This window comes from Corythoichthys intestinalis, chromosome 6, assembly GCF_030265065.1.
Source record: "Corythoichthys intestinalis isolate RoL2023-P3 chromosome 6, ASM3026506v1, whole genome shotgun sequence".
Classification (NCBI taxonomy): domain Eukaryota; kingdom Metazoa; phylum Chordata; class Actinopteri; order Syngnathiformes; family Syngnathidae; genus Corythoichthys; species Corythoichthys intestinalis.
In genome coordinates this window covers 43,477,025-43,549,113 of record NC_080400.1, presented here as the reverse complement: position 1 = coordinate 43,549,113, position 72,089 = coordinate 43,477,025, and the positions used below count along the sequence as shown (strand labels likewise).

Here is a 72,089-nt window from a genome sequence, read left to right as displayed (position 1 = left end):
TTGCAAGATTATTGAACGTTATGCAAAGCCACATGTATGTCCAAATTTTTGTGAGTTTTCGTGCATGTTCAAGCCTCCAAATGTAAACTCCTACTGTGAACCGATAAAAATTTCACATTCGATCCAAAATACCCGATTTCCTGTTGGATTTGGAATACGGGTGCAAGAGACTTTTTGGAGCAGTTTTGCACAAGGTATCGACTCCCCAAATTTCATCACTCTCTGTTAAAAAAACCTAATAGGAAACGCCTTTTTGAAAAATTCAAGGGGGCGCCACTGAGGCATTTTGCTACATTTTTTCGTAACATTGCAAGATTATCGAACGTTATCTAAAGCCGCATGTATGTGCAAATTTTTACAAGTTTTTGTGCATATTCAAGCCTCCAAATGTAAACTCCTACTGTGAACCCATGAAAATTTCACATTCGATCCAAAATACCCGATTTCCTGTTGGATTTGGAATATGGGTGCAAGAGACTTTTTGGAGCAGTTTTGCATAAGGTATCTACTCCCCAAATTTCCTTGCTCTATGTTGAAAAAACCCAATAGGAAAGGCCTTTTTTAAAACTTCTTTCTGTCGCCACTAGTTGGCACTGTAGAGTTGATGCAAATGACCCCTACAAGAACCTTCAGGGTATGACTCTCAACAAGCACGGGAAGTTTGGCGCAGATATGTTGCATATCTGCCGAGTTATGATTGTTCAAAGTTTTTGGAGAGAAAAATTGTTGACAGTCATTTTCACTTTCCTGTTTGGACACCTCCGCTTCAAAGAAACTTCAATATTTTTCATCAGGCACCTGAAGACAGGTCTTAAGCCTTCCCTTATGCAGGTTTGAGGTCAACAGATTTTTTTTCCTTGGAGGAGGAACCTGTCTCGTAAAAAAAGGCATTTCCTGTTCTCACTAGGGGGCGCTAGGCCTAATGGGTAATATTTCAATGCACTCGTGTTAAGGGTGGGATGTCGCACATACATGCCAGATATGAAAAAGATGGAACGTTGTGTGAAGGAACTATTAGTCATTTACTGAATTTGTCATTTTGCCGAAAAAATGGCCGACTTTGGCACCCCGCCCAGGTCAGGCCCGTGAATGAAAACACACCATTTTGATAACTTAAGATTTCATATGCCTCATGAACAGTCTCGCCAATTTTGAGAATGATCAAACTAATTCCCTAGGTGCCAAGGTGTAAAATGTGCACACTGTAAATCGATAAAAATTTCACATTCAATCCAAAATACCCGATTTCCTGTTGGGTTTGGAATATGCATGCAAGAGACTTTTTGGAGCAGTTTTGTACAAGGTATCGACTCTCCGAATTTCATCCCTCTACGTTGAAAAAACCTAAATGGAGAGGCCTTTTTGAAAATTTCAAGGGGGCGCCACTGAGCCATTTTGTTACATGTTTTCGTAACGTTGCAAGATTATTGAACGTTATGCAAAGCCACATGTATGTCCAAATTTTTGTGAGTTTTCGTGCATGTTCAAGCCTCCAAATGTAAACTCCTACTGTGAACCGATAAAAATTTCACATTCGATCCAAAATACCCGATTTCCTGTTGGATTTGGAATACGGGTGCAAGAGACTTTTTGGAGCAGTTTTGCACAAGGTATCGACTCCCCAAATTTCATCACTCTCTGTTAAAAAAACCTAATAGGAAACGCCTTTTTGAAAAATTCAAGGGGGCGCCACTGAGGCATTTTGCTACATTTTTTCGTAACATTGCAAGATTATCGAACGTTATCTAAAGCCGCATGTATGTGCAAATTTTTACAAGTTTTTGTGCATATTCAAGCCTCCAAATGTAAACTCCTACTGTGAACCCATGAAAATTTCACATTCGATCCAAAATACCCGATTTCCTGTTGGATTTGGAATATGGGTGCAAGAGACTTTTTGGAGCAGTTTTGCATAAGGTATCTACTCCCCAAATTTCCTTGCTCTATGTTGAAAAAACCCAATAGGAAAGGCCTTTTTTAAAACTTCTTTCTGTCGCCACTAGTTGGCACTGTAGAGTTGATGCAAATGACCCCTACAAGAACCTTCAGGGTATGACTCTCAACAAACACGGGAAGTTTGGCGCAGATATGTTGTATATCTGCCGAGTTATGACTGTTCAAAGTTTTTTGCGTGACAAATTGTTGACGTTCATTTTCACTTTCCTGTTTGGACCCCTCCGCCTCAACGAAACCTCAATATTTTTCATCAGGCACCTGAACACAGGTCTTAAGGCTCCCCTGATGCAGGTTTGAGGTCAACAGATTTTTTTCCCTTGGAGGAGGAACCTGTCTCGTAAAAAAAGGCATTTCCTGTTCTCACTAGGAGGCGCTAGACCTAATGGGTAATATTTCAATGCACTCGTGTTAAGGGTGGGATACCACACATACATGCCAAATATGAAAAAGATTGAACGTTGTGTCAAGGAACTATAAGTCATTTACTGAATTTGTCATTTTGCCGAAAAAATGGTCGACTTTGGCACCACGCCCAGGTCAGACCCGTGAATGAAAACGCACCATTTTCAAAACTTAAGATTTCATATGTCTCCTGAACAGTCTCACCAATTTTGAAGATGATCCAACTAACTCCCTCGGCGAAAAGGTCTCAAATGTGCACCCTGTAAATCGATAAAAATTTCATATTTGATCCAAAATAACCGATTTCCTGTTGGGTTTGGAATATGCGTGTAAATGCTTTTTTGGAGCGGTTTTGGACAAGGTATAGACCCCCCGAAATTCATTGCTCTACGCTGACAGACCCTAATGTTATAGGCCAATTTTAAAATTTCAAGGGGGCGCCACTGAGCCATTTTGTTATATTTTTTTGCAACGTTGCAAAATTATCGAAATTTACAATTTTCCGGACGTATGTGCAAATTTTGGTGACTTTTCGTGCATGTTCAGGCCTCCAAATTGGCCGTTTTCATTTGCCCTGAAAAAAAAAAAAAAAAAAAAAAAAAAAAATAATCCTTTGCAAAACAATAGGGCCTTCGCACGCTTAGTGCTCGGGCCCTAATAATAATCCTTTGCATTACAATAGGGCCTTCGCACGCCTAGTGCTCGGGCCCTAATAATAATAATCCTTCGAAGAACAATAGGGCCTCGCACGCTGAGAGTGCTCGGGCCCTAACTAGTGAGGTACTTGTTTTTATCAATTGAATGGATGAATGAATGCACATTTTTAAAAGCATACATTGTTTGCCGAAATTTAATGTATTCTACTCTGTTCTTAAAAAGAATCGGAACACAAGGTGTAGGACTCTCAAATTAACTTGAGACTTACAGTATAAGTCTTGACTTGGGACTTGATTATGGACTTGAGGGCAAAGATTTTTTGTGACCAGTAAAACTGTCAGGTCAGAAAGTGTTTCTAACTTGGTTTGGATGCTGTGCCAACTCACAAACACGAAGAGAGACAGAAATTTGTTAATAAGACATTTGAATGTTTGTGTTTTAGTGGAAGAAGCAAGTCTCTTAAGTCAAACGGCTCAAGTCCAAGTGAAGTCATGAGTCATTTTTGTTGAAGTCCAAGTCGAGTTGCAACTATTAGCCTCAAGCAGACATGTCCAAAGTCATGCCTGGGGGCCAAATGCGGCCCGTGGTCAAATTTCATCCGGCCCCCAGCCTCTGTCATAAAATCAATAACCTCTGGCCCGTACACACTTAATAAATTGGTCAGCAGTACTGCTACCAGCATATGAAGTAGCTTACATACTAAATGCGGCTCCTCATTTACCCACTAAAAGGCAGCAGCACTCTAAGCAACATTACCCCGTGTGACCCTTTACTTTGAATGTTCTAAAATGGCGACAATCAACAAAAAAAAGTTGATTGTGACTGCCAACGCTTCAAGGATAGGTGGAAATTGGACTATTTCATCACTAAAATACGCAACAACTGTGTCTACCTCATTTGCAAAGAGACAATCGCTGTTTTTAAAGAGTTCAATGTGAGACGATATTGCCAAACGAGACACGCTGACATGTACGACAAGATTACAGGGACGATACGCAGTGAGAAATTGAAGCAACTTGAAGCTAGTTTAATTTCACAGCAGCAGTATTTTGCAAGAGCCCGAGAGTCGAAAGAGAGCGCCACAAAGGCTAGTTGCGAGATTGTTGAAATTATTAATTAAAAAAATAGTAAAGCAAATGTGACACACAGAATGGGTTGCTAAAATTTGCTTGAATATGAAGTTAAATAAAAAAAGTTTGGACACCCCTGGCCTAAAGTCATCAAATTCCTGACTTGAGTCTGAGTCAAGTCCAAGTCATATGACTCAAGTCCACACCTCTGTCATTTTAGTGGACCAATCATACACAAAGACACTGGTGAAAATTCAATTTAATAAAAGTCACACAAAAAAACAGTTGAACAAAATGTCTTGGGCCCATCATAAAAGAGGTCATCCTAACAATAGACTTCAACCAAAACTGACCTCCAGAGACATATCTGTGACCGTTTGAATAAGGACGGACTCTACTAACGACCACCTGAGGGAGGTATGATAACAAATTAACCAAACATTTTCAAATTAAATAGATACGAAAAGATGGAAAAAATTACATTAACACTAAACAATAAATCACCTAATGTGCATTTAAATAAACAGTGGAAAAATTACCCCAAACAATCATACTTAAATTAACTTAAATATCCCCCCTTCCAGGTGGTAGGTGCCAGGTCTTCAACAGCTGTGGTCGTTACATCAAATTAGAAAATCAAAATCAAGTAAACATTCAGACAAATATTAACCAAAGTGTGCACCCGTTAGAAAATACATGTCTAAATAACTCAAAATATCAAATAATTAATTCACTAAATCTTGGAACAACACTAAATGTACAGTACAGTAATCAAAGAATGAAATATAATAAATATAAAAAAACAAAATATAAAAAAACAATATAATTACAAGGTTATCTAATCATAACTCTTGAAGAAGTATTGCTAAAACAGTAAATGATGTAGCAAACGCAACATCCAAACTTTTCTTTTTAGCTTCAAAGACCCAATCATCCATCCACCCATTTTCTATACTACTGGTCCTCTGAAGGGTTGCTGATAAGCTAGAGGCTATCAGAGCTGACTTCCACCAAAAGGCAGAGTGAATTGGAGGCGTATCCATGACCCTTGAAAATCAATTGCGGGCCATTTAACAATGGAGCAACCAGTTACCGCCTCTAATGTTTGTCATTCACTATATCTATTCATCATTTTCTGTGTAAGTTTATTCATGATGTTTTCTGGGAAAAAAATGATCCTGTCATACTGTCATATTGCAATCTACTGTATATTTTTACAGGAAAACCTCTCCCAAACCTTTTAAACCTCACTATGGTACTATATAAATCACAGGGATCTGTCTGACCTTCTGTGTTCCTGTTTATCTGTTCGGTTCTATTTGAAGATTATTACTTGCACAGCTGTGAAACTTGGTGGGAGGGAGCATTTTGGGCAGAAGAAGAATACGTTTATATTTTTTAAGCGATTTTTTTTTAAGCGGTCAAGAAATGTCCTCAAAAGTGCTAATAATACAGTATATGACACAAATGAGACAAATAAGTGTTTCTGCGACCAGGCATTGCCATTGCCAAAGCCAACACCACTTCCACCGTAAATTGTGCCAGTGCTTTTCAGACCCGAGTGCCAGTCATCAAGGCTTCTGGGCTCTTGAAGTATTAACTATGTGTGGCCATCATGTTGTGGCCAAGGGTGCAGGACTCACCCAGGGTGTAGGTGCGTGAGTGCTTTCAATGACCCAAAAATGTCGGGGTGCCTCAGGCACTGTCCTTTTTATTAACAGGTCACTCGAAGCAACATAAACACATTAGAATATTCTTTTTTATTATTATTTTTTTTTACCCGTCCTGTTCAGCTGATTGACACGGAGAATGGAGATCTGAGTGTCCAAATGGTTTGAACAGTTTTAATATATCACATGGGAGTATGACATACTCCCACTGTGTTCATTCAATGTGCCTCGTTTATTAGGAGAAAGCAGCGAACAGGAAGGATTTATTTGGGGACAGAAGAAAAGAGAGAAGGAGAGAGAGACAGGAAACACAAACAACAACAAGAAATACATTGAACAACCACAGTAACTATGAATATGATAGTGCTATTGTTAGTTATTTGTATTTCTCGTTCACACCATGTGGGGGGCCTGATGACCAAGGAGAAGGGGGTGAGGGGTCAAAAAGATAAGTGATTGGGAGGGGTGGAGGGTACACCAATCAGCCATGTGTGGTGTAGAACCCAGTATTTTTGTGAATCCCTTGTGAGTGTGAGTATGTAGGCATCCTATTCTGTGCTGCCTGATCACTAAAACTGACATCGAGTTTTTCTAATTGAGTGTGTCTAATTTCACCTCGTCATGCGTGAATCCCATCTGACATGTAATGTACAATGTACGTGCAGGGGCCACCCCAGGGCCGCGGCCCTTCCCCAGCCAATCGGGTGGGGCGGGCCAGCGCAGCCCATCCCTTCTGCAGCAGCCCAGCAAGAGAGCCGCCGTCATCCTCCCAGGATCCAGGGTGGGCTCCGGGCCATCCCCGTCCCCATCAACCGGCCTTCAGGGATGGGATGAGGGGACGCGCCACCACCCCACTCACCGACCAGGCCCACGAGCAACTGGCACAGTCCCCCCAACTGACACTACACAGCGCGGGACCCCCACGGCCCACTAAGCCCGGGGCAGGGCAGGACAGGGCAGGATCCCCATCCGGAGCAGGCGATACCCGGCCGACCCACCGGCACCCAGCCAGCGACCCGCACCAGAGCACAGGGAAGATACCTAGGCAGAAAAGAGAGGGAAAGGCGGAAGCAGGAGAATGTTGGGAAGCCGCCGGAGGGCGGCGCGGGACCGGTGCCCCAACCCCACACAACCCCGGTGCGTGATGCATTAAAATTATGGGGGAGCCGGCCCAGGACTGTACGGCCCCGTCCCCACTCTCCCTGGAGGCATAAATAAGTATTAGGGGCCAAGGTAAAAGATATTGACAGTGCAAAGTGAAAGGTGCGTGAGTTAAGAGGAGGGACCCTGTCCGCCAGAACCAGGGTGAGAGAGGCACCAGGGCCCCCAATTCCCCCCGCCCCAGACCACCCCCAGTGCTCCCGAAACCCGTGCACCCACGTCGCACCCCCAGACAGGCGCCACACTGAGTGCCGGAGACCATGGGATAACCCCCCCTCCGGCATAGGACAACAAGTCCCACCCCAGGCCCCACAAGGCCCGCCGATGACCCCGCCGACAGAAAGGGCTAGAATATTCTGTACCTCTGTATTTCCCGAAACACTGTTTTTGAGGAAAGTACCAATACTTTTCCTGAGATGCTGAAAGTACAGTAACACAAACAAGACTTCTCAAAATTGTAAAGCAAAAGTTCTTCTATTTTCTTAGCTTCTTGTAAATTGTAGTGTATATCAGCAAAATATCAAGCACCTTTGTGTCTCCATTTCGATACAATACACAGGTACACTGTCAACACAGTGATCTTTCCAATAATGACATGTCTATTTTTTTATTGCATTGAAATGTGAGGTGGGCTAACCAAAAGTCTACAACTGAGTGCAGACATTCTGGTTCAGCGCTCATACATTGTTTATGAACAAGCAAAGTCAACGAAATATGCGGGAGGAGAGCGCAATCCTCTCATGGAACTTCATATCCTTGCATTACGGAATCACACTGGACAATAGCACGTTGTTGCATTTTGCGTGTTGGGATATTGCTGTGGAGGAAGAATTTTGTTGTGTACCAAAGGTTGGTGAGGGATGAGCGCCGCAACGTGCCCTTGGCTTTGACAGATCCATGTAAACACTTGCTCCGCACCAGCATATCCTTAACCGACACATGATCATGCCGGTTGCATTTCTGGCATGTTGTGTACTCGGTGTTATAGGTTATAGGCCTGCCTTAGATTTGAGAGAGATCACTTTTTTTTTCAGTTTTCCCATGACATCTTGGGTTGAGCTACGACGAAATGATGCTTAATATAAGCGTTCTAATTTTCTATCAAGAAGGATCTCAGCGTTGTTGTGTCCAACTACTAATGGAACAGCACGTTAAATCATCAAAGAGAAATTTGGATTTCTGACCCTTTCGATGAGACCCTAATTGCCTTCACAACATACTCAACGTCTCTAATTGCGCAGTAGAAAATGAGTACTTGATGTGTCATTGCTTAAACACTATTTCTTAGCAACCTGTACAACAGTTTTGATGCAAAATATGGACCGTTTGTCAAAGATATTTTTTGTTGTTGTTGCTGGTTACATTGTGCAAATGTAATTTGACACATATCATAGGGTGACCATATTTTGATTTCCAAAAAAGAGGACACTCAGCCCGGCCTCAAGATACTTGAATTTTACTCGAAGTTCACTCAAAGATGCCTATATCACTTTAATATATTTAAAGTGTGCCCCCTCATTCTGGATGGAAAAATGCATTTTGAAAAAAAAAAAAAAATGGCAGCGTATCAAATTCTTGTTCTCCCCACTGTATATATATATATACTGTATATATATATATATATATATATATATATACTGCAGACCCATGGAAATGTAGTCCAGTCAAAAAAACATACACACAGTAGGATATGTGCCAACTAAACATATAATAAATTACTATAGCGACAATTGTCCTTGACAAATTGTTATTCCCATTCAATTGATATTCTCATTCAATGTTCTAGATTGCACACAAACAATAACCAAAAAAACTGAAAAACTATTCAACCAGCATGTTTCCAAACGTAGCAGTACAAAACTACTTTTCCCATAATGCCTAGCGTGGTTTAGCGTACTGATAGTTAGCTGAGGCAAAAATCAAACTTTGCTATAAAAGTTTACAATCATCAGCAGCGCAACGATGCGACACCAAACGGGATTTTACAGTCAAAGCTCCGACAGAAGTCAACAGTTGCCATTATATACGTATTTATCGTAAAAACACTTAACAACTGGGCAGGCGTTGTGGCCAAATCGTCAACCCAGTAGATAGGGGTAATGCCTCATGATAGGGGTAAACTGCCAACAAAAAGAAGAAGAACTACACCTTCCCTCCCTTCTAGTAGGAGCCATGTCAACTACTGCCACCCAGTGGCCGGAGGGATTCTCTTCAAATTGGTCCCGTGAAAAATCATAATAACCGGACATTTTTATGAATCTATAAAACCCGCCCGGACGACGAGGATACTACGTGAAAGTAGGACTTGTCCGGGCAAAAGAGGATGTTTGGTCACCCTAAAATATCAGCACCTGTTGTACTTGGTGTGATTTCAGTAGGTAATAGTGACTCCTTGAAATGTAAGTAAAAAAAATCACTCACTGGTGAACATACAAGTTCCAGCTATTAAGACTGTTGACTCATTTAGGTATCTAAGCGAAACCAAGGGTGTTTAAAATTTTTAAAAATCCCAATGAAAAGCTGCAGCAAAAGGGAGATGAAAGGAATACTCCTGGAATCCAGAGCAAAGGTAGAGCAACAGACAGTGGCGATTCTGACATGAATAACTTCCTGGGCCGCCAGCCACAGTGTCCCCAGACATCTATTCTCCGCATCTTATTGAGGGTCACCAAAGAGAACACAGCATGCCTAGACCAAATGTGGCTCTGTGACTTGACATTTTATTAATGACAATAACAAAAAATGTTTATTATACAAAGGCTCACCAGATGGTTTGTGTCATGTTTGTGTTCTCACTTGTTCTTTTTTCATTCCAGCATCTGATTGGGCTGGATGGACACCTTTGGCACACTTGGACTGTGCGGTATTTAAGGACGCCTGTGCCTAGCAGCTATGTCCGACGATTAAACACATAACTCTGTGTGTGCCCTCATCTTCGTGCTCGCCGACATTTCCTAAGGTTGTATCCTCGTTTGATCATTTTGATTTATTATTTTTTTTAATTATTATTTTCTGTTGGACTTTGTGCTCCCTTAGTTTTTCTTTGTTGTACTCGCTTAAGTTTGGCGTGCTCCCTTGGTTGTGCTTTTTATCAAATTTGAACATTCACTGATCCTCGTCTCCGAGTCTGTGATTGGGATCCACATCAACGTCTATCTATTGGCGGAAAACACTCAGGTAACTTGAAGTGAAAATTGTCCTATATGCATGTGTGATACATCATTGGAAAGCTTAAAATCTCTATTGTCTTGGGGAAGAAAAATTTTGAACAGGAGGGTATTTTTAAAAACACCAAAACCCTAACTGGAGGCGAGAGCAGAATTAAAGACGCCATGATTTTATTGAGATATTATCGTGTACTTTCCTCGTCTCGATCCAAAAACTCCATGTAGCATGTATCATCGAGTGTCAAGACACAGATGTGAATGGCCACAGTCGGATTTTGGGGCGATTTTATGGGTGAAACATGGTAATATAACAAGGGTCATGATGCAGAAATCGCGGATATCAAGGAGTGTTCGAGATGTTGTTTTCATATATTGACCCTTTTAAACGTTTTTTTTTTCTTTTTTTTTTTCAATTTTTCTTTGTTTGGATCGATTATTTATCATCTAACATATTGGGGAAAATGCGACACTAACAAAAAAATACAACTGATCGATAGTTATGAGGTAGATATCCGTGACTTTTTTACAGACGCCATTTTTTTCATTGGAACGTGATTTGTTTAATCATCACATACTTTCATTGTTTCGATTCAAAAACTCCATGTAGCATGTATCACTGAGTGCCAAGACACAGCTGTGAATGGCCACAGCCGGATTTTTTTTTTATTTTATGGGTGAAACATGGTGCTATAACAAGATTTGCGATGCAGAAATCGCAGACAAAAAGGCATGGTTGAGATTTTCTTTTTCATATAGTTGCCCTTTAAAACGTTATTTTTCCTTTTTTTTGTTTGTTTGGATTGATTATTTGTCATCTAAAATATCAAGGAACATGCGACAGTAAATAAAAAAAAAATACAATTGAGCGACAGTTATGAGGTACTGTAGATATCCGTGACTTTTTTACAGACGCCAAATTTTTCATTGTGACGTAATTTGTTTAAAAGTTTAAAATATGCGAGTGAATAATTTTTTAAAGTCGTTTTTTTTTTTTTTTTAACGAAATATTCAATTAATACATCAATTAATAATTCTAAGATAAAAATGACAGACAGTTTGATTAATAAATATAATTATTTAACTTCTTTTCATGGCTGGGTTGAAACAAAAGCAGTTGCGTGACGTCTGTAAACGGAGATTTCCAGGGTAAAAGGGACAAATTAAAAATGGTTCTGGGGTTTAATGCACCATGAATCTGCTATGGCAGCATATAGACAGTTCTATAGTTCTATCAAACGCAACAGTTCTTTTGGCATAAAGTACAGCAGTTTATTTTAAAGAGGAGCGCAAGAGCAGAAACTGTTTTTTTCAGTCTTGTCTGTGTTTTCCACCTTATATAAATAATATATATATATATATTTACAATAAAAAAATCTAAACCCCTAAATACACTTTAAATTTAGTCTACATATATTTTTTCCAAATGTTTTTTTGCTAGAAATATGTCCATCTAGCCTCTGCTCACAAATTGTTATACAAATATTGATTTCCGTTGAATTTGCATGCATTGCATTTCATGGGAATGATACCCATTCTAATATGGAAGCAATGTTGGGCTATGTCCCAGTCTGTAGTCTTCAAGGCCTGTTTTTTAAGGCCAACATGTCACAACACTGAACCAAAGTCTGTGCCAATTCATCAAAACTCGTAGGATGCTCCAAATCCTCCTTCCAAAAGCATCCTGCACTTCAGCCATGTTGACCAGTTTGAGGGATACACTCATGGCGACATGACTTATGTAAGACCACAGTATGTATAACAATGTAAGCATTCAAATTTCACCGAAACCTTCACTATTGGGTTTTACTTATTAGAGCATTTAATAATACGTATGCAATACGTGACAGTTAATGCTGAGTAACGGTTATCTTGATGCTTTTAAATTATTGAGCTACAGGTTGTCATGGCCTCAGCCCCTGCTGCAGCATGGCCTAATTGCCTTCAATTATCTCCACCTGTCCTCAATTCACCTACTCAAAGCCCAGCCAATAGCACTGCTGCATTCAGCAATAAACCTGTGTATTTAAAGCCCAGATTTTCACTTCCACTCTGTCAGACCGTCTGCGAAGCCTGCCTGTTACCTGCCTGCCTAGCTCTCTGAATCTGACTCTTGTTGCCGAATCTGAACCTGCCCGACTGCCGCCTTCTCTCCTGTCCTGGTAACTTGACCTGCCTTTTGCTTTTGGAAACCTGACTTCTGCCTAGCCCTTGTCTGTACTGCTGCCATCATTTCACCTGCCCTGCTGGTCTAGTCAATAAATTGTTGAAAACGTGTCGCATTTGTGGTCCTCCCCTGTCGGGTCCGTGACACAGGTGTTGTTTTTTAAGTTTATACTGTATTTTATATATTGATTTAAAATACAGTAAATCTACCTCCTCTTTGGTTGTCCTCTAGACCTCCTGCCTGGCATATGGAAATTCAGCAGCCTTTTGTCAATATACTCCCCATGTTGTGGTCAAATACTAAGTAATGCTTTCGATACAATGACATCGCAGGGCGAAGCTTTGGCCTTATAACAAAGCGAGGGCTATTCAATGTTCCCAATTTAGCATGTTTGTTACTATAGTGACTTTTCCATCCCTCTAGCAAAATTGTATTTTTAAAAATAGACTAAAATCAAATTTAGCTGGTTGTATTAAGTGTTTGTAAAAGTGTTTCTTCTGATGTTAAATTGATCGAAAATGGAGTGTTGTAGTTGTTTTAGAAGACATTTTGCCGCTCATCCAAGCAGGCTTCATCAGTTCATGCAAATGCTTAGAATAGACAGCACTAACTTGAATTGCTACTAGGCATTACAGATCTCAAGTGTTGAATGATTGTGACACCCATAGTTACTGTATGCACTTGCAAGACACGTTTAGGTTATTTTTGTCAGCTTTAAGGGAAGGCTAAGTTGTGTTTAGGTTTAAGCTACATGGCAACTACAGTATTTCCAAATCAAACAAAATTGCCTATGCATTGTCCAGAATTTTTGGTAAGGGCTATATTATCTCTCTGTACTGGGGCCCTCAGGGTGTCTAGAAGTGTTCCTGTTAATTTCAAATTATACGTGCTTATGGGTCCATCATCACCAGAGTGTGCTGCCAGCTGGCAGAATTTATTTCAAAAATAACTTTTCTTTCTCATCACTGAAGCATGCCAACTGCACGTGCGTAACTAAGGAGGCATGACCATGTCTATGGGCATGACTGTGAAGCCTGGAAGGCCCTTTCTCAATTTCCTATTTAAAAAAAAAAAAAGATTTGAGTTTACACCCCCATCAGAATACAGATCATTAATAGATCAAAGACATGGTCTTGTGATTTTCAATCTCACAGCTGATATGCAAAAATCAATCTCGCATCGAAGACCGTGACCGTGGTGCCCTAGTTGGGACGTGTCCACACTGCACACACAAGACCTTGAAAAGTCGAGTTAAGAGACGAGTTTTCACACACATGCACGCAGGTTCTGCAGACTCACCATGCAGCGCCCGACCCCTATCGCAAAAGTCCAGCTGGAGTGTCCTAGAGGAGCTTTTAGTCACCTGCTGCGTCCCATGGGAAAATCCCACAAGTTCAAAAACAATTGTTCATCCATAGCAACAGCTTGTGTGATTTCAGCCTACTAAAACTAAAGTAGGTCTTGATGCCTCACTTAAAGATCGGCTCAGGGCTGTATCGAAATCTTATTGGTTGCACAGTCAACTTCCAATTGATTTATTATTCAATAACACGCCCTGTCTGTGATCTTGTCAAAAGGCTACCAGTAATCTGGACGCACTCATGAATGCATTGCTCTGCCCTCGCCACACTTGCACGATGTTGCTATTAGTATATTGTTAAATGGTAATGAGAAAGAGAGCGATGCTTCTCAGATATTCCCATTGTCAGCATCGCTCTGGTGTTGCAATGCGGACTGCGGCTGAGCGAGCAGCATCTCTGGTTCTCACTGCTCCAGATGTGCACTTAGATCCAGGCTGCACCAGGGTTATAGTATAGTATAGTATAGGGTGACAACAAGCTATGCAGTGTGGCAGCTGATAGAGTTGTTTCCTGTTATCTTATCGACTTTGGTATTTTTAAAAAATGGTTGGCCATTTCTATGAAATTAAAGCCCTCTTGTGCAGTATAATGTTTTTTTTCTATCATTCAATCAAATCTTTATGTGTAAAATCGCTCAGTGTAAATATGCCTTATTAAGACGTGGACACCTGCAGCTGTATACATATGTATTTTTTCATAAATTTTGTGAAATTTAGGCAGTCCAGCATCTGTGTTGTCAGTAAGTAAGGCGTTACTGTAATCTGATTACTTTTATTCAGTAACGAGCAATAATATTACTAAGCAACTAATATTATTAATCATTATTATTATGAACATCATTGTCAAGCCAAACCTGGCAATACGTACTTACCGGGAGCAAATGAACTCCAGATTCTTACCTGAACACCAGATGGCGGCAGAGTAAGATCCACTATACCCAAACACCAACCACCATTGTGGATTACAGATCTTATTGAAGACACCTGGGTGCATTAGGGCAGCCAATCACAGCTCACCAACCACTCTCATTTAAAGCACCTGGGCACCAGTTCAGATTCAGAACAAACTTTCAACTCTAAAGTTCCCTGGCAAGACTGCTGGTAAGACCCTGCCCTATTATTGTGACTCTGATATTTATTTCGTTTGTATTGAATTTGGTTTTAGCTGATGCTAGTTATAATGTATAATTTAATTAATTTGGAATATTTCTCGTTTCAATTGTTTTACTGACAGCATTAAGGATGGGAATTGATAGGATTTTTACGATTCCGATTCCATTATCGATATTGCTTAACGATTCGATTCTTTATCGACTCTTATCGATTCTATTTTGGGGAAAAAGAAGAACAAACGTTTTGACTGACATCGAGTTTGTTTAATTAGAAGTCACAACCTTACAAATTCAGGCCCAAAGCCTCAATGTTAACTGTGGGAATAAGTGCCAAATACACAAGAATGTGTAACATTTTACTGAAACATTTTTCTAATAGAAATAAAAAAATATTGGTATATATTGGCATATAGATCGTTGTTCTGCCTTTGGCAATATGTGTTAAAGGAGGGGTCCCCAAACTTTTTCCTGTGAGGGCCACATAACTTTTCACTTCTCTGATGAGGGGCCGGAGTCAGTTTGTGACAGAAAAAGTTGACGATTGCAGGAGTGCCTAAATGTAAAAATGTATTTTCAGAAAGCCACAATCACATAACCCTGTCTGGATTCTTCACGGAACAAAAGTAAATAAAATAAAAATAATAATATAATATAATAAATAATAATAACACTATTAATTAAATAGATAATAACCACGTAACCCTCACTGAGTTCTTCACAGAAAAAGGCCAGGAAATAAAAAACACTATTGAGGAAAAAAAAAAAAAAATTCAAAATGCTCTCTGGTATTGTTCAGGCGACCGGACCAAATGTGAAGGCGGGCCGTAGTTTGCGGATCCCTGTGTTAATGTGTATTATTTGCCATTATATTGAAATGCATGCCTTTTAGTTTTTATGGAGCTTTCACACTCAAGTGGGGGCGCCCTTGCGCTTCCTCACTCGAAGAGGCACGCGCTCACATGAAGAGCGCACTTACACGCGAAGAAGTGCACCAAGAAGTGCCGCATCCAAGCGAATTAGAGAGGGAAACACTGCTACGAGCCTTCGTTCTTTGTTAATGTTTGTAAAATATCTACAGAGGCAACGCCTGTATGTATCATCTTTTGTGTTGTTGTTGTTGTGTGTTTCCACTCTTGATCGGACACTTAAATCCAGTTGTGTAGTGGTTTGAACGATGTGCTAATGCTAGTGAACGCATGCTAACCATTTGAGTTATTATTGTATTAGCAGCTAATCATCGCTGATTTACGTTGATGCAAACCTGTTTGTTATTGGGGACAAAATTGATTAGTTTCATTTCTATTTTTAGTTTCACACTTCAAGTGATGGTTGAATAAAGTCAGCAAATTATACTAACGTCTTCTGCATCGTCATTTGGGAGTTTAGCTAACTGTACCACCAGGACTGAGCCTTAGCGTCTCGGTGAGGACAGTACAGTCATATTCCCTCCCGATGCAGTTATCTCCACCTTGCAATGTATGTAAGTCGCTTTGTTGTAATTTTTCCCCGTGAAATGAAGACACGCTTTCGAGCGTTTGCACCTACGTGCCATGATTGTTATGTTTACGGCTGCAATGCTCGTGCTAAACCATCGTAACCTTTCATTGTCACCCTCTTTCTTGGTGAAGTGTAGCGAAACTTGGAGCGAGTGGTTCTTGGCGCCATGCTAGTTTGATGCGTCTGGACAACAAGACACTCACGTCACAACGTAATACGCGTCTTTAGGAATAGTTAAAGGGATCGTTAAGGCTTTTTCACTGTGATGTCGAGGCCTCGAAACACTAGGAACCGATTTGGAATTGGAATCGGATTTCGATTCCCATCCCTAGACAGCATGTACAATTATGTCTTGATTTAATGCTACTTTTCTGTGTCTAGGTTTGTAACCTAAAAGAAACCTAACCTAAAGTTCCCCAAAACAACCTATAGAAAAATAAAAGGAGAAACTACTTTTGAGTTGTCCACTCCTTTCCTGTGTACGAAGCCTTTTCAACAACTTATCCATCTTCAATGGCTGTGAAAGAGAATTTCACCTAAAATTCTAAAAGACCTCAACCTAAAACACCGCAGATGAGGTACTGGGTCCACTGATGATGGGTAGGGTCGTTTCCTTTAGCTTCACAATAGACCCTACCCACGTGACGTCACAACTTCGCTCTCCTGACTGGTGCCGCCCACTTGTCCGGCAACACATCGTGTTGACCTGTTACGGCTACGTACATTCCTCCTATTTACGAAGTGTTTTTCTGCTCGTTAACATTAATAATCAAAATGGTGAAGGCGTGTGTGGCGGTCGGTTGCAATAACAGAGAAGATAGACGGAGAAGGAGAGACTTGAAGTTCTACCGGATTCCGAGAGACCCGGAGAGAAGAGAGCGAGATGGGCTGCTGCAATTCGACGAGAAAACTGGGCTCCAAACGATTACCACAGATTATGTAGTAGTCATTTTATATCTGGTAAGATGCATTTAATATATATTTAGAGGGTTTTGGGCTGACAACCACAATTAAGATCATTGCTAGGCTAATCGCCGACAACATACACGTATGTATGTAGTGAGTGCTATCGCTAAACCATATAAACATTAAAAGCCCTAGCTCCATTGACAAATGACATGAAATACATTAGACTTGACAGTGGATGTTAGCAAGAACAAAAGATTTTGAATTGAAAATTTCGTAACTCACCTTCCGAGCACAAGATTCCTGCCGAATTTTCGTGTACGAGGACCTGTTTCACCCAACCAGCAACGTAGCATTTATAAGCCTCCAAGCTCTTAAAGTTTTTCAAACTTTCGTGAGAATAGGCTGATTTTGTGTGGACAAGATAGTTGTAAATATCAGGGTCAGGCAGAGACGGTGAAGGCAGCCGGTCAAAAATCATCGATTTAGGCATCAAATATGGATCTGGCGACTGTATAGAACGAAGCTTTTCCACATAACGCCTTTTATGCAACACATCCAGTGAGTTTACGGCATCAGAAAGCACCGGGTCTTCCATGAAATGCATTTTAAATTCCTCGATCAATTGAAACCAATGCTAATAGAGAGACAAAATGACGGACAAGTGGGCGGAACCATACAGCGAGCACGTGGTTTTATGACGTCGGTGGGTAGGCTCTATAGGTGTGGCTGGCAATGGGTCTATTCTTTCTCACATATTTGTCTAGGATTCCCAGTGGCTCTGTCTTCAATCCGCCATTAAATGACAAATTCAGCTGTACCTGGATGACTTAAATTTCTTCATTCTAGCCCGGAGATCTGCTCTTTTAGACAGTGGTGGTTTGTTGATGCTCTCCTCTATGAAAAATAAAGTGTACTTCATTGCACTCAAAGTTCTTGCTTACCACTTCTGGTAAGGTAATTGTTTCAAGTCCATTTGCTCCAGGTGAGTATTTCCAGGTTTGGCTTGACCATTATCATCATCTTTAAAATACAAAGGTCTCCTGTAACTTGTAACATGACTTGTGGTTTTACTGTAAACATTTTTTTTCATTGCACACTGATACATCAATTAGTTAGTTCTGTCTTACAAAAGGCCACAGAATGTTGCTATGGCGGAATAATATCACTGTATACAAATGGCTTCTATCCTGATTCATAGAAGGGTGACTGTTGTGTTACGGTAAGAGCACAGATGGACACAAGCTTGGCTTTCTGAACACTCCTTTACTTCCGTATCCACACATGCTAACAACACACTAACTCCACCCACATATCCCACAATCCCATGGTATTAAACTGTCTATATATATATATATATATATCTTACAGACACAACATTTCCCCCTCCCACCCGAAAGTGCAACTGAGAACAAACAACTAACAAGAATAACATGCAACATAAACTATTGTCGGTAGTCCCACACCCAACCTAGGTATGATAAGATGTAACATAGTACCGAAGAGTAACCGGCCGAGCTCGGACCCTCACTGGCCTGGCATCCAGTTGCTGTGGTGCCTGGAGCTGGGGAGCAACCAGTTCCTCTGGTACGGCCCACACTGGAGGTGCAGGTGGTCCAGGATCCACTTTCAGTGGAACTGTAAGTGCTGCTCCATCTGGAGGTGAAGGCGGTGGAACCTTTCTCAGTCTGCAGGCATGCCAACGGGAGCCATCGTCCAAAAGGAAAGTCGCACGACCCAGAATCCGTATGACTTGCCTTGGTTGCGACCAGAAAGAGGACATCTTGTTGAGGCGTTGTGGCCGCTGAGTCCTAACCCAGTCCGACACCTGGATCGTTGTTGGACATGCCCTGCGCCTCCTGTCCACTTGCTCCTTCGTCTTCCGCTGCCGTGCTGCCACAACCTCCTTTGTCTGCGCAAGTGAGGGCCTGATTGGCAACAAAGTGGGGGCCCGAAGCCTGTGCAGTGGAGTTCAATGTCCCGTCCTAACATAAGCTGCGCTGGGGACACTTGAGTCGTGGAATGGGGGCTTGCCCTGTAGTGTAACAATGTTTGGTTGAGAGGAACAGGAAAACTACAGCCTTGTGCCATGTGAGCACGGATACCATTTTTCAGCGTAGCATTGAAACGCTCCACACCTCCATTGGCCTGAGGGTGGTAAAAGGCGGTTCGAATGTGCTTGATGCTTCTGCTGGCGAGGAAATCCACAAATTCCGCTGATGTCAACTGAGGGCCATTGTCAGTCGTCACAGTCTTTGGCAGCCCCCAGCGAGCAAACAGATCATCAAGAATTTGGATTACAGCACAGGACGTCACCGTACCCACTGGAACCACCTCAGGCCACTTGGAGTGGAGATCATACACAACCACAAGGAAGCGCTGGTGGCGAGGAACATTCCGGCCATGGATTTCACCACATATATCCAACTGCACGTGGGCCCATGGTTGAGAAGGCCATGCAAGTGGTTGTAAGGGAGCAGCGGGTGGAGGCCCTGCCTTGCCACTGAGGAGGCAAGCGGAGCAGTCACGGACCAGATGCTCAATGTCCTGGTCAATTGCTGGCCACCACACGAACTCACGGCACCTTTGCTTGAGCTTAACCACTCCAAGGTGGCCCTCATGTGCCATCGCCAGCACACGAGCACATAGGGTGGTCGGAATGATGGTACGAAGTCCCCTTGACACACATGTGTCAGCCCAGCAGGACAACTCATCCTTCACCTTAGCAAATGGCTTTAGCTCCTCAGGAAATTTGGCAGGCCAGCCCAGTCTAATATATGTGCGGAGCTTGCACAAAATCGGATCCTTATCCGATTCAGCTTGCAGTTCCTCGAGCCTGACAGTAGACTGCAAAGGCGCGTACAATGTCTGTATGAGGATCGGTTCCTCGTCCTCTGCTTGCCTAGACAGCTTGGGTGGGACAGAAGGCTTTGAGGCTGCAATAGAACGAGAGGAGAGGTCAGCTACAACATTTTCCCTGCCTGGAGTGAATACAAGATCATAGTCGTATTGCCGGAGGCGATCGGCCCAGCGGTGGAGTCGCAGCGGCTTGTGTCCGGTGCCGGATGTGGCAAGCACCGTAGTCAGAGCTTGGTGGTCTGTTCTGATGGTGAAGTGCCGACCATAGAGGAACATGTGCCACCGTTCGCATGCCCATACGCAGGCGAGCGCCTCACGTTTGCCAACCGAGTAGCGCTGCTCCGTCTCAGAAAGAGCGCGAGATGCGAAGGCAGTTGGCCTCTCTACTCCATCCTGCAGCTGGGAAAGGACAGCACCAACTGTAGTCGCATCGCAGGTCAGGATGGTTGGGCTGTTAATATCAAAATGAGCCAGGACCGGAGGGGATATCAGCCGGTCTTTCAGGGCAGCGAAGGCAGCAGAGCATTGTGAAGACCACACCCATGGCTCATTCACCTTCAATAAGCGACGCAAGGGTGCTGTGGTGTCAGAATAGTGGGGAAGAAAACGCATGTAATAAGCAGTCATCCCGAGAAATGAAGCAACCTCGGCCGCAGAGGTCGGCTCAGGAATGCGCCGCACCGCCTCAATGCTGGACGACAGGGGCACAATTCCTTTCGCTGAAAGACTGAACCCGAGGAAGTCCACAGCTTCTGCTGCGAATAAGCATTTGTCAGCGTTCAGAGTGACATGATGTTTCCCCAGGGCGTCAAACACACTGTGTAGCATCATGGGTGGCCTGGTCCGCTGCGTGGACCACTATGTCATCTAAGTAGACAGCAGTTCCTGGAAGCCCCGCCAAAATGGTCGACATAATTTTCTGAAAGCAGCTGGGTACTGAGCTCAAACCAAACGGCATGCGTGTGTATCTGAAAACCCCCAAGTGAGTCACAAATGCAGTCAGGTCCCGGCTGGTGGGATGCAGAGGCACTTGGAGGTAGCCTTGTCGTAGATCAAGCTTTGAAAAAACTGTTGAGCCATGAAAAAGGGCTGTGAGCTCCGCCACTGTGGGCAACAGGTACTTGTCCGGAATGATGGCCTTGTTGACCTGCCGTAGGTCAACGCATATCCTGAGTCCCCCTGACTTCTTTTTGGCGACCACCAAATTGGAGACCCATGGCGAAGCATCAATGGGCTCAATGATGCCATCCAGTAACATGGAGGACAGTTCGGCTGAGACCCCATCCCTGAGCGCAAGTGGCACGCACCTGAGAGGCTGGATTACTGGCACAACCCCTGGATCTACACGAGGGCGGTGATTGAAAGCCGTAATACATCCCAAACCATCGAACAATGCTGGACATTTGTTTTGAAGCGATGCAGGTAGGACCTGCATTATAGCCTGGCCGCTGTTGTCCATCATTGAAAAGCCCAGTTCTATAAACAGGTCCAAGCCAAGCAGGTTGGCCCCCTGGCGTGCCACTATGAATGGGAAGGATGGTAGATGCTTTGACCCGTAGCTGACCGGCAGATTAAGGGTGCCTATCAAGTCGATTTTTGAATTTCCATACCCCTGCAGAGGGAGTCTGGGACGAGGGCCAAGCTGAAGATGGTGAAAGAACATCCTATAGGTTGCATAATCGAGCAGTGACGCTGCAGCTCCAGTATCCACCAGCAATGGAATGACCACCTCTCCCAGTTGGACAGTGCATGTCTTGAATGACGCACTGGTAGATAGGACATTACTAATGTCAGCAGAGCCTGTGGCAGATCGAGAACTGCAAACCGGATTGTTAGGTGAGCTGACGTGGTATGTAGGTGAACGACATAACTTTGCAAAATGATTGAGTTTTCCACAGTTTCTGCACGTTTTACCGCATGCAGGGCAGTCTGGTGCTCTTGTTATATGTGCAAATGAGCCACAGTTGCTGCAGTGTCTCCTATCTCCCCCACGAGGGCGCTGTCTGACCATTTGTAACATTGCAACATCAGCCTCCCTGCCTGCAGTGTCTGGAGCTGATGTATGTTGAGATGGTGGTTGTCGTACCACGTGCTGCGTCGGCATTTGTTGGACGTACATGTTTTCGGTGGAATTCAGCAAAGAAGAACATTCAAGTGCCGACTCCACTTGAAGTGCTATTTTGATGGCGTCAGCGAGTGACAGATCGTCAGATTCCATTAAGAGTTTTTCTCTCGTTTTTTCACATGATGTGCCTTCAGTCATTTGATCTCGTATCATCTGATCCTACAGCGCGCCGTAGTCAGTGACTAGCAAGGCCGCGGAGGTCCGCAACGAAGGACTGAATTGACTCGCCCGGTCGCTGATGCCGCTTCCGTAGTTTGTATCTGCGCATCAGAACTCTGTTTCCCCGTGAAGTGAGCCGTCAGTAACAACACAGCTGCGTCGAACGTCGTAGCGGACCCAAGCACTTCCAAAATGCGCTGTCCTTCGATGCCGAGGCAGTGGATGAGAAGAGCCAATTTGCGCCTACTGCTCGTCGGTGAACCCCATTGCGACAACGTAGGCATTGAAACCTGTTAGCCATCGGCCCCACGGCACGACGGGCTCTCCCGGTACCGGCAGGAACAGGTCCGGAGGAGGAAGGTTAAACCAGGCCCGGATATAGGTTTACCCACCAGAGTGGGCACTAAGAAATCTTGAGGGGGCACCCCCAATGCAGGCTTTTTTTTTTTTTTACCCTCTGCATTTCTTTAATTTTTCTTAAATCTAGTCGAATAATTTTCTCCATCTTGTTCTGAGAGTTAACGGCTGGTTAACAGATTAATGCATCAGATTCTTCCACTTACTTTAAGTAAATATTACTATTGCTACAGTATTTGTTCTTATTAAGGCCATACAACTACAAGTTGGTCATTTTTCACCTAAATCAAGAGAAAAATGCTTTCAAATAATGTTTTGAACAATATCTATTCTTGAATTTAAAAACATTTCTGACAAGTTTTTTAAGCTTATTTTCAGCTAGGTATTTTTCTTATTTCAAGAAATCTAAGTGAGTAAATTTAATTGAAGCACTCGCAGATAATTTCACTTATTTCTAGTATATTTACTAGTGTTGTATCGGTCGTGAACGATTCGTTCTTTTTGAACGAATTGTTTGGGTGAACGAGACCGAACTAATCACCTTCTGCGCTGATTCGTTCTATGAAGTTGGGGCTTGCCTTGTTATCTGCGTGGGAGGGCGTTGAGCAAGCGGCAGCGTCTACTGACATAGCACAAGACCAATCAGACGCCAGCCTCATCGCGGGCAGGGGAGGGAGCGGAAACAGAATCAGCGCGTCTGTCACTCACTTCCACGTGTGGCCAATAAGCAGCCAGCGTGCAGGCAGGGGGCAAGACTGAGTTATGTCACTTCCCGTTCACTGACTCTCCGTCCTACCGAGAATGCTTAGATGATTCGTTCTGCTAGACTGCTACGCTAATTTATAGTGCATCTACACCGGCAGTCACGCAGAAGCGCTGCGGCAGTGAACGAGCTAAGGACTGAAAGGACAGGGCTTTATCACATATTCTTTCATGTTGAGCCTATCATATGCTACTCAAATGCACAAAAATCACCACATAATCCGAGTGAGCAAAGTTTACTGTGCTTTTATCAACAGACTCGAGACTACATATGATGACATTGTATCCACTTTACAGTACGTTAAAACTTTCGCCAGTAGCTACAAAGCGATAAGGCTGAGCTATGGAGACGTCGCGGGGACGGGCGAAAAAGCTGTCAAGAGACTCTAGCTGGACTTCATGGCAGCGAAATTTATCTAATCTGTGCCCATGGAAAATGACTATTTAGTATGATCACCATAATACTGATTTGCTATGAAACGGTAGTTTCATGACATATTTTTCCGAGTTTTTTTTTTTTTTTTTCCGTGTCACAGCTTGTCGGGTCGGGGCGCAAATTAATTAACATTGAGTCCATCCTGTGCGACTAAAGCGTCCAAAAATTAAACGCGGGGACGTAGGATGTGTGTGTATATATATACATGTATGTCTCCATTTTCTTAACATTCCAATGAGAGTGGAATGGTTACATTGTAAAGAGCAAACGATTCTTTTTTCGTCAGCATTTGGCGATCTGAGATTGGGAGGGGATGACTGCGTGGAGTTTATGGGATTATTTATATATTAATACCAGTGCAAAAATGACATTTCAACACGATTTTTAGGTAATATTTTTTCGAGTGTTGTTTTATTTATTTATTTTCGTGTCAGAGAAGCCTAATAATAATAATTTTTATTTATAATGCTGATTTAATATTTGTTAATATACATTGTAAATTGATTATTTATTCATATTTTTATATTTTCTTATTTGTGTGCAATAAATCTCACTCAACCGGAAAAAATAGCCGAAAACAGTTTATCTAAATTCCACATTTATTTGTTCTTCAGCCAAAATGATTCGGTGGTATATCAAATGGCTTTCACGAGCAGCCAGCTCACGTAAACACGCGTTTAAACTACGAATACGGAAGGGAGCGTACACGCAATTTAGCGTGATTGAAAAAGTTTGTGCTTAAAAAAAAAAGGGGAAATGTTTAACCGTTTCCCTATATCAAAGTGAAGCAAGCACAAGCCATGGCTTTGATCCCATAGAAATATGATGGACGCGGAAATTATCATTGCTGCAGCGGCTGGGGAGACCCGGGCGCCGGCAGAGACGAGGCAGTGAAAAAAATTAAACAGAAAAACACAGTCTTTCACTCACTTCTGAATTTACGAAGAGAGCGGCCAATGAAAAGCCTGTGTACTGTGCAAGAGGGGGAGGGACAAAGCCTTCCTGTTCAGTTATATATGCTAAGCGGTCTTTTGGCGATTCGTTTGGCAACGTCACTTCCCGTTCACTGACTGAACGATTCATTTGGGCGGTTGTGTGTGGGGGGGATGAGGAGGGCGAACGATTCGTTGAACGATTTGTTTGAACGAATCTTTTTACTGAACGATCCGGAATTGATTCGTTTCCTCAGGTGAACGACTTTTCCCGTCACTAATATTTACACTGAAAACAAGGGAAGCTTTTCTTTTTTTTGGTTTGGGTTTTGCGGTGCATATGTAATGGTTTCATTGGTACACCGTTTGATTAAACCTTTGTTTTTAAAAACTACTTAAGAAACATTTTGAAAACTTCCAGAATAAGTGTCTGGATTTTATATGCAAATTTAAATTGCAATATTTAAACGCAGAGGTGGGTAGAGCAGCCAACATTTTTACTCAACTAAGAGTAGTGTTACTTCAAACTAATATTACTCAAGTAAGAGTAAAAGTAGTCATCCAAAAAATGTACTCAAATGCAAATAAAAAAGTATGCAGTGAAAAGAATACTCAATTAAGAGTGACATTTTCAGTAACTGCTTATTTTTGTTTATTTTTTTATTTTATTTTTTTACAATTGTATATGAACCGTTGTTATAATGATACTGGACAATAACCCATTACATAACCGCATAAAGCCAAAGAAATACAATAAAAATGTATTCCAATGAGAGAAAAAAAAAAAAACATAAACGAGGCATTATTCGTCCAAAGAGCATGAGTGCCCTCTGGTGGAAAAAATAGTTCCTAGTTTGAATAGTGAAGAGTTTCTTCATTATTACTATTATATATATATCCGGTTATCCTTGGTCAATCAATGCCAAATAAAAACTGGTATAGAGGTTGAAATCCGCACTTTTGAGTCCTGTTGAGAGCAGCGCTCAATATAAAATACTTCATTTTTTTAACTGTACTAAAGACCACATGATTGAGCAGGCTGGCGTGAAGCTAGGACGGCAAGCTTGCGTCTGATTTGTATAATGGAGTCATGTGATTATTTTTGCGACGTCTCATTGGTGAAATCGGTAGAGCTACTTGGTACTACTACAGCTTTTACAGCTACTCGGCATCGCTGGCAAAAACACTTTTTTATGTTCTGTCGGGAGGAAAACGGCTGCCCACCCAATAATATGGTATTGGTACAGATATTGTGATATCTTTTTACTTTCTTTGACCGAATATTTAGTGTAACGACCCCACAGTATTATTGCTGTTCTATCAGCTTCCTACCGTCAGCGAACGCCTCTGGTGCGGATGGGTGTGTGTGGTTGGATGAGTAGGAGTGGGCGGGGCGAGCGGAGGGTGCGTGTGTGTATGTGCCTGGAGGAGAGAGAGGAAGCGCGCGGATAACAAACGAGGTTGGAAAAACAGCTTGTTTAGGTGATTGCTTGTTCGGCGTTGTTGCGGCCAACAGTAACCGTTAATCCTGCTATAAAAAAGTAGGTGAGACCAACTCTCCGTGCATTCTCTATAGACCCTACCCACGTGACGTCACAACTCCTTCCTCCTGACTGGTGCCGCCCAATTGTCCGTCAACACATCATGTTTCCCTGTTACGGCTACGTACATTCCTCCTATTTACGACGTGTTTTTCTGCTCGTTAACATTAATAATCAAAATGGTGAAGGCGTGTGTGGCGGTGGGTTGCAATAACAGAGAAGATAGACGGAGAAGAAGGAGAGACTTGAAGTTCTACCGGATTCCGAGAGACCCGGAGAGAAGAGAGCGAGATGGGCTGCTGCAATTCGACGAGAAAACTGGGCTCCAAACGATTACCACAGATTATGTAGTAGTCATTTTATATCTGGTAAAATGCATTTAATATATATTTAGAGGGTTTTGGGCTGACAACCACAATTAAGATCATTGCTAAGCTAATCGCCGACAACATACACGTATGTATGTAGTGAGAGTGCTATCGCTAAACCATATAAACATTAAAAGCCCTAACTCCATTGACAAACGACATGAAATACATTAGACTTGACAGTGGATGTTAGCAAGAACAAAAGATTTTGAATTGAAAATTTCGTAACTCACCTTTCTAAGCACAAGAATTTTCGTGGACGAGGACCTGTTTCACCCAACCAGCAACGAAGTATTTATAAGCCTCCAAGCTCTTAGTTTTTCAAACTTTCGTGAGAATAGGCTGATTTTGTGTGGAAAAGATAATTGTGCAGTTCGGGGTAGCTAGCAGATGTCAGGCAAATACGGCGGAGACAGCGGGTCGAAAAACATCGATTTAGGCATCAAATATGGATCTGGCGAATGGATAAACTGAAGCTTTTCCACATAACGCCTTTTATGCAACGCATCAAGTGAGTTTACGGCATCCGAAAGCACCGGGTCTTCCATGAAATGCATTATAAATTGCTCGATCAATTGAGACCATTGAAAATACAGACACAAAATGACGGACAAGTGGGCGGAACCATACAGCGAGCACGTGATTTTGTGACGTCGGTGGGTAGGGTCTATATCCAGTGCGACGCTACAATAGATATTCCCGACATTTTGATTGGGTGGGCACGACTCACGTCTGGGTGGGCCGTGCCCACCCCGGCCCACCCATACATCCGGCCCCAGGTTAAAGCCAGCCATCTTCGTCGCCAAATTGTTGTGTTACGGTAAGAGCACAGATGGACACAAGCTTGGCTTTCTGAACACTCCTTTACTTCCGTGTCCACACATGCTAACAACACACTAACTCCACCCACATATCCCACAATCCCATGGTATTAAACTGTCTATATATATATATATATATATATATATATATATATATATATATATATATATATATATATCTTACGGACACAACAGTGACAAATTGGAAAATCAGTAGTTCTTTATGCTTTAAGCAAGAATAATTGACTTTTTGAATACAGTTACTGCTGTTCATTCAAGGAAATTGTACTTGGACAGATATTAAGAAACATTCACCCCTTTTTCAAAATCTTAATTTTTTTTCCCAAGCTACAGTGTATATACCAGATCAAAAAAGCAACCTAAAACGGCATTTCATGTTGACTTAAGTCATTATTTCACTGTTAGCGAAAAAAAATTAAAGCTACATGCCAGTCTTCGTTTCCTTTCGGCTTTTCCCGTTACTGGTTGCTACAGCAAATCAGTTGTCTCTAGCTAACCCTGGCCTCTGCTCTCACACCAACTACCCTCATTAACTACATCCATAAACAGTCTCTTTGGTAGTCCTCTAGACCTCCTTCCTGGCATGTGGAAATTCAGCAGCCTTTTGCCAATATACTCACCATCTCTCCTCTGGACATGCCCAAACCGTCTGTCTGGCCTCTCTGACTTTATCTCCAAATCCTCTAACATGCGCTGTCCCTATCTATCCTGGTCACTCCCAAAGAGAACCTCCGCATCTTCATCTCTGTCACCTCCAGCTCTGCCTCCTGTCTTTTCTTCAGTCTCAGATCATACAACATCGCTGATCTCACCACGGTTTTATAAACCTTTACTTTTAGCTGAAGCCCTTTTATCACACATCACAAAACTACATGCCACCACCGTCTGAAAAAGTAATTGTCCCGATTGTTAAAATATGAATTGGCAGCAAAGCTCGAGGTCAGGAGCAGGAGGCAGTTGAGTTCGCAATGGGGTCAACAATGAGACCAGTCAACGCCAGGCGATCTGCTTGATGGAGAGGGTGTTGAGAATGATCTGATAATCTGTGTCTGTTGCGTGCATATGCTGGAGGGTCTCATCATGGGTACCATATTGGAAAAAGTTTCCGGCCCAATTAAATCCACCCAGTTCAATCAAAATTAGCCCAAATTTCAATTTCCCGTTCAAGATTAGATGTTTCCCTCTAATGTATTTTCAGATTACTAAAAAATTATTTATTTATTTTTTTAAATAATCTGTAAAGTCAACAGCGGAAGACCCATTGCGGTGCAATCGTTGCTGTTTCACTAATGAGCATCATAAGCACCAGTAGTTCTTAGTTATTAAAATATTATTTCCATTTCAATAAATACATGTATTAATATTTGATATTAAATATTCACGGGTGCATATAATTTTTTCGCCCAGGTTCTCAGAGGAGGACCTGGAGATGTGACTTGGTCCTCATTGAGCTTGAGAGCCGACCTGCCTGATGCGATAAATTTATGACAAGCTTTACTTAGAGCCAATTAACTTTAATTAATTATATTAACAATTAATGCTTGATTAACATCAACTGGCACAACAAAATTGGCATTACTTTGAAGTGAAATGTAAAGAAATAAACATAAAAGCACCAATTCAAAATAAAGGGCATTATGCGGCTCCCACATTAACTCCAAGCCTTTTTAAAAGTGGGATGTCCTCCTCATAAGACCTCATTGAACGGGCATGTTTAGCTTTGTAAAATGCGAGCAAAAACCAGTTTGTCAGTGCATGTCGCTGTTCATTACCTTTATTCCGCGACTTGTCCATAGGGCGAGTGGGGTCATGTCTGACATCGATAGTTTGCCTAATTGCCACATGCTCTGTTTTTTTTTCGTGCTTTTCAAAGTTTGGATGGCTGAAATTCTTTGACCCTACATAAAATGCGCTGCTCTTATCGGCGTCATTGGGATTCCCACGGCACATTTTGTACCGCATTTCCGTGCGAGCATCATTTGCTTCTAGCCATGGTACCTCCTGTTGCCACTTTTCAGCAAAAGTCCTTTTTTTCGGTAGCTCCGGTGACGTCTGTCGTTTGTCTGCCTTTTGACGGGGGTGGGGGAACACGGAAGTAATTACTCAGTGTGGCCTGCCTCTTCGACATTTTGAGAAGTTATTTTCTCGTGTCCGCCGCAAATACAGTGGTCAGCCATCGGTACGCAAAAGCGTATGGAAGCCGTTGAGGGCCAGCGCGTTTGTCTACGTCCAGTACGCATGCGCGCATGCGGACCACTTATGTGCACCCCTGTATATATTTATTCATTATTAAATGTTGAAAAAAAAAAATACATGTTTGTCAATGGAAATCACTGTTGAAGGGCAGCTTTGACAACTTCCAGAGACAATTCCGAACTGCATTCTGGGTAAAGCACTTCTATTGAAAATAGTTTGAAAAGCAGAAGTAAATCAAACTGTCACAAGGAAACGATTCATAATATAATGGAATACGCAACAAACCTAAAAGAATTGCAGTGAGTCTAATACATTTTAATGTTGGCAAATTTGGGGATTTTTTTTTTTAATTTTAACTGTGTACCTCAAAAAATCTCAATACTCTCAGTATACAGCTCATGCGTTGTTAGGCGCTAAAATGCCAGTTCAGCAGTCTCAGTCATTTATAACTGGAGCGAAGACAGCTGCTACACAAAAATGTAATGAAACCTCCAGGTGTAGACAACATACACGTTTAACTGTAAGTAATCAAAACTATTCCTTCGAAAACAGTGGAATTTTGTCAAGTTGCCAAAACCCTATCAACTTGGAACCAACCAAATTTGGCAACACTGGAATTTACAGTATATGCTGGGTTGATTGAGGGTGAGTTCAAGGTTGGCAGGTTAGCTAAATTCAGTTGGTGTGGCTAGCAGATAAAGTGGAAAAACACTATGTAATAGGAGTTCGATGAGAGACAAAGACTACTGTCGGAATATCTGCGCTTAAGGGTTTTGAACAATGTTTCTTTTTCCCGACAATTACGTGATGTTTCCATTTTTATTACCCATTGTTCTCTTTGGAGTCACGGGTGATCTTGAGTATCCAAACTGACTCCAGGCAAGAAGACTCGTACATACTGAACTTTTCAACCAATTATTACAGAATCAAGCAGACAGACAAGCCTTCACACTGACGTTCACACCCACGGGTAATTTGGAGTCTCCAATTAACTTGGCATACAGTGGGACTGTGAGACAAAGCAGAAGTGTGAAGCTAAAACCCACAGGGAGAATATGAAAATTCTACACAAATTAGTCAGAACTAAGTTTCTAACCCAGAATGTTCTTTATTACCACACATGCTCATGGCCTTTATACCCACCCATCCAGTTTTAACTTCTTCAGGGCCATGCGTGAGTTGGGGTTCCTTCTTGTTTTTCTTTCTTTTTTTTTTTTTTTTTAATAATAATAAATAATAAAAATACATTTTATTTGTACAGCGCTTTTTTCCAATGCTCAAAGACGCTTTACAGTAGGAACAAAAAAACAGCAAATAACGAGAACAAAACAATAAAGAAAATAATTATATGTTAAAAGCTAGTTTAAAAATGTGAGTTTTTAAACAGTTTTTTGAATGTGGGAAAGTCTTTACAGGTACGGATGGGTTTAGGGCGTGAGTTCCAAAGGGAGGGGGCAGCAACGGAGTAGGCTCTGTCCCCCCAAGTTCGATGTGTTCTTTTTTGGGGCGGTGCGAGGATGTTGCCATTAGAAGAGCGGAGGTGACGGGAGGGGGTGTGGGGACAGAGAAGGTCTGTGAGGTAGGGAGGGGCCATGTTATTGAGTGCTTTGTAAGTGATAAGGAGGATTTTGAACTGAATTCTGTATGAAATAGGAAGCCAGTGCAGTTTATGGAGGATGGGGGTAATGTGATTCCTATAGGGGGTCCGGGTGAGAAGGCGTGCAGCGGCGTTTTGGATATATTGTAGTTTATTGATGAGTTTGGATGGAGAACCGAAAAGAATGCTGTTACAGTAGTCAAGTCTGGAGGAGATGAAGGCATGGATGAGGGTTTCAGCAGCAGAGAAGGTGAGGGAGGGGCGAAGACGGGCTATGTTTATGTTTAATTTAATACACTTGTCCTGTTTAGCTAATTGACATGGAGAATGGAGATCTGAGTATCCGATTGGTCTGACCAGTTTTAATGTATCACATGGGAGTATGACAGGTTCCTTCTTGCTGATTGTTGGCAAATGTCAGTGTTCACCTTTGATTGCTCTCCGGTCAATCACATGTAATTTGGCAACAGATAATTCTCCCATGTTGACGGACGGACATTCAATCCATCACTGCTGGCAACCCTCCCAGTTCAAATAGATTCTTTGACTATCGCTGTCAGTGGCAGTGAGTTAAATAATATAACTATCAATATTCATCTTCTGTACCGCTTATCCTCATGAGGGTCATGGGAGTGTTGGAGCCTATCACAGCTAACTATGGGCTTGAGGCAGGGTACAGCCTTAATTGGTTGCCAGCCAATCTCCAATGATCGACAAGGGTTGCAGCTTGCCTGGCACGGCCAGACTGTTCTCCCTGTATTTCTCAAACACTGAAAGAAAAGTCTGGGAACCAGCCCGTTAACGGCCTCTCGAGCAGGTACAAAATCAATCGACAAATCAGATTCGTTTATTTGCATGACATGTTCTTAACGACCAACGTCACTCTTGCACGTCGAAAGTCGTCTCCACAACAACACAGATGGTGAACAGGAGAGCCGAGAATATGTTCCAATCCACGGTAAAATCAGTTTTAAATGACCAAAAACACATCGACACGAGTCAGTTGCCATGTTTACATGGAGCCAAATATTCCAATTACAATCAGAATATTTGTTCAAACCGAATAAATGTGTTCCATATAAACACCTCATTCGGAATGAACAGGCCCAAACCGAATGGAATTTCATTCCGATTCACAGGGGTGGAATATTCCTTTTCCCAAACCGATTAGAAGTAAAATTGTATCATGTAAACAGGGAAGCGGAATGGTGTCTGGTTGCGTTCTTTCTGCACATGCTCCGTACTGACGTGGTGACGTCACTTGGTGACGTAAGTAACGTCACTTGCAACATGGCTTCCAAGCACACGCACAGCGCACCCACACAACTTTTTAAATGAAAGGCGTGTCATTCTGAAGTTTTGTTTCCACTCGAAAAGTTAAAACAGCAGCTGATCTGACGATCGATCTCCATGTTTTGCAACGTGACGCTTTGTTTTGATTAATCTGCGCATGTCAGACGGCAGTTGTCAAACGTTCTTTCGGAATAAAGGCAGACACATGTAAACGCTGGATCGGAATAGATGAAGTGACATGTAAACAGCTGATGTGAAATTTCCATTCGGAATGATTTGTATCGGTATGAATAAAAGTCAGCATGTAAACGTGGCTATTGACAACAGTCTTTCTCGCGCTAGCCATGTAGAATAAACTCCGCTCTCCTCGTATGTTTACTTCCGCGCACAAGTCCCCCGTCCTGCCCTCGTCGTTTTACTAACGTCACGTCTGCCAGTCGCTGATTGGTCCACTCTGCTGTCTGTTTGCTGTGGCTTGCTCCGCCCTGGAAATGGTATCCGCTGAATGGTGGCCAGACTCAATAGCTGGAACAGCGGTGAGTCTGGTGTACCAGGCAAGGTTGCAGCTGCCCTGTCTACACGTAGAGACATAATGTAGCATTAGCTAATTGTTTATCAAAAACCATACCTGTCAAGTTGTATGGTTTGGGGCGTAATTTGTACAAGTGAGCACTGATATTTAAATGTGTACGCCGTACATTCAAAATCTGTACGTTTTTCGTGCATTACGTTTTTTTTTTTTTTTTTTTTCTCCGTTCAGATTTTGTCACAGTTTCGGCAACGAGGAAATGTGCGTTACGTTAGTTAAATGACGCGACAAAAGTCAGAGACACTGTGAGAAGAGTGTTGTGACGCTGTAGCAAACGCGATGCTAGGCTAGGTGGCTCCAATATTTCCTGACTGTAGCCGACAGCCTACAATCTACGCCTAGATATCAAATGCTTATAGAACTACATGCGAAATGACAGACGGCGGTGTTAATAAACAGCCACCATTTTGAAGCAGTAGACTTCTCAGAAAGGCTCTGTTGTAGTGAACCTTCCAAGCGAACTTGAGTAACTTTTTATCTAAATTACTTTTTGGGAGAAGTAATTTATAACTAATCTATTACTTTTTAAAGGTAAGATTAACAACACTGGTCATAAAGATGAAGTCTGCAGAATGAAAAGTGACAAAAGCGGAGATTTCATTCTGCCAATTTGTTGCCGAACACAATTTGCCTGCGACTATTGCCGATCACTTCTCAGAATTAGCTAAAGGAATGTTCCCTGACTCAAAGATTGCATCGGTAAGTTAATTTTATCAATTGACCTTTTTAAATTATAATTGGACACACTAACTAACTACCTTCCTTCAAGTCAAACTGAATTGCAAGCTGAAGTGCCATCAAGACATGAAAGAAATTGCCAAAAGTGCTACATACAATTATAACAAAAGTCACTGTGAAATTTTAGTAATCATGATGTAGCAAAAGATATTGATTCTTTGATTGCACCAGGTTATATGTTACAATATTACCTATAAATTCATATTATTTTAAAAATTGAGTTTTATTTTTGTTTCATATTGCACGCTATATAGAACGTTGAAAGATTAGTCACCAATTTGTAAGGGCATACGTCACTAATTGTAAGATTGCCAACGGCCTCGGGTTGACAGGTATGAAAAACTGAACTCCAGATGGATGAAACTGTCCGAACACAAAAATGACTGCAATTTAACAATATCCAGCAGAGAGCGCTGTTTCACTTTGGAGAAAAATACTGCACGGTACTGTACTTACTGCGTTCTCAGTAATACTGTAACAAATACTTTATAAAACGAGTTATATATACATATATCCATCAAGAGAAACGGTTTGTATTTCATCAGTTGATTTGCATAATCGTAAATGATTCAAAAGCACAATTTTGAGCGCTAGTGTTTAGTGTATTCATAATTGCCTATAGTTTAAAAAAAAAAAAAAGTTTTACATCACTTTGAATTACCTTTTCTGTTTAATTGTGCTATCCAAATAAATTTGCCTTGCCTGTCAGAGAAGAAAGTTTATTTTTTATTTATTTATTTTGCCCCCCCACACACTTTGGAAGAATGTTTTTGCCCCCTGTGTATGACAGTGGATTAAATGGTTTAAAGACTCATAGACATAGTTTTACATAAGTGTTTCTTTCTACTTAACTAGTGGTAATTTGACATCATATTGTCATCTTGACACCTATATTTGTTTTAGTTTGGATGCTTGTAGGCAAAATTGGGAATTTTATGAGTACAGGTCTAGGGCCACACCTATTGTAATATGGCTTATTGCTTGCGATTTTACTACAATATGCAATGAAATTAAAAATACATTATATATAAAACTAATGAGAAAGCAAATTGTAACTTTAAAGTTGACAAACTACTTTTACAATAATGCATTCAGTGAAATCATTTAACTTTATCGGGGGGTAAAATCCCACCTGAAATGAAATTCATTCTGAAATCTGAACATGGTGTTGCTCTTTTGGGACCTGTCACTTATTAATTAGGTAGAATCATTAAATACTTGTTCAATGCATCAGATGCTGGATGACTTAAGAGATTCTATAAATAAAAAATAAGTCAACTCAGCCAGTTCAGTCTATTTTCTTGGAAACAGACACAAACAATTGCCCAATCACAATGAGAAATGTTTATGCTTATTAAGTGTGTCTGTGTCAAAACGGTCAATATTTTTTGTTTGTGAAGCTTACATTGCGTAACTTGTCAAGATTCACAACATCAATAATAAAACCATTTCAATTTAATCATCATCTGTATTTTCCTGTCTGTTTCCATGGCATTTAATAAATACAAATACAAACATGCTTCATCTCCTTAAACAACATTAAAAAGAAAAACACCCAATATTATTTAATTCAAAACAGACGGGACAAAATAGGAACAAGTGAAGCAGAGCAAAACTAAGATCAACAAGTGGCTCAATGTTAGCACAGAAACAAGAAGCAGCTGGATATGTGGGAGCTTCTCTTGGTGTGATCACCATGCTGCCAAAGAAATAGAAAGTGTAGACTGGTTCACTTGTGTAGAAATACCCTCCAATTGGAAAAGAATCTTTTTGGAAACTTGCTGAAATCCTTCCAAAAAAAACAAACAAAAACAAACTCTGTCCCTGTTTCACTTTACTTTAATAGTTGAAATCGGCCTCGGCAACCAGCAGGTTTATTGTCACGTCCATTTGTACAGCTGTTTAGCTGTATTTTATAATGGAACACATGCACGAGCACGTATACACACACATCTGGTCCCACACAGATTCACACGTCTTTACATTGTCCAGTGAGAGCACTTGAAGTGGCGATTGTACAGTAGCCATGGCTGTGCTCCAAAATAGAAGGCCTGTCATGCAGGAACATTCAAGTGAAACTTACTCAACAGCCAAACGCTTCCATTCAAAAACTGCCTTCCTAAGCGGCTGAATACATTTTGTTTTAAGCAAGCAAAAAATTCCCATTTCAAGACAGGAAGCAGAAATCTGCAAGTTTGTAACCTTTGTTTGATAATCTCCAAGGTCACTAATCACGAGGAAAAAATCTCTCATTCGTTAGTTTTCATCTTCTTTTTTTCCCACTTCTCTGTCCTTTACAATCTTGAAGCTGACAAGGTGGGTGGGAGAGGGCGGGGATGTCTGGAATTTGATCGGCCCAGTGTGCAGTTCTGGGTTTGAGGGAAGGGTCAGCTCAGCAAGTCGTTGTCTGAGTTATTTGATGGTTCTGTATTATGTCAATGCTCTAGCTTGTTTGTTTGTCAAGAGTCTTCATCATTAGATCATCTTCATCTCTCAAATCTGTAGGGGAAGGAAGTGAGGAATAGATTTAAGATTTTATTTCAATTTGAGGGTCAACGATGATTGACTGACTAGTGAGTGTACCATGGAACACCTATGTCATACAATTTGGAATTGGATCAAAATTTCAAAGTAATGTAATACAAATTTAAGCAGTGCTAAGTCAGCATACTGCAGGAATACAGATAAAAATCATTTTAGGATGAACAATGTGTACTGTATGTTTTGCTTTTTGCAAAAGTAATAGTGAAAAATGACATTTTTAGTAAGAGGAAACTCACAACAATTAACGAACAGATAACATTTATGTTATTCATGTTAAGAATTTTCACTTACCGATGCAGTCAGGACAGCATGAGCCATCTTTGCGAGTGATGTTGGAACAGGTCAGCACTGGACATTGCTTACGCTGACATTTTGTCACACCATGCTGTAGGAAATAATAGAGGGACATTGTTGGCGAAAATAAAAACTACAGTTGCTGAGTCATTTTTATTAAAATTTAACCCAGAGGGACTATCCATGACTCCCATACAAATCACTTACACATAATTATTTATTCAAGTTGATATGACATTAAAAAAGCAAGCCTTATCAATATATCTGGCAGAATCCGTGCAACATATTCTACTTTGGATGTGTGAAGAATGTAAGTGTAATATTTACTTTTTGATTAGATCCGTTATGGTGCCTAACAACTCTCAAGGGAAATTTCTGTCAATTAGATTATCTCATGTACAACATGTATCTACTTTTCCGCGTGGGATAAAGCTATAGTTCAACATTTTGTGCACTAGTCTGGTTGATGGCTTTAGACAGAGTACAGGTACAGTGTATCACAAAAGTGAGTACACCCCTTGCATTTCTGCAGATATTTAAGTATAAATTTCCATGGGACAACACTGACAAAATGACACTTTGACGCAATGAAAAGTAGTCTGAGTGCAGCTTATGTAATAGAGTTAATTTATTTTCACCTCAAAGTAGCTCAAAATATAGCCATTAATATCCAAACCCCTGGCAACAAAAGTGAGTACACCCCTTAGAAACTACGTACATCCCTAAATGTTCAAATTGAGTACTGCTTGTCATTTCCCCTCCAAAATGTCATGTGACTCGTTACAGGAGTGCTGTCAGCATTGCTGCAGAGATTGAAGAGGTGGTGGTGGTGGTGGTGGGGGGTCAGCCTGTTAGTGCTCAGACCATACGCCGGACTCTACATGAAATTGGTGTGCATGGCTGTCACCCCAGGTGGAAGCCTCTTCTGAAGACGGTACACAAGAAAGCCCACCCGTCTCATGAGATCATAGGACATGGTTCCAGTAATCCATGTGCTTTGTTGACACGTCTTCAGAAAACTGTTTGCGAGCTTTCAAGACCTGAATTTATTTGGTAGTGATTAGAATGTTGTGTTCTTTATGCTCTAGTTTTCTGAATAACTGTTAATATATTACTTGAAGAGACTATTTAACCTGTTGTTCTCCATTTTATCGTTTTTACTATAATGTATAATGTTTGGTCTTCTCCCCCAAAACATGACTTATACTCCCGTCCAACTTAATTTTTTCCTCCTCATTGTGCATTTTGGGCTAGTGCGACTTATACTCAGATGTGACTTTTATTCACCGGGCTCTTGTCAAATGGCTGATAGTAAACAGTGGTGGGTAGGGTAGCTAAATTAAGTAGTACTCAAGAGTAGCGTTATCTCAAAATAATATTACTCAAGTAAAAGTAGTTGTCCAAAAAATTTACTCAGGTACAAGTAAAAATAAATTTGGTGAAAAGAATACTCAAGTAATGAGTAACATTGTGAGTAACTGCTAATATTTTTGTGGGATTTAATTTTTTTTTTTTAAACAATGGTATTTTTTTTCTGCGCACAGTTATCTACTGTATATGGACTATTGTCATAATGATACTGTACAATGACCCATTACATAACCACATTAAGCCAAAGAAATAATAATCCAACATGAGAAAATAAATTCCATAAAAGCATTATTTGTCCAAAGCAAAGTCCAAGCATGACTGCCTTCTGGTGGAGAAAATAGTTCCTAGTTTAAATATTGAAGGGTTCCTTCATAATGACTACCCGTATTTCGAAATTAAAAAGATCATATCTCCGGTTTTCCGTGGTCAATCGATGCCAAATAAAAACTGGAAGAGAGGTTAAAATCCACACTTTGAGTCATGTTGAGGGCAGCGCTCTATATCAAATACTTCATTTATTTTTACGGTGCTTTAAAGACATCACATGATTGAACAGGCTGGTGTGAAGATAGAACGGCAAGCTTGCGTCTCATTGGTATAATGGAGTCATGTGATTATTGTTGCGACGTCTCGTTGGTGAAATCTGTAGAGCTACCCCGGTAATACACCAGGCATGTCTCTACACTTGGGATCGCTGGCCCAAAAAATAAGAAATCTAATATGTAGAAAAAAGAGGAAAAACGTAACGACTCTTGTGAAGCCCAAAGTAGCGGAGAAAGACTGGCGGTTTTTTTCTTCACAAATCTACTCAAGTAAAAAGTATAGCTTAGTAAAAGCTTAGCAAAACTACTTTTAAAAATACCTTTTTCTCAAAAAGGTACTCAAGTCAAGAGTACATGTAATGCTTTACCACCCACCTCTAATAACAAATATACTACAAACATGGTTTGACAAAAACAAATTATTACTAAACTTAAATCAAACAAAATTCATGTTATTTAGCAGATGCAGTAAAAATAGTGAAGTACAAATACAGATAGATGGGGTAAATATTGAAAGGATCTATGAAAACAAGTTTCTTGGGGTAGTTATTGATGAGGAAAATTAACTGGAAAGCTCATATAAAACATATACAAAGTAAATTATCAAGAAGCATTACAGTCCTGAGGAAAGCAAAACACAGTCTTAAATCACTCCACATACTTTACCGTTCTTTAATCCTGCCACATTTACACTACTGTACAGAAGTCTGGGATAATACTTATAAATGTACAATAAATTCACTATCCATTTTACAAAAAAGAACCATAAGAATAGTAAATAATGCTGGTTATAGGGATCATACAAATACATTATTTTTAAATTTCAGAACATTAAAATTCATGGACTTGGTTAATTTTCAAACAGCTCAGCTAATGTATAAGGCTTTACACAGGTCACTTCCTGGCAATATAAATAAATTATTTTTTAACAGAGAAGGACAATACAGTTTGAGGGGGGAGCTTCACCTACAGCATCAGAGGGTATGAACTACATTAAAAAGTTTTTGTGTTTCAGTTTGTGAAGCTGTGGAAGAAACTAGATGAGGGGCTCAAGTAATGTCCACATGACCCAGTTTAGTGGTACAAGCACATGGTTTTCACTGGGTATACAGTGCCTTGCAAAAGTATTCGGCCCCCTTGAACCTTGCAACCTTTCGCCACATTTCAGGCTTCAAACATAAAGATATAAAATTTAAATTTTTTGTCAAGAATCAACAACAAGTGGGACACAATCGTGAAGTGGAACAAAATTTATTGGATAATTTAAACTTTTTTAACAAATAAACTGAAAAGTGGGGCGTGCAATATTATTCGGCCCCCTTGCGTTAATACTTTGTAGCGCCACCTTTTGCTCCAATTACAGCTGCAAGTCACTTGGGGTATGTTTCTATCAGTTTTGCACATCGAGAGACTGACATTCTTGCCCATTCTTCCTTGCAAAACAGCTCGAGCTCAGTGAGGTTGGATGGAGAGTGTTTGTGAACAGCAGTCTTCAGCTCTTTCCACAGATTCTCGATTGGATTCAGGTCTGGACTTTGACTTGGCCATTCAAACACCTGGATACGTTTATTTTTTAACCATTCCATTGTAGATTTGGCTTTATGTTTTGGATCATTGTCCTGTTGGAAGATAAATCTCCGTCCCAGTCTCAGGTCTTGTGCAGATACCAACAGGTTTTCTTCCAGAATGTTCCTGTATTTGGCTGCATCCATCTTCCCGTCAATTTTAACCATCTTCCCTGTCCCTGCTGAAGAAAAGCAGGCCCAAACCATGATGCTGCCACCACCATGTTTGACAGTGGGGATGGTGTGTTCAGGGTGATGAGCTGTGTTGCTTTTACGCCAAACATATCGTTTTGCATTGTGGCCAAAAAGTTCAATTTTGGTTTCATCTGACCAGAGCACCTTCTTCCACATTTTTGGTGTGTCTCCCAGGTGGCTTGTGGCAAACTTTAAACGAGACCTTTTTATGGATATCTTTGAGAAATGGCTTTCTTCTTGCCACTCTTCCATAAAGGCCAGATTTGTGCAGCGTATGACTGATTGTTGTCCTATGGACAGACTCTCCCACCTCAGCTGTAGATCTCTGCAGTTCATCCAGAGTGATCATGGGCCTCTTGGCTGCATCTCTTATCAGTTTTCTCCTTGTTTGAGAAGAAAGTTTGGAAGGACGGCCGGGTCTTGGTAGATTTGCAGTGGTCTGATGCTCCTTCCATTTCAATATGATGGCTTGCACAGTGCTCCTTGAGATGTTTAAAGCTTGGGAAATCTTTTTGTATCCAAATCCGGCTTTAAATTTCTCAGACCTGCCTGGTGTGTTCCTTGGTTTTCATAATGCTCTCTGCACTTTAAACAGAACCCTGAGACTATCACAGAGCAGGTGCATTTATACGGAGACTTGATTACACACAGGTGGATTCTATTTATCATCATCGGTCATTTAGGACAACATTGGATCATTCAGAGCTCCTCACTGAACTTCTGGAGTGAGTTTGCTGCACTGAAAGTAAAGGGGCCGAATAATATTGCACGCCCCACTTTTCAGTTTTTTATTTGTTAAAAAAGTTTAAATTATCCAATAAATGTTGTTCCACTTCACGATTGTGTCCCACTTGTTGTTGATTCTTGACAAAAAAATTAAATTTCATATCTTTGTTTGAAGCCTGAAATGTGGCGAAAGGTTGCAAGATTCAAGGGGGCCGAATACTTTTGCAAGGCACTGTAGGGAAGAGTAAGGGGTTCAACTATAGGGGGTTAACTATTGTTGCTGTTATCTCAAGAATATCAGTGGTTCTGTCTGTTTTTTGGTTTTTTTAATTTTTCGTTATTTTTGTTTGTCTATTATTTTTATTTGCTTATGTCTAAATAAAGCATTCATTCATTTATTCAAATGAAGAGGTAATTCTCAGAAAATACTTACATCACACCAGCAGTTGATGCACTTCATCTCTCCCACCAGTGGTACCCAGGGATGCCAGTTATCGCTGTTCTGGTAATAGTTCTTCCCAAATTTGCAGTGTCTGGGCCCATCTGCCTGCATCATGTCAGTGTGTTCCAGGTCCCCGGGGGTCTTTTCCTCTTCTAGACATTCTTTGCAGCAGTCCGAAGGATTTCGTCTCACCGGATGACTGCATGTCAACACTGGACACGTCACTTTCTCGCAGTGTACCTCACCTGTTAAGCCCTGGGTGAATTAAATTGAATTGTCAGTCATTCACAAAGTACAGGTAATGAATCAAGCCTGGATACACTTGTAACAGAAAAATGGTGTCTATAAGTAAGACAAAACACATAGTGGTCTATCAAATAAATGTTCGTATTAAAAAAATAATAATAAATCTGTGCATGATTACAAAACACTCAAACGAAAACGGTATTGTTTAATGGTAAGTTGGTGATTCTTGAAGTATTCTCATGCCACTGTGCAAACTCGTTCTTTGCATGTTGTTTATGTTTCATAAGCTGAGGATCCTTTATGTTTTTTTAGTAAACAATCAAATCTCTTTTGCTAGTTATAGCCCAAGTAACATATTTTCATAATATCTGGGCATTGCTATAAATTGTGTATTAATCCTAATTATAGTCCCAAGATCATTTCTTTCTTCAGCATTTCAACTCCGTCTGTCAGTCCTGAGAAATTGCTTGGTCTATTTCCACATTTTACTCAAACTGGTGAGACATGCATTCATGCCTGTTTCTCGGGAGCTAACGCAAGTTAAATGACCCATTAGGGGCCTTACAAAGTAAAGCCAGATGTGAGTCTGGGTGTGTGTATACCTTGCAAGTGCAGACGGCACATTTAATGAAACCGAAGGGAGGTACGAAAGGATGCCATGTCGTTCCTGGGGCATGCATCTTCTGGTCTCCCTCAAAATAACAACCTAAGAGAAATATATTCAGATGTTATTCTGGGGACAGCTGACAGGTAAATATCCAAATGATTTGCGAACAGACCAGAGACAAAAAGAAAATCCAGATGGCAGAAAAGAAAAAACCTACCTTCAGGATTTTCTTCTACTTTTTCTGGAGCTTTTAGATCTTTAGTCCCCTTTCTCTCTGAATGGGAAGAAACAAATGGGGACATGGTAAATGGTGTATTTTCAGACTAAAGGCTGCTACTCGCCCTCGCTTTGAACCCAGTATCTCATAGTCAAGTGTGACCTATTTACCTATTCTTACAGGTTAATGGGCTGCACATCTTTGGGTGTAAATATCTATAACACAATGTGGACACCAGAGGTCTCTCGTCCAATGAGGCTTTATTAAAGATCGACCAATTCAGGGTTTTTCAGTACGATACTGATTACTAGTAGTTAGAGGGGCCAATAACCGATTTTTGGAGCCAATATTTATTTGCTGTAAAAGTGTACAAATTGGCATTAAAAAATTTAAATACCGTATTAGCCCGAATATGAGACGGCCCTGATTATAAGACGACCCCCCTCTTTTCAAGACTCAAGTTTGAAAAAAGACTTTTTGAACACCAACTTAATTTTTGTACAGAAAATAATTACAGTACATCTGAAACAAATGATTATAACAATATATTTGTGAGAAAAAGCATGTTATTTTGCCTCATTCAAATCTTAATAAATGAACATTTAAATATGTAAACTAAAGTGCAATCACTTCCGTAAATGAATGGCTTCTGATTTTTGAAATGTAAATAAACAAATCTATCGTGATAGAACAACAAAACTGCAATAACTGGCAAAAATTGCACAGGGAAAGACAATGCAATAAAATAATGCAAACTGGTTAAACTTGAGAGTAGCTGAGATCTGTCATGACAGAACATTACTCCTCAAGTTCAGCATTTGCTTCAATGATAATCGCCATCTAGCGTCGTGAATGGGTATAATGTCTAGACCCCGAATATAAGATGACGACCCACTATTTCGGTCTTTAAATGCAAAAAACACAGTCTTATATTCGGGCCAATACGGTAATGCAAACATTGATCTACATTAAAATGCTTAAAGCATGTTTATTGAATCACAAAAAAATAGAAAATAACTGCTAATAACAGGGGGTAGCGTGGTTCAGCCGTAGAGTAGTCGTTCCCTAATCCAGAGGTTGTGGTTTCGATTCTCCGCCCTGATGACCTCGTCTAAGTATCCTCGAGCAAGATACTAAACCCCATGTTTGTGCTGTGTCACCAGTAGGTAGATGACAATGTAGTTGTGAAGCGCTTTGAGGGCCTCCTTAAAAAGTTGGAAAGGCACAATACAAGTGTGACTTCATTTACATTACCATTTAACCAATCAGAGTACCGGGTGATTACTAGTGCAGGCAGGGGTGAAAGTTGGCCAGGACAGTCAGGAATGCAGTTCCGGTATAAGATTCCGGGCCAGAACGCAGTTTCGGTATAAGATTCAGGGCCGGAATGCTGTTCTGGTACACGGTGCTTTGATTCAGAAAATATGACAGCAACTGTCAAAACGCTATGTAAAAAAAAAAATGCTAAACTGCCACACATGTATTTCATCTCCAAGAAGAAAACAATCTACCAACATCAGATTTGCATACACAAGTGTTAACAACAAGCATAATAAAGTGCTTGTGTAGCGTAATCCGTTTCCGCCGATATTTATTATTTATTTTATTCCACGGACGGCATGGAGCTGCCACGGTTGTCTGAGGCCATGTTCACACGTGACAGGGTGTTTGGCAAAAAGAAGATATTTTTCTACGGTTTGGCCTATCATCCACACGCACATTTAAATCAGTGTTTATAAAAAACGACGAGGAAAGTGAAGTGCGAATTCTGCGTTTGTGGCGCCATCATGTGGACACTGATAACCGAAGATTTACATCACTGGCTGCGACAAATTTTGTCCTCACGTCGCACATGAGACCAATTTTTACATTTGGAGTATATCAAATAGGCACTTTTTTGCTTCCTTTTTTTTTTTGTTGTTTTTTTTTTTTTTTGTTTTTTTTGTACAAACTCTTTTTATTGAAAGATGGGTATTTTGGACAATTATTTTATTGTTTTGAATGCACTTAAAAATGAAAAGCGGTTGGCAGTTTGTTTTTTTTCTACACAAACGTGCAGGTGTGGGCGCAATTATTTTTCCCTGACGTATTAGGGCATAATCCTCGTTTAAAAAAAAAAAAAAAAAAAAAACTGCCACGTGTGGACATGGCCTTAGTCTGACGATGATGAGTCGTCAATGTGTAAATGCACGTAGCAAAGCAAAACGCCTGGACTCATTTATCCGTTCAATTGGCTGACATACTGACGTGTTCAGCAGAGATAGATAGCTCTGATTGGTTCAAATGTGCATGTTTTCTGGAACAGCAGAAGAAAAAAAAGAGTTGTTGAATTGATGCGACAAAAAAAGGGCAATGCAACAGAAAATGGATCAAATCTTTAAGAGCAAGGCAAGAGTTAAGGAGGCTTATTTATCATATGTAGTTTTATTTGCTCTGATGGGGAGGTGCAGAACATCTTAGCTGTCAAGGTGCACTTTGGACTTATATTTGTTCATTTATGTTAGGCTACTTATTCATTTCCTTATGATTTAAAAAAGTTAATGTGCGACCTTCAAAATATATTCCATTTCACTCTGCATAATATAAGTCATTTGTACTTGTTTTTCTGAATGTATGTTACTTATATCTTTATTATTTAAAAAAAAAAAAAGTAAATGTTTACATTAACTTCAATTTTAATATACATCCTATGTTCTTAAGTAGTTAAAATTGAGATTTTTGCATTTAGTATGTAAGGAAATGAGGGAAAATAAAAATTAGGAGATGGAGGTTGGGGTTATTGCTGTTTTTGTTAACTTTTATTTTGCAAATCATTGAAAAAATACAATTTTGAATGAAAATCTGTTTTTGTATGTATTATAGAAATAACTGTGCCAAAAAAGTTTTCTTTGCATTTCAGTACTTTTAGGAGGTTTGACCCCCAACCCCACCAAAAAAATGAAAAATAAATAAATAAATAAACAAACATTTCTGGCTCCGTGGCGACCTTCACGTCGGGGAGTTCTGTTCCGGCAAGAAATTCTAGCCACTTTCACCCCTGAGTGCAGGAGAGAGGGGTGGGTGAGGCGTACAGTCTGGGTGCGGCTTATAGTCAAGTGTGTTTTATAGTCCACAAATTACAGTGTATATACACACACTACTTGCTGTTGGGCCTGATCCCTATTCCCAGAATGCTGAATAATGGTGTTCCACTGTCAACACAGTCGTCAATAAATTATTTCCTGACTGGAAATTGTCCAATTTCCCATAGCACAATAATGTGCTACGGCACACTCGTCAATATTTATAATGTAAAAGAACTGGGTTTGGCGAACACCCATTCAGGGTATTTCTCACCTCTTGCCCAACATCAACTGAAACAGGCTCCCGCATACCCACAACGCCCTTGAGGTTTCCCAGTACAGACAAGGGATGGATGGATGAAACAAGAATCTTACCATCACAGATTGGGCAGCATTTATCAACAGGCAGGATAGTTTGGGAACAGGTCAACACCGGGCAGATTAATGGATCACAAATCACAGTCCGCTTCTACAAAGAAAAAAAATATTTTTGTGTGTGTTCCTTAAGGGTAGAGTTGCTCTTGAAAAAAGAATAAACGACAAACATCCTCAAAGACTTAAGTGTCAAATTAACATCTTACGGTTTCTTTTTATCTACCTGACAGCTGCAGGAGAAGCATTTATCATAGTTCGGAGTCCAGAGAGATGCATGGGCGTGGTACTGGTTCTCAAAGAAGCAGGTATGAGGATCTTTTTTTAGCGCCTCGGGATCTTTGACAAAAAGTTCATCAAATTCAGCCTCGTCTATGTCATCTTTAGTCCCAAATTCGCAGTTGTTGGGCACATGGACCTGGAAAATTCATACGATTGTAAAGAAAATTGGAAAAGAGAAAGTTGGGATGTTGCTGCAAATGTCATATGCTTTTTTAGTTTTTTAAATGGAGCATCTCTGCTTACATAAAGTACAACCATTAATTAGTTGGACCTGTTCGATATTAAAACAGCTGGACTCAAAATTTCTTATTCTAACTGTAGATCATTAAAGCTAAAAAGCGGATTTATAGTAATAAGATGCTTGTGCACACGTATATGTGTGCGTGTCTCTCCATGTTAGTAACACAATTTTATGCACTTTCCAACAACACTTGCAGTCTGTGAAAGTGTGTTTATGTGGACCTCTGGGTACTAATGTTAACTAACACATAAACACATTTACAAGAGCCCAACGAGGACTACCGTTTACGCTTCTTTTTTGGTGCTGAACCATTATTGTTGTGGAGTACAGTAGGTCTCTTTTGGTTGGCGCAGCTTCCTGTAGTTGTGTCTGAAGGATTTACCAAATTGAGTGTTAAAAAAAAACAAAAAACTTTTTAATCCACTGCAGTATATTTATCAAGTAGGTTATTCAATTTAAACTAAAAAAGAATACCATTAAACTATTTGGAACTATGTTTTTTTAATATTTAGGAATAACTTTTAAGTGTGCAAAAGTACATTATTTCTGCACCCCCTTCCTGAAATCTTTAATTGCAGTTCTAATGATCAATTGCATTTTCACAAAACATTTTGGCTTGTTACAATAGCGCATTCTAATTTTTGCTGTGATGGTAGTACGCATTCGGCGAGCCAAGTATTCTTTGATGTGTTGCTTGCAGTAAAATGTTTTGAGACTTTTTGTTTGAATAATGAATTCATAAAAAAAAGTTAACAATCAAGATTTCCTAAGTGGTAGGTAAATCAATAACAATAACCAGTGGCATCCTATATAAGAACGAGTATTTAGCAATATATTCAGAGATGAGTCATCTTAGTTTTTTATAAACGCTGTTAGACATGTATTAATTTAACAGTACGGTTGCGCAGTAGTCAATGTTGTAAATCATTTTGGCATGGTTTTAAGATTTTGCTATATACAACGTTTAAATGACACGTCGATTAAAAAAAAAAAAAAAAAAAAAAATGAAAATTAAGATTTCCTGATAGAATTGCAGTTGAGTCAATACATTAAGTACATTAAGTAAACTTAAGGTCAAGTTTATTTACGTACTTTACCCCAAAACATTCAAAAATAGAACAAAAGGCTTCAAAGACATACTATTGCAAAAAGAAATAATGACTGATGGCCTATCCTCAACCACCTCTACCCATATCGGGCAAAGAAAAATCATGAGAAGAGACCATAAATGTCAGGGCTACGATGGATGTCAACCATACAATGTAAACTATTGTTTCCCAACCTGTTTTTTAAGTTTTACATTGAGAACGATTTACAGTGTATGTCAAAAATGAGTACACCCCTCGCATTTCTGCAGATAAGTATATTAAGTATATCTTTTCATGACACAACACTGACCAAATGACACTTTGACACAATTAAAAGTAGTCTGTGTACTGTGCAGCTTATATAATAGTTAATTTATTTTCCCATCAAAATAACTCAAAATATAGCCATTAATATCCGTCAACAAAAGTGAGTACACCCCATAGAAACTATGTACATAACTAAATGTCCAAATTGAGTAATGCTTGTCATTTTCCCTTGTGTCATGTGACTCGTTACAGGAGTGCTGTCAGCATTGCTGCAGAGATTGAAGAGGTGTGGGGGGTCAGCCTGTTAGTGCTCAGACCATACGCCGCACTCTACATCAGATTAGTGTGCATGGCTGTCACCCCAGGAAGAAGCCTCTTCTGAAGACGGTACACAAGAAAGCCCGCAAACAGTTTGCTGAAGACATGTCAACAAAGCACATGGATTACTGGAACCATGTCCTGTGGTTTGATGAGAAGGGCAGGCTTTCTTGTGTACCGTCTTCAGAAGAGGCTTCTTCCTGGGGTGACAGCCATGCACATCAATTTGATGTAGAGTGCGGCGTATGGTTTGAGCACTAACAGGCTGACCCCCTCACCTCTTCAATCTCTGCAGCAATGCTGACAGCACTCCTGTAACGAGTCACATGACATTTTGGAGGGAAAATGACAAGCAGTAGTCAATTTGGACATTTAGGGATGTATGTAGTTTCTATGGGGTTTACTCACTTTTGTTGCCAGGGGTTTAGATATTATTGGCTATATTTTGAGTTATTTTGAGGGGAAAATAAACTCTATTATATTAGCTGCACACAGACTTTTCATTGTGTCAAAGTGTCATTTGTCAGTGTTGTCCTATGAAAAGATATACTTAAATATCTGCAGAAATGCAGGGGTGTACTCACTTTTGTGATACACTGTAAACAAGAAAAAATTTGCGAAAGTTGACCCCAGAAAAAAGTGTATATGCCAACGCTAATGAATCGTAAAAATAAATGAAATGAAATGTTTTATTCATCTATTTTCTATAGCGCTTGTCCTCGTTAGGTTCCCTAGTGGCTTAGAGCCCATCCCAGTGGACTTAGAGTCAGGTGTCCAGTTAATATTTTCAAAAGAAGTTTATTGACGTCAAAGGTTATGCATTCCCACTTTGCTATGTGCTGTTGTGATCTAAGTTGGGCTTGCCAGTGTAGCACTAAAACGGGACTCTTGACATTATAAAAGTGTTTTTTTACAAGACCACTTGTGTGAGTGAAGTCAATGTCCTGCAACTATGCATGTACCAATAAAATATACTGCAAGTGTCCTTCTTTTCCAATCAGCTTTTTTACATTTTACCCAACATATGTATACGTGTTCCATGCACTGTAAATATTTGAGGGAATCCAAAAATAACATCAAAGTCCATTGGCCTGACTTTTGTCTTAGTATCTTTCTTGTGCTTGTGTACTTGTGCTTCCCCATACCAACCACACATCAACCTTCCCCCTCACAAATCAGGACCTCTCTCCGTCACAGTGTTGCCAGCTTGGCGACTTTCTCACTAAATTTGACCAGGTTCCAAAGCCCATTGGCAACTTTTTTTTTTTGTCAAAAGCAACTCGCGATAAATCTGGCGACAAGTTAGCATCATTTTTTTTCTACTGTGCTTTTTTTTTTTTTTTTTTTTTTGTTCTCCGACGACATTATTCCTGACTCCTAAAGCGTCCTTTACAATTACATGCATTCCCTATTATGCAAATTAGGTGATGAAATCATCTAACAACGTTTAGGACAGCAAATAGCACTTTCCTTACTGGGGAGATGGCAACACTGCTCTGTAAAGTACAGGATAAGTGGTGGAACTTAGAGGCAGTTTTAAAAAGCCCGCTAAATGGTGCAAAGGACCCGCCATCTTTCCAAAGTACATGTTTGCGCCTATTTACAAAATTACATGGGGCTAGTCTAACATGCCCCTTAGCATGGAGCTGACTCACCATGGTCAACACTTGGATGGTCTAAGACAGTGGTCCCCAACCTTTTTTGTACCACAGACCAGTGTAATGTAGGCCTTTTTTTTTTTTCACGGACCGGCAATGTGTGGCAGAAAATGACAGTGAATATGAAATAATAACAATACGGGGCTGAAAATAAATATTAAGTGCAGGGAAAATGTCACTCACCGTACCCTGAATCAACCTTTTTTTAACAGAGGCCTCTCCTAAAACTTGACGGCAAATATCCGTGGTCGCAAGCATATTGAGGTTTCTTGGCTTTAGCAATACGGTTAGCCATGAGGTATGATGCGTTCAGTGCATTCGCTTTTGTTGCCTCGTTTTCCTGCTTTTAGCCACATGTTATGCAGAATGGACTTGGTTGTAGGCTCCTCTTCTGGCTCAGCAGGTGGCCTTTTCCCCATAAAATAGCTGTCCAAAGGAGTCGCAGCCCACAGTACACAGTCAACAGCAGCTAAAGTTACTGTTTACATTGACTGGCGCTGGGTGTGCAAACACACCAGTAATTGCAGCCAACCACTACACAGAGCTTTACTCGAATAAGTATATAGAGTAGACAGGGATATTGATGCGTCAATGCCACAGTCACAGGCCAGATTGCGGTCATTAATAATTGATTTCTCTGCGGCCTGGTAGCAAATGCTTCACAGACCAGTACCGGTCCGTGGCCCAGTGGTTGGGGATCACCAGTCTAAGAAATTAGGGCCAATATATCATACCTTATTGAAAGTTTGTCTTAATTTGATAGAAAAAAATGGAACTAAATAAAATTGAAAAAAAACATGATTAAAATGACCACTGGCTTAATCTGGAATATTTTTTACGTACCCGTCCGCGAAGTTCTCCCCTTGGGTTCAATTTGGTGGTGACCTGGATGAAGGCTTTTCCTTGATCCAAATGCTGCAATAATTCAGCACTGATGTCCTTCAACACTCCTTGAGCCTGAGTGGGGTTGAAACAGATTGAGACTGTTTTCTTGCTTTGTGGACCCAAAGATGCATTAGTAACCCGCGTCGATGGTGATGTACCTGTGAGCCATAGAAGCCAGTCAGCAGTCTCTTGTGATTGACACTGCTGTCATCCATCTCCCCGATCTCAGCAAACCCATGCAGGTGGGCATTCACTGTGAGGTCATCGGCCTTGCTGAGGCCCGTCACAATAATTTCATAATGAAGATGACAGTATTTGTCAACGGAAACCCAGGCGTGGCCGGAAGCACCGGTTCGAATTGGGGGCAACACAAAGTGGCCGCCAAGAGGAGTGGGCAACTCTGGCGGGAGAGGCAAGAAATTTAATGTGACTTACTGAAGATTTTTAAATGTACAATGGCTTCACTTTGTCAATGTTTTTTTTACCATGTCTTGGAGCTTCCAGGCCACTATAGGGCAGTGCTTTTATCTGGCCCCTTAGTTCCCCTTCCTGATTTTGAGCTGTCGCCACATTAATGAAGAGTTCGTTTTGCAGCAGCATGTGAATGTTCCGGGCCTCCAAGCGACTCCAGCTGCCCACTGCCCTGCCCGTGGCCTTGTTGTACTCTGGCGTCAAGTCGTACAGCACTGAACGCTTGTTTCTCCGCCGTGGCTTCAGTTCAATCGTGAGGCCGACCATGTCTGAAGTGAGACCCGCAACCTGAACCTGATTTTGAGGGAAGAGGTTCAATTTTTCGTTAAAATTTCAAGTATTGATTATGGATTTTTGTAAAAACCATCTTTATATTGTTACAAGATTTAAAGTCAACATTATCCATAATTTTACTATAACCCACAGCTGTGGAAAACGTCATCGAAACTAAAAAGCTAATGATCAACTTTTTTTTCCCATTTGTAACACGATAAATCTATAATATGAATAATAACAGGACAAATCCATACTTGATAATCCAGTGTGCCGTTATCATGGAGATTAAAGATGGCGGAACCCGTGCCTCCAGTCTTCCCTGGAGTCAGTGCATCACCGCTGGACAGCACACTTTGGATGGCTGAACCACACACAGAGTGACTTTCATCAAAATCTACTTAAGAACATTTTTTATACTCGTATTACTAAGTTTCAAAACATTTTCTCCACAGCTTAATCCTTCCTCGAAACTGCTGCAGAGTCAGACAGCATGCAATGTGAGGCAATGATTAGTGCCGAATTTGCTGTTTAGTTCAGGACAAAAGGGGAAGCGTGATAGACTCACACAGTGCTATCATGCACTGAGTCAATGAAAAGTCAATGAGGGCAAATATTCACATAGCCTACATACTGTATGATTTACAACATTTAATCCTACATGAGACCTTCCAGACCCACATGACGGTAGAATGTGTGGTCGCACTGTCTGGCGCATTCACAAAAACACACCCAAGGTAAAGTCTTCGTATGAGGTAACCCTTTCTGAATTCAGCAGGCTTAAAAGGATTGAGATGAATTAGGAGGAGAGGTGCGATAACACTGCATAAACGTGACAAAAGGGCAGAAAAAAGTTGAAAGACAAGGAACAAGGCTCTGAGACCAAACAATGGTGAAGTTGAGGAAAAGCGAACAGAGGTGAGAGTGAAAAGACCGTGTTGGGTTAAAATTCTTCACACATTACATCACAGCACTAGCAGTAACAAACGACAAGGACTGTCAGGTTCAGCAGACTGAAACGGCAACTTAAGGAGTGTGTGTCTGTTTGTTTTGCATGGGTTGATGGGCTAAGCACCATTGCAAGCGCAATGTTCATGTTCTGTTATTAAATGTTGCTTCAACAGTGACGGACAATCATGCTGAGTTCTTGAAACTCGTGAAATTTCTGGATTTGGACAATCTAGGAGTCTTAAAGTAATTTAACCAATTTATGTTCATCCAAAGTATGTGAGGAAAAACACAAATATGGGCAGAACCTACAACCTCCAGAAATTTGAACCTCCAACTCATGACAAATTGCAAAAGTAATTTTTAAATATAGTTGTTGCTGTTTTTTACAAGTATGAGCAAGACATTTTCCAGAACCATGTCTACTTTCTAACATTGACATATGATTGTTTGTACTTACTGTCACATGATTTTCTGCCAGTAATAAATCCCGAGATCCGCCGTGGATGGTGACCCTCTGTTGCTACAGCAATCTCCAGCTGCCCGCGAGACAGCCAGAAGAGTTCACGGCTATTCAGATCAGTCAGCACCTCTGCAAAATCTGGATCCTGTGCAGTTTGGAAAGGTGAGGAGGAAGTTAAGGTGCTGATTCAACAAACGGTTAAGTCATTGAAATGAAAACCCCTTCCTTCTGTGTACAATCAAAAACCTAAATGAACATATAAAATGTCAGTATTTCTAACTTAAGAACGTGAACAATGATGAGCTGAGCCGAGCCAAGCATAATGAGTGAATGGACAATGAAATCTCCCACAGAGAAATTTGGTCACCACATGTGCATCAACAGTTTAGATATCATTAAGGACGTCAAATGACAGTGTTAAATACATGCCAGCAATGAAATAAGTCGTTTAAAATATGGCTTGAGTTGCAGTTGCTGGGAAAAATTCCTCGCAAATTCTGTAAACTGTAGAAAGATTTGCATTTGTGTGAAAATTAATGTAAAATGTAGGGTTAACAAGGCAGATGTACATGAGTGTTGAAGATATGTTTCTTTTATGACCCCGCTCAGTATAAATATACATGCTCAATAAATCTGTACATGGGGGAGCCTTAAAGATCTTGACATGTAATAGAATGGGCACAATAGCAATCATGACTGTTGTTTTTGCCACACACTTCACAAAAAAGTCTTGTGTCGACACTCTTTGCAGGAGAAAGAAGAATGATATGCAACACTTTACGGATGCTTTACTTATTTAGCTTGAGCCACAACGTGTCAGTGAATTGCACCGAGGGCTACAAGGATCTCTTAAAGAGGTCATGTGGCAGCAGCTGAGCGCAAACTTCTCACATGGTTGCGCGTGCCGACAGGCCTAAAAGAGACGCGTAAGTTCTTCACGCCATTCCAGGCAGAATTAAAACCAGGCTCTCCTTTCATTGATTCTCCTCCCCCCTTTTCCTCTCCCTATGCATCTCAGCCTGCAGGCCGTTAACCACTGGCATGTGTGGGAAGTGTGGATGCAGTCCATCTTCCGTAGCATGCCCCCTTCTTCCCTCAGTCTCTCATCCAGGACTCACATCTTTCTCCAGCAAAGGGGTGCACTCTTGCATCAAAAAAAAAAACAACTTTCTCCTCTTTTCACTTTCACCTAACTCTCCATTTTTTTTCTCTTATCGTGTCTTAAAGTAGTTCGCTTAGATCAGAGCAATGGTGAACCCAGCACTAGGATGTGGTAGTCAGACCACATCCAGTCTCACTGTATCCTGCACGCCTTAATTACTCCAACCCCCTCATTTTAAATCTTTTAAACCACCACACTTATTACATGCTGCTAAGGAGATTAGATTTCTATCGCTATTCATTTGTTCAATGTGACTTGTGTGCAACATATTTGTGAAATGGTAAAGAATATGATAGCATATAAAGTAGCATCCAATGCATTACAAAAATATGCTTTTATTTATATCTATTAGCAAGCAAGAACATTGTATGAATAATAGAAAAAGGGTCAATCCAGAATTGGAGGACATTTTACATTGCACCCTTCAAATTTTAAATAATCCCCATACAAAATACTGCAATGTGTTGTTTCTGGGTAAATGTACTTTTCCTGTAACTATATTTTAAAAAAGGAAGAAAAAAAATGCTTGAAAATATTTTTAAACCCTGTCAAATGTCAAATGTTTGTCCTCTTGGTCAGCAGTAATAGCTAGATAAATAACTAGCTTCTACTTCAGAGAAAAAGCTAAAATAAATATATTTACAATCCTGCTACTGTAGTTATGCCAAATATTGCAAACACCAAATAAATCCTAGCATTATTGTTTTGTAATCAATGATCTGTAAGTTGAGTTAATGAAGAATTAGATAGTTAATAACCTACCACTGAGAAAGAGTAGCAGAAAAATAAAAATATTTTTCAGGAAATGTGTATCGAATACCGGTACTCAAATTTCCAAATGTATTTAGTGCAAGTGTCATGATTCAAGTATTTCAAGTACTCAGATTCAATGGTTAAATCAAAATGTCCTTCAATTCTAATCTCGAATGACCCAAGAACAAATGGCTGGGAAGTTGTTTTGGTCCATTCTTGTGTTGCTTAGTGGGCAAATAAATCCCTATGAGTTGCTTTAGCTATCACTCACATGTGATGTGATGTTGGCCTGGATCTCTCTCAGGATGTGTTGCCTGTAAAACAGTTGTACTCGAATGGGAACCAGAAGGGGTTCTGCAGGAAAACAAAAAGAAACTAAACTTGATCTCAAGATTACAGACTTGAATAAGGTGACCAATTGAGTGATGAAGTGAAAATCACATCAGAAAAGGTACTACAATGAAAGGAACTGGCTCTTTTCTTTAGTGTCATCTAGGGATGGGAATTGATGGGATTTTTACGATTCCGATTCCATTATCGATATTGCTTAACGATTCGATTCTTTATCGATTCTCTTATCGATTCTAATTTGGGGAAAAAGAAGAACAAACGTTTTGATTGGCATCGAGTTTGTTTAATCAGAAGTCACAACCTTACAAACTCACAACGAGATCAAAAGAGGCCCAAAGCCTCAATGTTAACTGTAGCAATAAGTGGCAAATACACAAGAATGTGTAACATTTTACTGAAACATTTATCTAATAGAAATAAAAAAATATTGGTATATATTGGCAGATAGGTTTTTGTTCTGCCTTGGCAATATGTGTTAAAGCAGGGGTCCCCAAACTTTTTCCTGTGAGGGCCACATAACTTTTCCCTTCTCTGATGAGGGGCCGGGGTCAGTTTGTAACAGAAAAAGTGTGACGATTGCAGAAGTGCATAAATATAAAAAATTATTGTTTTTCAGAAAGCCACAATCAAATAACCCTTTCTGGATTCTTTATAATAATAATAATAATAATTTATAATAAAAACACTATTAACTAAATAGATAATAACCAAATAACCCTCTCTGAATTCTTCAAGGAAAAGGCCAGAAAATAAATAACACGATTGAGAAAAAAAAAAAATCAAAATGGCCGGACCAAATGTGGAGGCGGGCCGTATTTGGGCCGCGGACCGCAGTTTGGGTTAACGTGTATTATTTTACCATTGAATTGCATGCCTTTTAGTTTTTGTGGCGCTTACACGCTCAAGTGGGGGCGCCCTTGCGCTTCCTCACGTGAAGAAGAGCGCGCTTACACCCAAAGAAGAAATGCCGCATCCAAGTGAGTGAGCGAGTTAGTGAGAGAGGGAAACACTTCTACGAGCCTACTGCATCGTCATTTGGGAGTTTAGCTAGCTGTATAGCCAGGACTGCGCCTTAGCCTCTCTGTGAGGACAGCGCAGTCGTATTCCCTCCCGATGCAGTTATCTCCACCTTGCAATGACTGCAAGTCGCTTTGTTTTAATTTTTCCTCGTGAAGTGAAGACACACTTTCGAGCGTTTGAACCTACGTGCTGTCATTGTTATGTTTATGGCTGCAATGCTCGTGCTTACCCGTCGTAACCTTTCATTTACACACTCTTTCCTGGTGAAGTCTAGTCAAACTTTGGAGCGAGTGGTTCTTGGCGCCATGCTAGTTTGATGCGTCTGGACAACAACACACGTCACGACGCAATACGCGTCTTTAGGAATCGTTAAAGGGATCGTTAAGGCTTTTTCATTGTGATGTTGAGGCCTCGAAACACTCGGAACCGGTTCCGAATTGGAATCGGATTTCGATTCCCATCCCTAGTGTCATCCAAGGCTATATGTTTTGTCTCAATATTGGTAGGGACGATATAACAGCATAACCTGCATGTATACTTTTTGCTGGGGACGGGACACAAATCAAACCAAACAGATTGGGTGAACAGCAGTCAGGGCTACATTTCTCATCAATAAGATCATAATTAATTGATAGGCTAAATGATTTATGCAAAATAAATCTAAATAGACTAGAATAGATACTAACTCTCACACTGCAAATTTACAGTGTAACGTTTTAGTCTGATCCTTGACCCTTTTTTCTTTAGTCAAATAATTTTCTTCATCTTGTTTTAAGTGTTAAAGGCTAGTTAACAGATTAATGCGTCAGATTCTTCCACTTACTTTAAGTAAAGTTTACTATTTGTTCTCATTAAGCCCATACATCTAAAAGTCCCCTGCGATTGGCTGGCAACCAGTTCAGGGTGTCCCCTGCCTACTGCCCGTTGTTAGCTGGGATAGGCTCCAGCACCTCCGCGACCCCCGTGAGGAATAGGCGGCATGGAAAATGAATGAATGAATGAATGAATGAACATCTAAAAGTGAGTCCTTTTTCACCTAAATTGAGAAAAAAAATGCTTTTAAATAATGTTTTGAACAATATCTATTCTTGGATTAAGAACAATTCTGGCAAACAAGTTTTTTAAAGATTAAATATACAAACTTTTTGATTAAAATAAGTCTGTTAAGCTTATTTTCAGCTAGCTATTTTTCTTATTTCAACAAATCTGAGTAAAATTTACTTGAACTGGTAAATTATTTCACTTATTTCTAGATTTACACTGAAAGCAAGGGAATATAAGCTTCTTTTTTTCTTCTTTCAGTTCTAAGAAGGTGTGTTTTTGCAGTGCATACGTATTGGTTCAGGTGATACACATCAATTCAAACCTTTGTTTTAAAAAAAACTATTAAAGAAACATTTTGAAAACTTCCAGAATAAATGTCTGGATTTTATTTAGCCAGTTTAAATTGCATTAGTTTAACACAAATTGTATTAACATACACAAGAAATACAATCTTGTCAATCATCAATAAGTATCAAGGCATCCAAAAAAATGGTTGTCCTAATACCACTCAAAACTGTCTAAATAAACCTAAAACAAACAAAAAAAATCTTCTTAGTCAGGGAATAACAAAAATAAAAATGGAGCTTTCCTTCAGGTAAAACATTGCTGCTTTTGTCCACAAGCACAGCCAAACTCAAAACAAATAAACAAAAAAAAAAAAGCTCATTTGGGCTGCTTAGAGACCACAAAATAAAATAAAAATGAAAAGTGGGGTGAAGAGGGAAACCTTGGTTCACTACTACTACTTTCTCTTAAAATTTAATTAACATTAACAGTAGAAAACATCCAGGATGATATTTTTCTCAAAGCAGCGTCGTCCTCAAGTTCGAGCAGTTAGCACAAATTAATGTTATGCTAACTCTGATGCAGGTCGGACTTTCGGTAACAAAATTAGTGTTTTTTTTCCCCACCTACACAACAATTACATTTTTACATTACTTACAGTAACTGAAGTCATTATATAATGCAAATAAGGTTGCTTAAAAGTTGGTGGGGACAATTTGAGCATTTTGAAAAGTTCGTAGTATTATGTCCCTACTGTCCCTATGCAAACCTACGCCCTTGCTACTGTCATCTATCCATTTTCGGTACTGCTTATCTTCAATAGAATAGCAGTGATGCTGGAGCCCATCGAAGCTGACTTTGGCCACAAGGTGGGGTAACACATGTATTGGTTGCCATTCAATTGCGGACAACATACATATAGACAACTATTCAAACTCACATTCCCACCTACAGGCAATTTTACAGTTTAATTTTAATCTGCATCTTTAACATACTGACATTCCAGGGTTTTAAAGTTAAATGGCTTCCTTTACCTTTGTCTTTATTTTTAATGAGGCCTTGAAGGATGAGGATGAAGTGAAGGTTGTTCTCTGTGTCACTTAATGTCAACATGGCAATGCCTCCCATGCCTGCGTTCTCCTCATCTGACGTCAGTGTTGAGCTGAATGTCTCTGTTCAGAATGAAAAATAAATATTAACTGAACGTTTGTACTCTTGCAGCTCTGTTTAACATTTACAAATAGTATCACCGTTTTGTAAATAATGACATTACTGAGTGATACAAAATGAAGAATGAATGCAAGAACAAAAACCGCATGCTAACATACTGTATATATTGGTCACTTCGGTAGTTGCATCATTTGAATGCAGTACGGATAGAAGCACAAGTTAGAAAATCTGCGTGTGAAGCCATTATTTGTGTGTTTTGACGGACATTTTAATTTAACAAAACACTTTTTACAGTCACATTTTTTAATGTAGTAAGTATCTATGATGCCTCTAAACATTGCTGGTTTGTGCACACTTAGCCACAGTTTGGCAGCATACTTTAACAGCACACGTTCAAGTTCAAGAATGCTTCCTTAAAACCTTTTGAAAACCCTTTGAATGAGAAACATCTTCACTAAGTATTGTGAGATGCATTAAAACCGCTATGGAATTCCCCCTTTTATCCTGGTGAACCAATGAAATGATCATGAAATTGAAACCACGCCTCACACACTTTGAATAGCTTTGGGGGGGGGGGGGGGGGGGGGGGATTTAGCATTGCCAATTAGCATCATCCATCTGTCTAATGTGCCTGGTTCCAACTGAGGTTTTGTGACTAGTGTCCAGAGTTTTTCTACCAAGGGCCACATACAGAAAAGTGTAGGGATTAAAAACCGCCAGTTCGATATTGTTTTCCTTTCAAATTATTTACCACAATAAAACAAATCCATCACTGCAGGTAAATAATGTATATCCTAAACGGTTTGATTTTTGCTGTATGTGTATCATCATTTTTCATGGTAACGTAATATAAACTTTATAATACAGTATTTTTCAATTTATGTAAATTTAAACATCTAGGTTAGGAAAGAAAACCCTTCTGGGGTAGTCAGCAGCTTGGTATTCCACTAGAATAGGTAGGTACACCACAACAGAATAAGAACTCTACATTTACAACAAAAATTTGCTCCATGTTGACCATGACATGGAAATTGATGGAACAGAAAGTAAAGTGACCACTTGCGTTTTATTAACTATATGCTGCTATAAGTGATTTATGTTTTTTTCATCGGGGCATTGTGAATAGAAATCTGTTTTTTTAATTGTGCATACAGTAGTACCTCTACTTAAAAACTGAATTGGTTCCGAAAGTAGTTTCATAAACTGAAAATTCCGTAAACGGAGGCGTTTTCCATGTATAAAGCCCTGATCCATTCCAAGCACCCCAAAATTCAGACATAAATCTTTTATAAAGCATAAAAATGCATAAAAAAAACACAACAACAACAAATGTTACATATTTTGATGCGTTTTTATGCTTTATAAAAGACGAAAGATGAGAGTTGTGCATAATGCAAAATACAAGGAATGAAGAATAAAAGTTAATACACTCATGTAAAGCTGTCAGATCACGAGAGACAAATGAAGAGGACGCTGGTCATAGGTGGAGTTTGACTTTTGGGGCAAAAGGGGCACAACATTTTGATGACCCTGAAACGCAGTGTCAGCAATAAAATTAACTTACTAGAATATTTATAATAATAAGTTGACAATGAGTGTTTTTTGTTTCCCATCATTCTTGAGGGGAATTCTAAATCAGGCTGCTTAGGCAATACTTTTCGCCAAGATCATCATTCATTGAATATGGTATGACCTCTGGTGTTGTGCCAATGTAGTTACCGCAGTCAAAAATTGTATCCCCTGTGCAGAGCCATATGGAGGTAGATTTGTGTCTTTATTATCCAATTAGAAAAGTCGCTTCAATAAAAAAAAAAAAAAAAAAATTGCATCAATCAAAATATATATTTTCAACAAAAAAAAGTTGCTTTAATCAAAAAAAAAAAAAAAAAAAAAGTGTTTGAATGCAAAAATAAATTTGAAACTCAAAAATAATGCATGCGAAAGCTATTTTTGTTTTCTTTTTCTTTTTTTTTTATAGAAGTAATGTTGATTTGTGTTTGGGCTACATTTCGGCTAGGACATTTTTGTCATTATTCAATCAAAAAATAAGTTGCCTCAAAAAATATATATATTTTCAAAAAGAAAAATCACTTCAATCAAAAAAAGAAAAAACAATGATAGTAAAAGTTTTTGAAAGCAAAAAAATATTTGAATTGAAAAGTTTGCATTTGAACACTTAATTTTTCATTGAAAAAGTTTTCTTTGATTGAAGCAATCCTTTTTGTGTTTGAGCCATATTATGTGTAGGACATTTGTGTCTAAATCATTTAATCCCCCAAAAAGTTGCTTCGATAAAAAAAAATATATATTTTCAATCGAAGAAAAAAAATCATTTTAATTTTTTAAAATTAATTTATATGCAAAGCAAATGACAGTCTAAGTTGCTAGTCACATGATCTGTTCGAAAAATAATTTTGACCCATTATAAAAAAAATTTTTCTTCATTTCATTCATTTTTGTTGCAGTTTTATTGCTTTACAACTTTTATATAAATAGGAAAGTCAATTACATGCAATGACACCTTTCGGCCACCGGGGGGTGGGGGGGTGGGGTTGGCCCTCCTGTCCCCCCCTTAAAATCCGCTTATGTGGTATACACACATACACAATCAATAGAGGTCCCTCTTAGCCAATTGGATGCCAGTAAGATGCTGGGGAATAGCCAGTGGCAGAGCAGCTATGATTGTTACATTCAGTAAACTTGACTACCCGTACTGTATTTATCCTTTCGCATCCTGAAATTTCTTTCATAACAAAAGGCAATATTGTCCAGTTGAGGCGTGTCGTAAGCTGAAAATTCTGTATGTAGAGATGTTCGTAAGTAAAATAAACAAATAAATAATAAATGAATCAACAAGATAAAGAGTGCTCAACAATCACTACCTGTCATGCTAAACTATAGCTCTTTTCAGACATGCGCTGAAGTCCGGTAATGTTTTGCTGTTTACGCATGTGTGAACACAATTTGCTGGGTCAGTTGACTCAGACATTAGCCGGCACTTTACCAACTCGCCAACTAGTCACTAATCGATTATATTACGGCTCGCGCTCTATTTGGGTATGGCATGCAAAGTTCAGAGCACAGAGGTTGATCATGTAACTATCACGTGATTACACTACATTCCCTCCGTTTTCTTGGAGGCAAGACGAAATATTTTACAAGCAGTAAAGCAGTAAGTCTTCTATAAATGAATGGGTCAGATTAGTACGGCAAATTAACTTTATTTTTCAGCGGAATCTAAAAAAGTAAACAACTACGATGTCATGCTCTAGTCGCACAATGCATGTAAAACCTGCCAAGCTGGTTAACTACCAACTACATTGCAATGTTGCTGTATATTATGTCTGAAAGTGGTTTATGTGCTATTGTTGGAAAATAAGGAAATGAGAGAGCAGAATTAAATTCTCCTGCCTTCTTTTCGTGCTTTGTAGAAACTAAGCATTATCCAGGGAGCCTCGGTTATTATAAAAAAATAAACAGACACAGTGCTATAAACGGCCCCTGAGCCCCAGTTTAGCCATCCGTGCTCTAATAGGATTTTGTCAACGTGTGAGTTTTGGAAGTCATCCAAAATAACTGTCAAAAAAATGGCTGACTTCCTGTTCAATTTAGCATATGACACATTTTGTGTCAGCCTGTGAAAGCTGTGTTGGAGACTAAGAACTTTCCACAAGGCGCAATAGAGTGAGGCTTGTGAGCCTGTCTACAGAACCTCCAAAAATCACCAATTTTCATTAGAAGACTCCATTGAGGCCCCCAAAAGCCCAAAGAATATTATTTAACTCAGTGATTCTGAGAGGGCTTTCTAATTACTAATTCAAAACTAACTAAAGATGTGGTCAGTATGTGTGAGACGATAATGGAATAATGGCCCTTAAAAGCTTACCAGCAAACAATGCCCTGTGTTTGATGATTTTCCCTTCCACTTCTTCTTGTCTGCCATATGACGTGCTCATGCGGATGCGCAACTGCTCGTTCTGCAGCTGTCGCAGAAGAGGCTTGACAACGTTTTTCCAGACTCCACAAATCTATGCACATCAAATAAAAACGGAGCCATCATTGTTTGTTATCCATACAGTACACATTCAGGCCTAAAGAGAAGCAAATATCTAATAAGACATGTACACAACATATCAAAAAGGACATTTTTTATTTAACACTGGGCTGCAAGTGAAGAAATGCGAGCGTGTGCCGACACTTCATAACTCAAAAGTTGAAGGGTAATCTCCGTTCTAAATAGCGATGGTGTTTGTCCCTTTGCGAGGCAGTGATGTAACATGGGAAAAATCCTCTGCTTCCCAAACGTTTTGCCCTGGCGAGCTCCCTCTTCCCTTCTCATTCCTTTTATGCGCCAGAGTGTTTTCTCTGAGGCTGTCTAGTGTTTGACACTGACATTTATCTAAAAATAATAATAGGCCAATTTCTGCGACCTGTGTTTAAGGGGCTCCTGCCGTACGGAGCAGTCTGAAAAGGAATGTAGCGATACAGTAGGTGTATTTTGGCATGATGTGATATGTACTGACAACATCAGACATCCCAGATGTACATGTAAAGGTACTACTGTTACACATGTATAAGTGTTGATGGATTTATGAGGATAGTCTCAGCCTTTTGAATGCCAATCAGTGTCAGACACTTGAGGCAATCTCTCTGAGATGTTAAATATTTTGTGTTTGAGTGAGTTGGTGTTGATGGCTACCAAAGTGGTTAATGTTCAGTGCTGCAGTGTGAGTTATTGCAGAAAAAGTGACAGAGTGAACGCGTAAACACACAGACATCCATGCACACGTCATAAAACACCACTAAAAGAAGGAAGTTGATTTTCTGTTTCCTCGTGAAGTCTTACCATGTTCGACTGTCCCTTGGGGACTTTGTATTCAAAAGCGGTGGCACCATCTGTACCCAGGAAGATGATTTTACTAGGACGGGCTATTCTGTAAAAACAATATATATTAATTTTATATGTGACATTATTGCAATCATGTGCTTTCTTGTTTTGCTACTTCGAGGCAGCTGTTTTACTTTTGGAATGTGATGGAGAAGGCCAGGCTGGTTCTGGTCAGAGAGAAGCGAGCTCTGGCAACTGCACTGGAACTTGGCAGCCATGATTCTGTCGCTCCTGTCAATAGTGCTACAAAGTCTGAAGAGAGTTTGAGTAATTTAGTCAACACGTTTGCTTAAATCATCATATTGTTTTAATTTATAATGAATATGCCAATAGTGATGTCAGTTTTTAAGTAGTTTTTGTGCAAAGCGGTGGTCCATCTGTGGGTGTTCCAACTCACCAGTGCGGCTCTCCTCCGGGCCCATATCCTCCGAGCTCAGGTAAGATCGATCATTGTAAGATTTGTGCAGGTCATCCTCTTTCCCTTTGACTTTTTCATGGAAATACTCAAAGCTGTCCAGTATTGGGTCTGTCTGTTTCTTGTCATCCTCACCTGCATGTAGAAAAGTAAATAAGTGCTATAGGACAAACAACAACAAAAACAAACAGCAAAAAGGTTATTGTAAATTTTTACAAAATAATGGTTATTAGTCTTTTGAGTATTGGAAAAATCATATCCTCTTTGTCGGCAAGTCAAAACCAAATTCAAAGCACATCCTGTTACATGTTCCCCAAAGTCTGGTAGACAGATGAGACAATAGTGTCAGCCGGTTTGCCTTTGTTCCTAAATTTGCATTTGAGGATGAATTATGTGAACATTGGCGGTCAAAGAGGAAGTGTGGCAAGTGAGAAAGAAAAGAAAGATGTATTATGAATAAAACAAGTATAAATAGAGAGTTTATAAGGACATCAAACACCACTTAAAAACCAGTGCCGAGTGAAACAAAATGGATTCAGTGCAGTACGCATCCTGATACTCTCTCAAAACTCCATGGCAATATTATGTCATCAAAATGGTAGTTCAGAAGGTTCGGAAAGTCTCTCCCACCTGCACCTTGACACTGATAGCAAATTTATGTATGGTCGTTTTCGTATCTAGAATAATAAAACTGCTAGTATATGAATTCAAAAGCACAAGCCAAGGCATATGAAGTATAGCTTTTAAAATCTCAAGATTTAAAAAAAAAATCAGAAACTAAATGAACTTGCTGCTTTCATTTTTGTGTGTCTTATTTGTACACACACACACACACACACACACACACACACACACACACACACACACACACACACAATATCAGTCGTGACTTCTCTATAGGTCATTTGTTGGCTTCTGGGTCGTGTCCCACTCAAGTCTCTCCACATAGTAACACTGAGTGCTCAGGTGCACCAGCTACACACATACCCTCCCCACACACACACACACACACACACATTTTCCATCACTTGCACAAATATACAAGCTGCCTTTGTGCAGAAACTAAGACAAACACACTCTAGCTTTTCCTTAAAACATGAGCACAACGCATATACACAGTCTTGACCTTGTCCTGATTTTGACATGACACAAACACAGACACACACATGGAATTCAGTGGTGCACTATTGATGGAGGTTACAGTGCTTTACATTTTACTTTCCATTCTGTTACAGCAGTGGTGCTGCCAATTTCAATGGCACCCTCTGAGAGAGAGCCCTTAATGGTGTCCCCTCCCAACACCCACGACATACTGTTCCTCCTCATCATCATTGCTTATGAAAGTATAAGCTGGTACAACCATGGATCTTGCCTTTTTTGCCATGGATTAGAAATAAATAACGGAAAACATTCCATGCAGAATTGTGAAACAAGATTCCGTAGGTACAGATGTTTTTAGAATGCGATGTACAAAATAAAACATAGTGTCTATTAGGGTGTGACAAAATATCGAAACGGTGATATATCGTGATACTTTGTATCCCAAAAGGTTATCGATATGCTCCTGCAAGAATCGAGATATAATTAAAAAAAAAAAATAGGAACCAACAAATTGCTACCAAAGTCTTCCAACATAATAGTGTCAGCAACAGTAACAGTTAACTCGAAGGCTGCCTTGGCGGTGCTCGACACCCAATCCATTTAGGAACCAGAGCATTCACAGTCATTCTGTCAGATTATCAGGGCATTTATAGGTCACTTGCTGTTCATTTTCTGTCAGATTTTCAGGGCATTTATAGGTCACTTGCTGTTCATTTTAGGGCATTTCCAGGTCATTTCCTGTTGAGTTTGAGTCACTGCCTATTCATTTTGGTGATTCCCAGGTCACTTCCTTTTCTGTAACACAAAATGAACATGAAGTGACCCATAAAATACTACTACTACTACTACTACTACTACTACTGCGACTGATGGCCATAGACGTTCAATCCTTTTGAAGTGGGAGGGATGGCAGCGAATGAACTTCATTACATTGATCAAATGCACTGGTTGCAGAGGCGTAGCAAGGGTCCCCGCGGGCCCCAGGCAACAAGCAACATGGGGCCCTTCTGAGTCACGTGACACACATACATACTCGCGTAGTATAATGAACACAAAATTGGGGGGGTGCGAGTGCCCGCTGCGTGCACGTGCGGTCATCTTGGCCATAAAAGTGGCAAAAACTAAGCATTTTACACCGACTCATATGGATGTACTTACATTCGTTCATGGACGCACACATTTTAACTGGTGGCCGTCCTCTGCTCGAAATGTGCATTTTACGCCTATTCTCACTCCCAGAATACGCAGCGCTTGTGATATAGGACAATAACAGGACTGGTTGTTATGGGAACGTATGCATATCCAACGAACCTTGCTAAAAGGAGTATTAAAATTGGTAATAAAATCGTTTAGGATTAGGTTAGATGCATATATGTTATATTTTTCTTATAGAGTATTTAACGAGGAAGACAATAGACCCATTAATAGACTTTTTTGGAAAAATCACCATTTCTTTAAGTAGTCACATGAATAATGAGGTGGCCTGTGAAAATCAACATAAAACAACTCAGCTAGGACTTTCCAGAGAGTACTTGGTGAGTCACTGTTCAAACAATCATTTGGTATTAATAGCTGATTGGACTTGCTTAAACATGTATGATCTACGCGACATGGTTAGTGCTGATTGGGATTGATAATAGAATCGTTATATAATGTGCTTAATGATTTCATGGTATTAAAACACTCCCTACACTTGTCGCTGTGACAGTACAGTAAAGCTGCGTGTGCTAAATCTGTTGGCCCTCTGGGGGCCCCTGCTGGCTGGGGGCCTTAAGCAATTGCCTGGTTTGCCTAATGGGACGCGACGCCTGTGATTGGACGGTAACTAGTGATAAACTCATTCCAATCCACAGCAGAAGCTTGTTTTTCTGTTTATTAGTTGTTATTAAAATATCCTAGAATGATTTCCTGACCAGTGTATCGATAATCGTATTGCCGTATCGTATCAAGAGGTACCAAGAGGTTCACACTACAAGTGTCTATAATTGAATGAATGTCTGTTATGTAAATTACAGTGTGACTATGTGTACTATGTATGAACTGGGTCAGATTGAAAATTAATATTTAAAGCAGATTCAACAAAACACAATAAATATGGTTATGCAATGTCATAATAATAATACAGTAACGTATATAACAATTTCATAAAACAAAAGATTTTAATATGTAGGTAGAAAATGTATGTCTAAGATGTATGTATGTCTAAAAATGGTGAGTTGTAGTTTCTCAGTCAATGGAAAAAAATCCTGAGGTGCAATGACACAGTAAAATTTTAAGTCAATGGTTCTTAACCTGGGTTTGATCGAACCCCAGGTGTTCGGTGAGTAAGTCTAAGGGGTTCAGCAAAGGACCTGCAGGGCCTTATTGTTGTACACTGACTAAATCTAAGCAAAGTGGTGTGTTAAATTAGGTCTTTGACACGCTTGCCCCCAATTTACAGGCTTTATTCCAGTTCTTTCAACTGCTTTTCCTTTATCTGATGGGAGGAGAAACTGTTTTGCTCAGTGCAATTGGTATGAAGAAGTATAACGCTGATGGGCAGAATGGACGAAAATTTCTGACCTGTTTAAAAACATGCTGTCAAAATGAGAAGAAGGTTGAACAGGAAACCACTTAGATATTAGCTGAGATGTTTGGTTTTGAATTAGATTTTTTTTTTTTCTCAATTATTGTTATCTAATTCCGAAGGGTTCCGTGAATGCATATGTAAAATTTGTGGGGTTCGGTCCCTTTAGCAAGGTTTAGAACCACTGCTTTAAGTGAACACCAATACATCGCAAGCATGCGACACCACCAGAGAGCGCAAACTCCCCATACTTTTGTCATTGTAATTCTGTTTTTTAAATATTTTTCAGTAATTGTTGTGGGGGGTTTTGTTGTTGTTTTGTTTTTTTTATCATTATTTTTCATTTTGGGCAGGCAGCCTGGCGCCAAAACCCCATGAACACCAAGCACCTACTGTATCATTGCCTTTTCAAGAATGTCCCTGCTTGCTTGCTGTACTGTTAGTATGCAGGTGTCCATCACATGTACGTACTTCTTCACCTCTAGTTGTGTAAAGTACGTAGTAGTTTCACAGAAGAGATCTTAATACATATTACAGATTTTATGAGCTGGCCCGTATTGCCACTTACCAAGACACCCCGCCCTGTGCATTCGCACATTTTGCACTTCATAATTACCGCCACTGGTTAGTACCCAATGATACAAAACAGAAAAAGCATCGACTGAATAAGAGTGTGGTCAGGGACCCCACACAAAGTGCATGTGTGTGTTCAGTGTTTTGCAGGCTGGTAAACAACACTATATACTACCAGTATTATTATTACTATTATCATATTATTCATGTAGGAGTACAAAAGCCTATTCCTGCTGATGTTAGCCAACAGTCAGGGTAACTGTTGACAGTAAGTTGAAGAACATGTAGAAATCAGCTATTCACACCCATATTAACACCAGGGACAATTTAGAGTCTTTAATTAAAACAGGGGTTTAATGATAAATCGATCTGGATGGACACACCGATTGGTTAAGCAACGATCAAATTGATAAAAACACAAATATTTTAGATATGCCATTTTGGTCATAAGAATGGTTTTCATTGTAATGTCTCAAATGTTTCGTGGCTGGCAAACTTTCTAATATCGGCACATACTGAATCAGTGTCCCCCCAAACAAAAAAATCGAAGTTTTCTTGAATCATCATAAAAATTGGTGATCTACACCCCTGTAATATACCTACCTCTTATCTTTTTCGAATAGCATAGACAATCTGAGTATCTGGGTAAATCAGTGGAGGTTTGGGGGAATATACAAATTCAATATAGGAAGGAAAGAGGCCCATGACCTCTCAGTTGTGAGGGTGAGTCACTATCAATTTGTCCAATGTGCCTGTGTGTAGTAGTAGTATTACGTCGACTGTATGAAAAACGAGGAAATGACAGTTTTTAAAAGTTGATGGATTACCTTTTGGACAGGTCTTGCAGCAGTCTCCTGGCAGCAGTATGGGCTCATCACATTTCGGATCCGGACAGTCCTGCTTGATGTTCTTGCAGTTGACTTTCCCAAATATCTTACCCCGACGACTTTTTTGCTGTACAAAATCATTGAGAAGAAATTTATTTAGCCATGGCACAATACTTTATTGCATAATAGCTTGATACATGAAGGTGAAGAGCTCAGTAAGAACTTACAGGGTCACAGTGGCACTGGACACAATGCATTACACCAAAGGGATCTCCCAAATCTGGGTGCCACGTGTCCTCCAGGGAATAGAACCGACCCCCAAATGAGCATCCTATAGAGAATATATCATTGAATTGCACTGTACATTCTTGCCTGTTATGTTTTGGAGCCAAAAAAATGCAACACAAATAAAGTATCAAACTTGGCAATGGACCAGCAACATCCTGCACTGTTCAATGCCCAGGCATGTTGGATGGGATTGAAACTTCCAGAATGCCTTGCAGGTTTATGATCTCTTAGTATTCCTCATTTCAATGATCGATGCATAGGAGCCATTCAACTTTCCACTTTCATTCAAAGATCACCAGCTCTTCTCTGAAGGACTATGCTGTATGTTCCAGTTTTCTTTTTACCAAAGATTATTTATATTCAATATGGTGCATAAATGCAGGTGATCAATGTGTATGCATTCGGTGCTCTGACAGATTTAATTTAAATAGAAAGTAATAACATTTCCAGAGAAATTAAGTTGAGAACAGGCCAAGTTACGCTTGCGCATGAAGTTTCAACTCACTGCTAGTGTCCTCATTATTGCTATGGCAACATCTTGATTTAGTTTTGTGCACGCTGAAAATAAACAGTGTTCCTTTGTCCTCTATTAAAATGATTGCACTCTTCAACTAGTCCAAACTGTGAGCCACTTCAGCCTGAAATGAATCATCTGCAAGGAGCATATGCTTGTAATGGAAAGTCGATTGATTAGAGTTTCCATTGCAGAATTACACGTTGAGGCGCTCTCCCAGGTCGTTAGCTGCCTCATAAAATGCCGCAATCTGCTTTGAACGCGCGGGGATTTCACACATGCATCAAATGTGGTTATGACTCACATGTTTGCCTTTAGTTTACACACGAAGCCACGCAGAGGACGGTTTAGCCACAGGGAAACTTGGACATCGACAGGCAAGAAAAGCAAAGGCTTTGTCAAAAATAAACCGTTCATCATTATCATTTCTCAGTAACGACCATAATTAATTAAAGTTGTACTTGCTCCCTGTTTACCTGATAGGCCTTTTGACGGCAAAGGTTCTCTCTCAGATTGGATGGGCAGCGAGTGAGATTTCAGGCGAGAGGCGGCCTCGACGCACACACTCACGCAGTTGATCACGCACAGAATTGCGCCGAGCACGCGTGGTATCAGCATCGCCTTGGTTCTCTTGCTGGAATTTGTCCGCACAATTATACACCCCAAACAACAGCAAAAAAAAAAAAAAAAAAAAAACATTAAAAATATGATTTCTCCAAATGCATTTATCAAGTCACATTGAAATCCAAATTGTGCTCTCCTTTAAGCAACATAAAAAGATGTGACAGGTTCCGTGCAATGTGGACCAGAGCACTCCGAAGTGCGTCCCTCTCACTTTTATAGCCTGCTTCCCTGGCAGCTTGAAGCAGCCACCGGTTGGGAAGAGAAGGGGGGCAGATAATAGGTGGGATGGCTGGGGGTGGGTCGGAGTTGGATTACCAATTGGAGGCCCCCCTCAACCACTAGGGGCCCCTAAAACACAAATTTATTCCATGAAATACATTTGTAATCTGGATTCATTCCGATTTTTTTTTAAATAGAAGTGTAGATTACAGTACTTTAAGAGGCCTCCTAATAATCTATACACAGTTAATGGTTTTAGCGCACTCTGTGTTTCAAATTGCACTTATACTTGCTTGACCCGTATATTAAATGGGTTGATAACCCTGAGTGTTGGCCAAACATTTGTATGGCTTTAAATATTTTTAATACAATGTCATTGTATCTATATGTTTAGTGGTGCTCATTCACGCATCATTATGAATGCGTGTTAATTATACAGTTGCATGCAAAAGTGTTGCCCCCCCCACCCGGGTTAACCCACCCTTTCAATGCTATTATAATAGAATAGAATAGAATAGAATAGAATAGAATAGAATTTCTTGGTGCAATTGTCATCTGCAAAGTGTATCATCTTAAAAATAATCGTTTTATTAATAGAATGTTGCGGTCTCTGTAATTGGTTTTAAAAACACAGTCAAATGATTAATTATAGGAACACATATAAACAATCCTAGTATTTCCAAATTGCGTCCTGTGTTGTTAAAAAAAAGTCCATGTGTTTTTGACCCACCCAGCCCCCCTCCAACTGCTCTTCAGACCTAAGTGACTTAACAGAAACGAATGAAAATATTTGGAATGGCTAAAGACAACGCTTTTCGATTTGTACTGGCTCTCTGCACAACTCTTTCCTTCAATTGTTTCTTTTGGCTTCCCCTAGAGCTCAAACGCATGCGCATGCCAGAAGCTATTTCAAGTATTCGCAGTGCATTTTTGGATATAAAAATTTATATCAAATCCAAAGTACTTTGAAATGACTTTTATTTGAGGCACAAAATATTAATGAAAAAATAAAATAAAATAAAATAATATAAAATAAAAACTTAAACAGTGCATTTACTTTCCTATTACTACATTCCATACTCCCAGCTCTCTCGTGGGGCACTGTGAGAAATATTTCCACATCAGCAACAGTCTCCTCGAGTGTCTTTATACAGCAACGCCGCGTAAACGTGTCACATCCAATCGGGGTTGAGTGCCAAAAGCGCCGAGCGAGGTGTGAGTGCCAAGTGTTATTTTAATGCATAGTATGTCACATAATGTCTCCAGTGGGAACCACTTCCCACCGGGTGTTGGGAT

General features: G+C 40.1%; 1 protein-coding gene across 2 annotated transcripts; it reads right to left on the bottom strand.

The window, feature by feature from the left end:
- Positions 1-35,388: 35,388 nt before the first annotated feature.
- On the bottom strand, positions 35,389-70,724 carry chrd (chordin). Of its 2 annotated transcripts, none has more exons than XM_057839137.1 (21): positions 70,427-70,724; positions 69,376-69,479; positions 69,149-69,275; positions 64,064-64,216; positions 63,801-63,918; positions 63,625-63,712; positions 62,665-62,806; positions 58,643-58,780; positions 55,180-55,262; positions 52,991-53,138; positions 51,840-51,946; positions 51,324-51,603; positions 50,997-51,238; positions 50,797-50,910; positions 46,326-46,517; positions 46,103-46,196; positions 42,666-42,722; positions 42,444-42,547; positions 41,587-41,850; positions 36,752-36,845; positions 35,389-36,415 (listed from the first exon to the last, which is right to left on the bottom strand). In XM_057839137.1, the coding sequence occupies exons 1-21, from the start codon at positions 70,647-70,649 to the stop codon at positions 36,360-36,362; spliced, it is 2,928 nt and encodes a 975-aa protein (XP_057695120.1). In that variant the 5' UTR covers positions 70,650-70,724; the 3' UTR covers positions 35,389-36,359. The 2 variants fall into 2 exon arrangements, with proteins under 2 accessions (XP_057695120.1, XP_057695121.1); XM_057839138.1 differs by lacking the exon at positions 70,427-70,724 and adding an exon at positions 70,255-70,291.
- Between the last annotated feature and the right edge of the window lie 1,365 nt (positions 70,725-72,089).

Bases quoted from the DNA above. Each gene is read 5' to 3' on its own strand.
- chrd (XM_057839137.1), bottom strand. From the start codon at position 70,649: ATGTTTTTTTTTTTTTTTTTTTTTTGCTGTTGTTTGGGGTGTATAATT. The intron at 62,807-63,624 runs GTAAGACTTCAC...TGATGTGCATAG, and splicing joins CCAAGGGACAGTCGAACATG to ATTTGTGGAGTCTGGAAAAA. The intron at 58,781-62,664 runs GTAAGCTTTTAA...CATTCTGAACAG, and splicing joins ACACAGGGCATTGTTTGCTG to AGACATTCAGCTCAACACTG.